This window comes from Myotis myotis, unplaced genomic scaffold, assembly GCF_014108235.1.
Source record: "Myotis myotis isolate mMyoMyo1 unplaced genomic scaffold, mMyoMyo1.p scaffold_m19_p_6, whole genome shotgun sequence".
In the NCBI taxonomy this organism is placed as follows: Eukaryota; Metazoa; Chordata; class Mammalia; order Chiroptera; family Vespertilionidae; genus Myotis; species Myotis myotis.
In genome coordinates this window covers 86709279-86777026 of record NW_023416368.1, presented here as the reverse complement: position 1 = coordinate 86777026, position 67748 = coordinate 86709279, and the positions used below count along the sequence as shown (strand labels likewise).

General features: G+C 53.9%; 3 protein-coding genes across 7 annotated transcripts; 2 read left to right on the top strand and 1 right to left on the bottom strand.

Moving 5' to 3' along the window:
- Nucleotides 1–8598: 8598 nt before the first annotated feature.
- On the bottom strand, nucleotides 8599–23343 carry PGPEP1 (pyroglutamyl-peptidase I). Of its 4 annotated transcripts, XM_036311779.1 has the most exons (6): nucleotides 23248–23324; nucleotides 21838–22010; nucleotides 21028–21080; nucleotides 13584–13700; nucleotides 12431–12663; nucleotides 8599–9813 (listed from the first exon to the last, which is right to left on the bottom strand). In XM_036311779.1, exons 2-6 carry the CDS (start codon nucleotides 21926–21928, stop codon nucleotides 9621–9623), a joined length of 687 nt encoding a protein of 228 aa, XP_036167672.1. In that variant the 5' UTR covers nucleotides 21929–22010; nucleotides 23248–23324; the 3' UTR covers nucleotides 8599–9620. The 4 variants fall into 4 exon arrangements, with proteins under 4 accessions (XP_036167672.1, XP_036167673.1, XP_036167674.1 ...); XM_036311780.1 differs by lacking the exon at nucleotides 21838–22010 and having other exon boundaries at nucleotides 23248–23343; XM_036311781.1 differs by lacking the exon at nucleotides 21838–22010 and having other exon boundaries at nucleotides 21010–21080; nucleotides 23248–23330.
- Nucleotides 23344–32810: 9467 nt separating this feature from the next.
- On the top strand, nucleotides 32811–43118 carry LSM4 (LSM4 homolog, U6 small nuclear RNA and mRNA degradation associated). 2 transcript variants are annotated; one of them, XM_036311771.1, is made up of 5 exons: nucleotides 32811–32962; nucleotides 36792–36833; nucleotides 38210–38308; nucleotides 41315–41498; nucleotides 42845–43118. In XM_036311771.1, the coding sequence occupies exons 1-5, from the start codon at nucleotides 32960–32962 to the stop codon at nucleotides 42934–42936; spliced, it is 420 nt and encodes a 139-aa protein (XP_036167664.1). In that variant the 5' UTR covers nucleotides 32811–32959; the 3' UTR covers nucleotides 42937–43118. The 2 variants fall into 2 exon arrangements, with proteins under 2 accessions (XP_036167664.1, XP_036167663.1); XM_036311770.1 differs by lacking the exon at nucleotides 32811–32962 and adding an exon at nucleotides 35462–35785.
- Nucleotides 43119–57746: 14628 nt separating this feature from the next.
- On the top strand, nucleotides 57747–59616 carry JUND (JunD proto-oncogene, AP-1 transcription factor subunit). The gene has a single exon (XM_036311761.1). The coding sequence runs from the start codon at nucleotides 57908–57910 to the stop codon at nucleotides 58946–58948; it is 1041 nt and encodes a 346-aa protein (XP_036167654.1). The 5' UTR covers nucleotides 57747–57907; the 3' UTR covers nucleotides 58949–59616.
- The last annotated feature ends 8132 nt before the right edge of the window (nucleotides 59617–67748 follow it).

Here is a 67748-nt window from a genome sequence, read left to right as displayed (position 1 = left end):
GGGAAGCCCTGGGTGCCTAGCAAGGGGCAAAGCGGGAAAAGAAGGACCTCACTCCCGGGAGGACCTCCCTCCCCTAGCGCATGGCTGGCTGATCACTCGGTTTGGACCCCCTGGCCTTTCATATCGCGGTTATGCGGTTTAGACACCCTGACTTTTCCTCTCTGAAGATAACATCTAAGCTTCAGTCCTATTTTAGCTCCAGGCCCAGAAAAGCAGCAAAACCAGACAAGCAATGCTGTGCCTGCCTCAGGGCAGCGTCACTGACGAATGACCCCTGGTGCGGACCAATAAGAGGAGACCACAGCCCTAAAAGGACACCCCTGGAGGGATGACGATGGAGACCCTCCCCTGAGCCCTCCCCTAGGACCTGCCTGCAAGAGAGAGATACATACCCTCAATGCAGCACCCCATGCACGCTCTCCCCCAGGGGGGCAGGCCTGACCCATGCCCTTCCCCCCTTCTTCCCTCTAAGGGGCAACTGAAGGAGCAGTGGGCAGCAGCAGCTCGTCCTGGGCTTGCCCGGAACCTGTCTCCAAGGCCCCCCTTTCTGTGACTTCCCAGTGAGCCAAAGCGCCCCGCTGGGCTCTCCTGCTGCTTCTCTATGCGGAGCCCCTCCTTGTCTCGCTGTCCTGAGTGTGCACTTGCTGCCGCCAGTGAAGTCTTGCTTTGCTGCACTTTGTCTCTTGACTGAAGTCTTTCCTTCAAGAAGACAAGAACCGACAGCTCATTCTCTCACCACTGACACCATTATTCATGCTTTCTCGTGAAGGGTGTGTTTTCATTTGCCTGGACGTTAAAGCTGGCGTTTGGTTCTCCTCTGTGATGCTGCCGATGGGCCATGACCTCCCTGTGTTCTGGGTTTGGGACTCTGCCAGCCCCTCCCCCCCTCAGCCCTCTTTGCGGGGGGCGGGGGAGTGGGGGCAGCTGAGTGTGAGTCAGCAAGGCCCAGATTGCTGGGGGTGGAAGTGGTCAGCTCAGCTCCGAGACCAGCTGTGTGGGTTCCTGGTGTGTGTGGTGGGGGGCGGGGGGAGCACCTGAAAGTTTCGGCCAGGCAGGAAGTAGGTCAGCTGAGGAGGCAGGCTTTGGGACCTCACATGCTCGCTGCCCGGAAAGAGTCCGCGGGGGTGTCCCCTGCCCCCACCCTCTCCACCCCACATCCTGTTCCAGTGCCTGTTTTGTTTTGTTTCTTTAATCTTTATTTATTGATTTTTTTGAGAGAAGGAGAGAGAGAGAATTCGTCGATTAGTTGTTCCCCTTACTTATGCATTCATTGGTGGATTCTTGTATGTGCCCTGACCTGGCTGGAGCCCTCCACCTTGGTGCATCCGGACCACACTTCAACCAGCAGAGCTCCCCGGCCAGGGCACTAGCACCTGTTCTGCACGCTGCTCCTATAATGTGTCACTGGCCACAGTGTGCATTTATGAAGCACTTACTGTGTGCCAGGCCCTGGCTGACCATGGACACTCAGTCCTGCCAGGTAGGTGCAGTGGTCGGCGTCATGTCACAGAGGGAAACGAAGGGCCGGGGGTGGGGGGGCAGCCTGTGCAAGAATCACACATCACGGAGCCCTGATCACCGAACGCCCCCAGTCCTTGTCTGGTTGGCATCCTCTCTGCCCCTCGGTGTCGTCTCTGTCTCTCTCTTTCCCTTACTCTCTCCGCACTTTGCTCTCATGTCTCTGTTTGGGTTTTCCCAGCCTCAAACCCCCCACCCCCAGTACCACACTCGGAAGAGAGGCAGCCTGAGCCCACTCCATCCTTCCGGGGTCTGTCCTGGCAAGTCTGAGGCGCTCCTCGTAGAAACTGCTGAGTGCCTGGGACCAACTTCCCACAGCGGCCAGTGCTGAAAGGAGGGGCAGACAAGTAGACGAGGGCGTAGGGGAAGTACTCTTTTGGGATTTCTGGTGCAGTATTTCGCCCCCCGCCCCTTACCCCTTCCTAGTCCTGTTACACTCAAGGCATCCCAAGATGATCTCAGCATCTTCCCCCAAAGCTTGGGTTTTGAGGGATGCGTAGGAGTTCTCCAGGCGTAAATGGGGGCGGGGGCTTCCAGGCAGAGGAGACAGCCTGGGGTCAGCAGAGACCTAGGAATAGTTCAAATACCCAGCAGAAGCGTATGGCTTTCTCCTGTGGGACAAAAGGAATCGCCGGGCTGGCTGTGAGAGGTGGGGCGGGGACCAGGCAGGTTCTCACCGGACTGGAAAGGTGAGACTGGTGTCCCAGACCTTCACCTTGGAGTGAGGCTGAGAATGTCCTGCTAGAGCTGAGGGACACTGTGGAATGGGGCCAAGCACGGCCTCTCCAAGCCTTTGCCTCCAATGAGCTCTGCATCCCCCAGGCCATCTGGGACCTCTGCTCTGTACTCCTGGCATGTCCCAGCCCAGGTTCCAATGCACAATGGGCACTTCCTGAGTGCCAGGTGCAGCCACTAGGAGATGGGGGTCCGGAGGTGGGGGAGAGGCGGGATGGGGACTGGCTGGAGGAGGAGCCTCGCCCTCTAGGGCAGTGGTTCCCAACCTTCCTAATGCCGCGACCCTTTATACAGTTCCTCATGTTGTGGTGACCCCCAATGTCATTGTTACAAATTGAACAGAATTAAAGCATAGTGATTAATCACAAAACAATATGTAATTATATATGTGTTTTCCGATGGTCTTAGGCGACCCCTGTGAAAGGGTCATTCAACCCCCAAAGGGGTCGCGACCCACAGGTAGAGAACCGCTGCTCTAGGGCCTGTCTTCCTCTCCTGGGAGGCTCAGGCATCTCTCTGCGCCCCTTGCTGGCCGAAGGATGGGACATCCAGCCCTCATCCCTCTCCGCTCTCCTCTTGTAGCTCATCGCACACCGATTTTGTGCCCAGCACCGTGCTGGATGCAGAGGACACAGGGGACCCCAGACAGACCCAGTCGCCCTCCCCAGCTCCCACAGAACCAGTCAGTTAATGCCCAGAATGTGTGACTGGGGGGGGGGCGGGGCACATCCAGGCAATGGTGGGAGTCCGAGGAGGTACCTGGACAGGAAGGAGGGCTTCCTGGAGGAGGAGGTAATTCTATTTGTAATTATTAAGCAACTACTATGCCCCAGGTGCCCAGTTACGGACTATAAAAGCAGAATCTCATTGAATTCTACCAAAGCTCCTTGAGTATGGAGAAACTGCGGCTCAAGGAAGCAAAATGAGCCCTCCCCTCACGTCCCATGGTCCTTAGAAGAGCACGCAAGCCTCTCCCCAGGCCTCGAGGTCCCGTGCCCCTGGCCTGTTGCCTCTCCCACAATCCTCTCGCACACCGTGTCCTAGGACCACGGGCTCCCTGCCACACACAGCCTGTCTCTTGGCCTGCAACACAAGGGTGTTGTCAGGGCTTTTCATGGGCAGAACAGCCAAGGGGAGTCAGGGGAGGTTTTCAGAAACTGGGGAGCGATCCCCCATTTGAAAAGGACACCCAGGCCCTGGTGGGTGTGGCTCACTTGGTTGGAGCATTGTCCCGAAAGGTTGTGGGTTTGATTCCCAGTCAGGGCACTTACCTAGGTTGCGGGTTCAGACTCTGGTCAGGGTGCATACAGAAGGCAACCAAACAATGTTTCTCTCTCACTCTTTCTTTCTCTAAAAAAACAGGACATATCACCGCCCCTCCCACTGGCCACAGGGGCCACTAGAGGGCACTCCTGGGGCTGCAGCCCACACCCCAGGGCCAAGAAAAGAGCAGCCTTAGGAATAGTCACTGGCCATGGACCCCTCCTCTTGGAGGGCAAAAGTCCTGGGTGCCCAGGACTGTGAGCAGTTGCCTCCTCCCCTGGGACCCACATTTCCCGAGACAAGACACTGTCCTTATTGCTGAAGCCCCGTTGGCCTCAAAGGGCTATGCTTTGACGGCTGCTGACGGGAGTTTCCTTGCTCCTGCTGAGGACAGACATGGGGAGACGACCGAGTCCTGTTTTCAGTCTTCAGGCTGATCAGCTTCAGGGACGCCAGCCCGAGGTCACATTCCAGGCCTCCCCTCCCTGCCCAGGACACGGGGGGGGGGGGGGGGGGCAGGGGGTCCACCGGCAGAGCCTCAGTTTCTCCATCTGTAAAAGGTGGCAATGGCACCCCACACACAGGGCTGTGTGAGTGAGACGTCTACCCATGCTGCCGACAGCACACTCAGGATTCAAATCCCACTGGCAGCGTGACCGTGAGGAGCTCCCCGCCCCTCCGTGCACCAGAACAGAGGCGCCTCAGCACAGAATCCTCTCCTCATCCCCTCAGCACACTGGGAGCAATGGCCACACGCCAAGGAGAGAGAGTCTGGTGATTTGGGGCCCCTCGGCCCACCGATGCCCCCACGCTGGAGGTGACCCCAGTGGATGCCAACTTCTCACACAGACACGAAAGAAATCACATCTCAACTGATTTATTTGCTTTTGGGGTGTCAAGTTTGGGGTCTCCCAGGGCCCAGCCCCCAGTAAAATCTGGCAGACACTTCCTCGGCAGGGAGCCCCAGGCGTGAGGGTTTCAGACAAGGCACTGACGGGAACTCAGGGGATCAGGGAGAAGCCACCTGGGGTGCAGGGTCCTCTGTTGGAGACAAAAGACACGGTCACCGGGGGCAGGAAAGTTTTTTCCTGGAGCGATTTAGGACAAGATAGAAGCCTGAGATGTTGCGGGGAGGCCTAGAAGCCGGGAACCCCGTGGGCAGGTGGAAAGCCAACGCTCCCAGGACCCAGGTGGCGCCTCTCATGGTTCTGGGGACTCCACAGGCCTTGGGAGCTGAGCCTGTTCCAAACCGGCTTCCTCTGGGATTTCCTGGAGATAAAGTGTATAGGACCGGAGAGCTGCTCCCCCCAGGCGCCCCCCTGCGAATGGGCACTCGGGAGCCAGGCCAACTCCCAGAGAATGGGATCCTGCCCCCTCTCCGCCCCCATTCCCATGGGAGAGGCGGGCACCTATGCGGGTGTCTGGGCAGCTGAAGGAAAGGCTTGGGTGAGGAGCGGGAAGAGGAGAAACGGATATTCGGAGTGGGGAGCCCCTCGAGGTCTGGGAGCCCCAGAAACCCAGCTTGTGACAACTGCCCCTGCACCAGGGGGCAGGGCCTCTTGGCAGGCATGTCCACCATCCACCTAGGTACTGACCTTCAAGATGTAACATTGGCACATGGCCCGCACCCCAAACAGCCATTCTGCCATGGGTCCGAGCGGGACCCTGGCCTTGAACATGCTTTCTCACCCAGCGGCAGCCCCAAGCCCTCGCAAGGCACTTGTGCCTGGAGAAGGGAAACTTCATCTGGGATATGGGGGGGAAAAAGCCCTTTTTGGTTCCTCCAAGTCCACGGATACCATGGATTCATAGCCAGGAGGATTGAGGGCGGCAACCTGGCACTAAGGCGCCCTGCCCCTCCTCCGACCACCATTGGTGAGTGCCCCACGTGGCCGCAGGCTCGGTCTCCAGGTGGAGGCTGGGGACACGGTGAAGAATGGAGCTTTGTCCCACCGTCCTTGAAGGAGAATTCTGGCTCAGACACTCCAAGGGGCGGAGAGGTCAAAGGTCAACCGTCTAGACAGTGGCAGCAAAAAAGAGGCTGGTGTGGTGGGCAGATTTCCCTGAGCAGCTCCCCTCCCCAACCTGGGTACTCCCAAGGGGCACAGGAGTGCTGGTGCACACACACCCCCCCCCCCGACCCCCACCCCCACCCCCAGCTGGCCTAGCTTCCCAGCTGAGACTTCTAAGATAATAATACGGTATCTTGAATCTACTTTTCCAGCTGTCCCGAGCAGGCCCGTCCTGGTAGAAGTTTCCAGCAGGGCAGCTGAAAATGATTTTCCTTGCTGAAACGATTGCAATCTGACACTCTCGCCAAAGACTTGGCGCTGAGTAGGAAGCCATGATGTTGCCCCCTGCCTGGCCCTGTCTCTCTCAGTGGCCAGGGGCCCCTGGCTGCTCCCTGACTGGACCAGGTAGGCCAAGTGGCACCTGCCCAGAACACCAACTCAAATCCCTCCTTCTTTCCATCTTCCTTTTCTTTCTCTTCTCTTTCTTTCTTTCTTTCTTTCTTTCTTTCTTTCTTTCTTTCTTCCTTTCTTCCTTTCTTCCTTTCTTCCTTTCTTTCTTTCTTTCCACCAACTTCTTTCTTTTTCGAGCTAGGTACTCATGCACACACCACTGACCTTCTTTTTGGAGGGGGTGGGGGAGCCAAAGGAGCTGAGAGAAGAATCAAGGTATGGGGTGCAGAGGCTCTAGCATATTAAACCAGACACCCAAATCACACTCCCTCCCCGTTCCCCACCTCAGCACCCCCCACAGCGGCTGGCCAGGGAGAAGCCCCTTCAGCTTCCATATGAGACCCCCAGCATCACTTCTCACCGCCCCCCACCAGCCTTCACATCACATCCCTCGGCTAACTTTCCACCATTAGCTCTGTCACACCCACTTCTTCTGGCATCATGCTCCTCCACACCTGACAGCTGCACCCCTTCCACAGACCCACCCGTCTGTCCCATTCTGTGCCCCAATCTGAGAGGCTCTGAAAACGACAAGGGAGAGGAAGGGAACCTGGCCCTCTCGTCTTACACAAAAACATTTTGGTCCGAGACCCAACAAACGCAGACAAGACATAACATGGAGTGAATGGATGAGTTGACCCAAAAGAAAAATTTTTAAAAATTCAAAACAGGAAAAAAAAAAAACCTGTCAGGGAATGAGTGAAATATTTAATAGCTGATTAAATAAAAATGAGCTAGAGCCGAAACCGGTTTGGCTCAGTGGATAGAGCGTCGGCCTGCGGACTGAAGGGTCCCGGGTTCGATTCTGGTCAGGGGCATGTACCTGGGTTGCGGGCTCATCCCCGGTGGGAGATGTGCAGGAGGCAGCTGATCGATGTTTCTCTCTCATCGATGTTTCTAACTCTCTCTATCTCTCTCCCTTCCTCTCTGTAAAAAAATCAATAAAATATATTTAAAAAAAAAAAATGAGCTAGATGTGCTGTATCATGGACAAGGACAGGATTCCGATCCAACTCGAGGGAATCTAAAACAAACAAATGCGGGAACACAAAAATGGCACACACACACTTGACAATGATCAGACAATAAGTTACGTCTCTCAGCTGCTAAATCTCAGGGTGCTTTAAACAGAGAGGTGAAATGAGGACAAAAGGAAGATGAAAATGTGGACTTTGGGGAGTGCCTGGGTTCCAGTAGGTACCCAGCTAAGATTGGACCTGGCTCACCTCCAGTCCTCACCTCCTTCCCCATCCTGCCAAGATTCATTTTCTCCTCAGAGCCCCCAAAATCAGATCTTTGGGGAGCAGAGCTAGATGGAACTTGATGTTATGAATAGGACCTCTACGTCCCCCGCAAGCCTTGAGCCCCCCACATTCAAAAGAGCCACAATTCTGCCCACAGAAGACAGGTGAGGGAGCAGATGCAATTATATCCCGCACACCCAGATTCCTCAGGAGACCCCAAACTCAGACTGGGGACATGGAGGGGACATTTCTGGCAGAGGGAGGGCTGGCATGGAGGGGGAAGCAGAGGCCCAATCATTTCTACCTGCTGGCCACAGTCTACGCACGTCTTCCACCAGCGCCCCCTTTCCTCCTCCAGAGAAAGCCCACGGGTCAGAAAATGCCTCTAACTCAGAAACCCATCAACCTGGTTCCCAGTCCACATAACTCTGCAGAGGCAGGAGCCACCCCGGCACGGGAACAGGAGGGAAAGAAGGTAAATGTTTAAGAAAACAGAATAAAAATATCAACTATTTAAAAAACAAGACTGGCCCTGGCCGGGTAGATCAGTTGGTTAGAGTGTCGTCCTGATACGCCAAGGCTGTGGGTTCGGTCCCTGGTCAAGGCACATGCCAGAATAAACCAATAAATGCATATATAAGACGAAGAACACACTGATGTATCTCTCTCTCTCTCTTTCTCACTCTCCTTTTTTTTTTAAAAAAATAAATAATTAATTAAAAATAGCCCTGGCCAGGTAGCTTGGTTGGTTGGGGCATCATCCTGATACACCAAGACTGTGGGCTCCATCGACAGTCAGGACACATACAAGAATCAATCAAGGAATGTGTAAATAAGCGGAATAACAAATCGATGTTTCTCTCTCTCCCTTCTTCTCTCTCTAAAAATCAGTAAGTAAAAAATTAAAAACAAACAGAAACCTGCATGTCGGGATATCGACGGGATCCGATACAGCATCAGATTCTGGTTTGCTTCGCACTTAGGGAAATGATAAAACCACATGTTCTCCAAAATAAAGGGAATTCTTCCCAAAACATGTATTTTTTTCTCGGTCGGCTTCCTGGTTGCTGCTGCCGCCCTGTCCTGACGATGCCAAGGGACAGCTGAAGGTAGTTGCCTCCTGGGAAATGCCACGCTCATCCCTGGCTGTAAGTCCAAAGCCACCAGGGAGGGTGGTAACAATTCACTCCTGAATCGGGGTGCGATGCCAAAAACCATCGCCACAAAAGCCCGCTGGTCACTGCACCAGCACACACAGGAGCTCGGCAAACTCCAGCCCCAGGCCCGGCTTTGGGCGCCCCCTAAAGGAAAACAAGAAGCTTGCCCCTAGCACCAAAGCTCCAAAATCCAGGCCAGATGTGGGTGGTGGTTTTCAGCTGCTACAAATTTTTACATATTAAAAAAAAAAAAAAATCATGTACATGTCAAGATGGCAAAGTCGGCCTTTCCACCGGGGGGCCCGCTCCAGAGCTCACAGCTTGGGTGTTGAAAGGGTCAGCAAACCCTTCAACCTCCTGGGGCAGCAGACCCTCCCCCCACCCAGTCTCCAAACCCAAGCACGGTCAGTGTGTCAGCCCCCAAACGAAGATGCAGGTCCGGTGCTCGGGACAGGAGGCAGAAGGGGCTGCATCCCAGGAAAAAGAAAAGACACTTTTGTTGTTGGCTAAAGCCTGTGTTTTAACCAAAGGGAATATAAATTACTCTGTGCCCAAACTAGCACTATTGTTTTAAAAAAGAGAGTAAGGCCTTGGCCGGGTAGCTCATTTGTTTAGAGCATCGCCTGGATACTTCAAGGTTGCGGGTTCAATCCCCCATCAGGGCACGTACAAACAGCAACCGATGAGTGCATTAATAAGTGGAACAACAAGTCAGGGTTTCTCTCTCCCCCCCTTCTCTCTCTCTCTCTCTCTCTCAACAATTAATTTAAAAAAGAGAGAGAGAGAGAATAGAATTTGGAAAATAACAAAGTCACAGCATAGCCCACGGCTGTCCAAGCTGTGGGGACATGGGTCAGGGCAGCCTCTCGGAGAGGCTTTCACGGTTGGGAAAAACCAGCGATGGGATGGAGGGAACTCCGAAATCCCGTCACCAGAGCCCTCAGGAGCAGGCGCACAGGTGGCCCAGCTGTGGGATCGCGGCGTGGAGATAAACCCAATCAGGATTCTCTTCGGAAATCCGCACCCAAGGGTCTCCGGACATCACGGCCACCTCCCCAGATGCCAAGGGAAACAGAGAAACACTCTTCAGCAGCCCGTTCAAATCAATCAGCACGTTTGCAGATCAAAGGGGAGAGGAGGTGTGTAAACAGAAATATCTGATCCGAATCAGATCACCGGCTGAAAGTTTGCCTCCTCCTGGGTCCCTGGTAGGACAAGGCCTCCGGAGGCCTGGGTGGCTCTTAGTGTTCGTGGCGACAGTGGATTCTGTCTTCGGACTGCTCCAGGACGCCCAGCATCTCCTCGATGATAGCCCGCAGCGCCCTGCCCAGCTGGTCTGCGTTGTACGGCTTGCCCAGGGGAGGCACGTGGACAAAGGCTGAGCGGCCGTGGCTCTGGTACAGAGAGGTGTAGTAGGTGAAGTCGCAGAGGTACCTAAGCCGCAGGACATAGGGGCAGGCGGGAGAGCAAAACACAGTCAGACTAGCAGGACGGCCTCCATCCAAACCGCCTGTAAGACACCCGATCCCACCGGAAATCCTCAAGGGGGAGGGAATACTGCTCTCCCTTCCCAGGTTGGCAAAATGAAAACACACATACACAAAAACAACCTATGAACTCCCGGTGCTGGTACGTGTGTGGGGACGTGGGCAGCGTGACACGCTGCTAGTGTGGACGTAAACTGCCCCGGGGGAAGGCGCTTTGGCAGGCTCGCATAATGACGAAGGCACAGTCTTTACAAACTGACGGTTCCAGTTCTTAGAACCTACCTTCAGGAGCCAGCTGCACAGAAAGATAAACAAGGTGTTCGCTGCAGTGTGTGTATAACACAGGACAACAGGAAGCAACCGGCTAGGGTCCGAATGTGTGTGTGTGTGTGTGTGTGTGTCCCGTCCGCACCCCCCACCCCCACCCCGCACACACAATTCATATGTGAAGCCCTCATTCCCAACGTGATGGTATTAAGAGGCGGGGTCTCTGAGAAGTGAGGGCCCTCATCAGTGGCATTGGTGGCCTTTGAACAGAGACCTCAGAGAGCTCTCTTGCTCCTCCCACGTGTGAGGACACACAAGGAGCCAGCCATCTGGAGGAGGGCCTTCCTTGACCTTGAACTTCCCAGCCTCCAGAACGGAGAGCAATACATTTCTGTTGTTGACAAGCGCCCCCAGTCTGTGGTATTTGGTTATTGCAACTCAAACAGACGAAGACACAAGCTAAAGGTCCGCTGACGGAAGGGTGGCCTAATAAACTTCGGTTTATCCACACGGTGGAAAACTACGCAACCAGCTCCAAGGCACGTGGTAGCTCCAGAGGAAGACAAAGAACTCACGAAGGAAGGCCCAGTCGTGCGTCCATAAGTGAAACCGAGGGAGGTGATGCTCGGGAAACTCCATGCCACGTAACCCCGTCCACATAAAAGCAAAGCAAAACGGGACAAAATGCTACAGCAGCATGCCAGGTGCTCTAGACACGTATGGAGACATGGAGGTGATAGGAGGGCTCAGAATTTAAGTCTCTCGCTTACCAGAGGGGTCACTAGGGGGAAGGAGAGAGGGCAAGAGAATTTTTCACAATGGGAACTTATGAGAACATAGTCTAGAATTGTCTGTGCAACTTAAAACTGGTTTTAAAAGGAGACGGATAAGAAATTCAGTCACTCCTACATCAGTCAGTCGGCTGAATTTGTCACCTGCTGCCTTCGGGATGGAGAAGTGTGAGACGTGTTGAGAAATCCAGATGCCAGGTGCTGAGAGGGAGTGGAACAGAGGACACAGCTTGGTCTGGGAGGTAGAGGGGCCCTCGCTAAGGAGGCAACATGTTGGAGCTGAGACCTGAAAGAGGCCTCGTCGGAGGGAGGCAAGTTTGGGCAGAGGCTACAGCGAGTGCAAAGGCCCTGAGGCTAGAGTGAGCAGGGACAGGAGGAGGCTGGTTTGTGGGTCTGGAATGCAATGGGTAAGGAGAGAGTGGAGGCAGATGAGGGTGGAGGAGTGGGTAGGGGCCAGACCACATAGCACCTGGGGATGGTGGGGAGAGACTGGGATTTTATTCCAAGGGCAGTGGGAGCTTCAGGGAGGATTCAGCAAGGAAGAGATATCATCTGACCTAAACTTATAAAAGACCTGTAATAGTCTCCCTTCCAAATTCATGTTCACCTGGAACCTCAGAATGAGACCTTACTTGGATATGGGAGTTTAGCAGATGTAATTAGGAAACAGGAGGTCATACTGGACTAGGGTGGGTCCTAAATCCAATGACCGGTGTCCTTATAAGGAGGCCATATGGCCCTAGCCAGTCGGCCTGTGGACTGAAGGGTCCCAGGTTCCATTCCGGTCAAGGACACGTACCTCGGCTGCAGGCTCCTCCCTGGCCTGGGCCCTGGTCCGGGCTCGTGCAGGAGGCAACCAATCAATGTGTTTCTTTCACATCAATATTTCTCTCTGTCTTTTCCTCTCTCTTCCACTCTCTCTAAAAATCAATGGAAAAATATCCTCGGGTGAGGATTTAAAAAAAAAAAAAAAAAAAGGCCATAGGAAGACAGAGGCAGAGATTGGGGTGACACATCTACAAGCCAAGGAACGCAAAGGGTCGCTGGCAGCCGCCACAGGTCAGGAGAGAGATGGGGAACAGACTCTCTTCAGAGCTTCGAGAAGGAATGGACCTTGCTGACCCTTTGATTTTGGACGTCCAGCCTCCAGAACTGGGAGAGAATAAATTTCTGTGTGTGGTTTTGTTACGGCAGCGGCAGGAGAACTAGTATAGAAATAGACTGCTTGGGGGAGGACTGGCGGGAGGAGCAGCAGGGAGCTGGCGGGTGCAGCATCCAGATGGGAGACGGCAGGGACCGGGGTGGGGAGAAGGGGGCAGATCCATGCGTAATGAGCTCCGGAAGCAGCATCGTGCGACCCGTTAAGAGTATATCCTTTGTTCTGTGGTTTACGAATGGTGAGCCTTCAGCCCTCAGAGGCCAAAGTCACACACTTGGCTTGCTCAGCCCCGGCCTGGGCCGGTGGAGGAGGGAAACCCCGCTCACACCCACCCCACGGAGCCCTACCTGCCGGCATCTTGCGAGATGGTCACGGACACGTCCAGGCCCAGCGTGGTGACCCTCTTACACACGGCGTCCATGTCGATGATGGAGTCGATGCTTTCGGGCCCGTCCTCCACGCAGCACTGGGAGCCAGGGCAAAAGCGGCAATTGTCCAGCCCTTTGTAGCCCTTGTTGTGGCCGCACTTCTCCAGCGTGACTGTGGTTGCCATGCCTGACACGCCCACATGCACCACCAGCTGCAGACAGACAGGCGGGGCTTCACAGGGTCTGTCCCTGGGACTAGGGGGGCCCTCAGGTCAAGGAGAGGGTGGCAGCCTTGCTAGGCTCCATGGGGGTTACACTGTCTGACCTCTTGTTGCTGGAATAGACCCCATAGTCACCACTGCAGAAAGGTATGCCAAGTGCAACATACAAGGATGTGAAACATGCAAGGATGTTTCCGTAGCCTTTTAATACAACCAAATACTGGAAAACATGTAATTAGCTATGTGTGTGGGCTGGTTAAATAAATTATGAACTACATTGCAGCTGCTAAAATGCCCAAAGCAGTTCTGTAAGGAATGATCTCCAAGACATATTGCCAAATGCAAAAGGCCACGTATCACTTTTAGGAATGTAGCCTAAAAATAATCAAAGATGTAATAGTCTTTCAATGCTCACTTCCATGTTACTTATAAAAATGGAAACAAGTAGCACACCCAATTATAAGAGAATGGTTATATTAATTATTAAAAATTACCCAGCGATTAAAATAATGGTTAGGGAGAATTTTTAATGACCTAGGTGATTAAATGCTCATGATAAAATATTTATGAAAAGCAGGATACCAAACTGAATACAGTGTAACTTCAACCATCAGTTACTGGTGTGTATGCTTACACACAGAAGGGGCCCTGTGAGAAACTACGTGAACACTGAAAATATCGGCAGCTACTGAGCACTTGTCATGTGGCTGGTGCAAACTGAGATGTACAGTCAAGTGTAAAAACTATCAGATTTGGGGGGTTGGGCACCAAAAAAAGTGTAAAATGTCTCAATGATTTTTTAAAATGTTGACTGCATGAGATCAAAGCAGGAACAAAGCTCCATAAATCACCCCGGGGTGGGCGCCCATCTCAGGGCCCGCTAAGGAAGCAGCTGCCTTTGCCTGGCTCACCTGTGGGCTGTGCTTCTCCCACAGGGCGGGGATGAGCCTCTGGACTGTCTTGTACTCGACGGGAATCTCGTACACGTGCAGGTCCACGCTGTCGCCAAGGCCCAGCTTCTCCAGCTCCTGGAAGCGAGGGAGAGGGGGTGTCAGAGCATTCGGCAGCACAGCAATAAGGTGTTCCGTGGGGATAAACCGACCGATCGTCAGAAAACAGGCAGGTGTCCAGACTCTGGGCAGAGTGGGTAGGCAAGTGGGCTGGTCTACCCCAAAGCTCTCCCCTCATCCCCTCCCCCACCCGCTCGCCTCGAACTCTATCTGCACGTCCAGGAGCGACAGGGGTGTGATGCTGCAGCCTCTGGAGCTAGGCTCTTGGGTGTGAACCCTGCCTATGTGACCTTGGGCATGTTACTTAACCTCTCTGAGCCTCAGTCTTCTCATTTGTAAAATGGGGATTAAAAAAAGTACTTACCTCACAATGTGCTTATAAGAATTAAATGAACAAACTCACACTAAGAGTTCCAAGCAAAGCTCAAATAATGTTGCCACTGTTACTACTGTTTTTGCTGTTACTACACTTTCCCTGGTCACACCTGATAAGAATTATGCATAGACTTGGTGGGTGGTATATAGCAGGAGCTCAGCATTCATATGCAGGGGCTTCCCAACTCCTTAGGGAGCCTCTAACCATCTTGGGCAGGAGGTGGCCTAAGAACATCATGAATTGTATGCATACAAACCGGGCTAGGGGTTACAGCGTACACACTTTCCTGGGGAAAAGCCGATGCTTTCCACCAAGGGTCTGCCTGTTAACTCCTTGTGGGCGGAGCCTACCACCTGGCCGGCCCAAGGCACAGTGAGCGGGAGGCCCAGAACCAGATTTGCTGGAGGAACAGTGAGCCGGCAAGCCCGGCACCCAGAGGGGGGCAGAGATATTTGGGGATGAAGACTTCAACTCAATATGAAGACCTGGGCATTCTTCACAGTAGAATTAATACTCCAAATAATGATGATCAGTCGAGCTAGTTCACATTGTCCTCAGGTCTCATGCAGTGGTTTGGAAATGCTGCTGCCAGTGGGCATTCTCCAGGGCCGTGGGCGGGTCCCAGGTGCAGCATTTGTGTGACCGGGCTCCGGGAATCTGCCACAGGTGAGTTCCTGCATCTCCTCCAGCGTCGCCTGACCTTGCTATCCCTGCTGCCCAATGCCACACCCAATCACTGCAGTTTACCCTGGAGGCATCTGACACCTGGGAAAGCAGGTGTCTCCTCACTGACAGATAATTCCAAACTGCTCCCCAAAGAGGGTGCAGCAGGTCACCTGGGAGCGAGGACCCCTGGAGGGTGGGTGGGCATGATGGGTGTGTGTGTGGGCATGGGGGGGGGGGTCGCAAATGCCAACACCAGGAACTGGAACACCTTCCCTCTCCTCAAGCCCGGTGACTTGTGGGGCCAGGAAGGACCCCCAGAGATATCCCACAGCTGGACAGATGAGGGCAGAGTGCAACCCTACACCCCAAACCCTGGGGCACAGTGAGCTGCAGGCTGTTGCTGGGACAGTTGGTTGTGGGGGTGTGGGGGTTATGCTCTGCGTGAAATTGATTTTATTTTTAAAAAATATGTCTTTATTAATATGTGTTTATTAATTTGAGAGAGAGGAAAGGAGAGGAGAGAAAGAAACATCAATGATGAGAGAAAAATCACCGATCGGCTGCCTCCTGCACGCCCCACCCTGGGGATTGAGCCCGCAACCCGGGCAGGTGCCTTGACCAGAAATCGAACCTTGACCTCCTGATTCATAGGTCAATGCTCAACCACTGACCCACACTGGCCGGGCTGAAATGGATTTTAAAACATTAAAATACACTAAAGAGAAACTTTGTAAAATACTTCATTTCTCCCACAGTCATTTTTCGTGGTCATTCGTATTTGCATTCTTCGAGCTCCCCTGCCATCTACACCTCGACTCTCTGGACTCACTGTGCAACGGGACCAGAAAAGACATTCGTTAAGGATCTGAGATGCAGAGACAGAGCGGGCACGTGCTGGCCAGCGTGCAATCAGGACTCCCACCTGACCAGATCGCTTTCCACCCGGTCAAACCCCTGAGAAGCGAGGGAGGTTTCAGATCCGTGACCACCATTTCAGCTCCCCGATTTCATAAGCATTTACCCAGTTTCTACACACTGAAGTGATTGTTATGGCCACACAAACGGACAGGCCACCATGTGCTTGAGGTTGGCTGGAGACACCTGAATTTTGTTTGTCAACTCGATTTGGAGACCACATCCTGCTGTGTTCTGCCCCACACTGTCCCAGCCGCCTGGCCCCCAAGGCAGAATCTAAAATCATAACACACCAGCCTGGCCAGTGTGGCTTAGCTGGTTGGGCGTCATCCCGTGCACAGAAAAGTTGCCAGTTTGATTCCCGGTCAGGGCACTTGTCCAGGTTTCGGGCTCGATCCCCAGTAGGGGGCGTGCAGGAGGCAGCTGATCAATGATCCTCTCTCATCACTGATGCTTCTATCTCATCTCTCCCCCTCTCCCTTCCTCTCTGAAATCAATAATAAATAAACAAGTCATTGAGCCCTAGCCGGTTTGGCTCAGTGGATAGAGCGTCAGCCTGCGGACTGAAGGGTCCCGGGTTCGATTCCAGCCAAGGGCACATGCCTGGGTTGCAGGCTCCATCCCCAGTGTGGGGCGTGCAGGAGGCAGCCAATCACTGATTCTCTCTCATCATTGATGTTTCTATCTCCCTCTCTGAAATAAAAATATACATATATAAAAACGTCAACGGAAAAAATACCTTTAAAAAATAACTGAGGTAAATTTTACATTATGGATATTTTACCACAATTAAAAATGACTTAGAAGTCAAGAAAAAAAATTAAATTATATTTATCTTATTATTTACTTCTCTATAGAGAAAAAGCAAACGTAATATAATACTAAGAATTGGGGAATCTGGGCATGAAAAAGACTTCTTTGTATGATTCTTATAACTTGTCAAAAATTTAGTTGGAGGGGGATAAAGATGGTTGCTTCCTCTCCGCACAGGCTGGGAGGCGTCTCCAGCAAAGGCTTTATGTTGGCCGACGGTAAATCATCTCATCCATCCTCACGCCCCACCAACCATGACCCCACCTGCTCTTACCCTCCTGTCCTCACTGCTTGGGGCTTTCCTGCCTTACCCCGTGTCTTCGTCCTGCGCCCTGGCAGCCTTTTCTGGCAACAGAAAATAGGTTTAAAGCCCAGAAATTGACCTGGCCGGTGTGGCTCAGTTGGTTGAGTGTCATCCCATGCACCAAAAGGTCTCGGGTTCGATTCCAGGTCAGGGCACATGCCCAGGTTGCAGACTTGATCCCCAGCAGGGGGCAGGCAGGAGGAAGCCAATCAATGTTTCTCTCTCTCCCTCTCCCTTCCTCTCTCTCTCTAAAAAAAGAAAAAGTACAGAAATTAAAAGAATCCATTTCTCAGGCTGAGGGAGGACTTATTTGTTCAGAGTCTCCGTCAGTAAGTTGTCCCAAACTGAGCCCCTCACAAGCCCAAGCAAGTCAATTTGGTGGCATCGCCTCTGAGGGCAGAGATCAGGGATGCTACTAATTTGATTAGTGACCAATCCAAGCGATCCTCTCTGGGGACAGAAACCCTCCCAGTGGCCCCCATGACATGGGATGTGCCAAGGCCGGATGCCGGCTCTGGGCAGCCCCTCCCTGCAAACCCTCTCTGCCCTCCTCTCCGCCATAAGCGCGATGCCACGCGCCCGCACACTTAGCGGTAGAAAATGAGCCGGGAGCCACAGAACGAGTCACCCTCTTGATCGACCCTGAGTTCCTCACGTTCTCTGGGTGCTGAGCTAGGCCCTTCCCAACTGGGGGAAAATCTGAACCAGGAAAACCCCCTCAAAGAACATGCACACACACAGCAAGCCAGCCCCCTCGTGGCAAAGACCCTGATGGGAGCGCCGCTGCTGCCGTATTCTTAGGGAGCAGACCCTGAAGTCTCCGAATGCCGCTGTCAGTGGGAGGAGGGGTGAATCAGGAAAAGAGCCAGTTGCCCGCCTGCACCAGAGCAGGCTGAGCAAAAGCAACTGGCACACTGGGGCACAGAGGCTGTGCCACACATTCAAGACCAAGCACAACTCCTCTAGGGTGACCGAGCTCAGGATGGCAGCTGTCCCTGGGGCAGGACGAGAGGGGCGGGGGGCGGTGGGAAGGCAGGAGGGAACATTCTAGGCCAGTGGTTCTCAACCTGTGGGTCGTGACCCCTTTGGGGGCGTCGAACGACCCTTTCACAGGGGTCGCCTAAGACCATCGGAAAACACATATATAATTACATATTGTTTTTGTGATTAATCACTATGCTTTAGTTATGTTCAATTTGTAACCATGAAAATACATCCTGCATATCAGATATTTACATGACGATTCATAACAGTAGCGACATTACAGTTATGAAGTAGCAACGAAAATAACGTTATGGTTGGGGGTCACCACAGCATGAGGAACTGTATTCAGGGGCCGCGGCGTTAGGAAGGTCGAGAACCACTGCTCTAGGTGGACTGCAATGGAGCTTGGAGACGTGGGCATGAACACTTTTCTCCTAAGTGAGGCGGATACTGCAGATCAGTACATGTCGTTCTATGCAAATTATTCTCCAATTTTAAAAAGGGTAACGGAGGTCAAAGGGCAGCTATGAAGTTCCTCTGAAGTTATGAGAGGTGGGCGGCCAGTAATCTCGCGCAATTCTTTGCTTCTAAACACTTTCTGTCCCAACAGGGCCAACTGGTTCTCCTGGGGGGCTGGCAGCACACCCCAAGTCCCACAACAATTCGCAGTGAGAGCCGAGCATCTCCGTGAAAGGAAGGGACCGGCCGGGTGTCCCAGACGGTGCATTGTCTGTACCCCGTCTACCTGACAAGACTCCACTGCTCGGACGCGTCTGACCGATTCCCTTGACCCCACAACAAAGACCCTCTTTGTTCCCTGCTTAATAGCCTTAGCAGGTCTGTCTAGACTCGGTGGCAGTCATTGTCCTGTGATGTCACCGGGACTGTGACCCGGCTCCTCCTTGCCTGCTCGGGCAGGGAGGGCTCCAGACGGCTCCCAGCCAGGGGTCCCGGCCCTTGACACCTACACCTGCCTGGGCCTCCGAGGAAGAGACATGCAGCTGGTGCCCCGGGCCACCGGGGAGAGACGGACACGTGAAAATCCACCTCCCCTGCAAGAGGTGCGGAGGAGCCCCATCCTGTGGAAAGACCCAAGTGTGGGGTCACCCCGCGGTCCCCAGAACTCCCACCTCCTGCGTGGCTGGTGAGGTTCTCCTAAGGCTGAAGAAGGAAGGCCACATGAAAGAAGGGAAGCAAAAGACAGAGAGAAAGGGGGCAGGAAAGGAAGAGAGACAGAGAGCCTCACAGGGAGACCAAGAGAAACAGAAAAACAAAGAGAAGCAGAGATGGAGAGAGAGAAGTAGAGAGAAGGGGAGAGACAGAAAGACAGGCCCAGAGAGGCCAAGAGAAACTGAAAGAGGCAGAGGGCGGGGAGCGAGGCACAGGTACAAAGAGAGAAAGATGGAGAGAGAAGAGGAGAGACAGACAGGGAGAGAAGTCAGCTGGTCCCGAGAGGGAAGGAGGTGCCTCCTCCAGATGGCAATTGGGCTTCTGAAGAATCAGTTGGGACAGAAAGTGACGCCACCCACTCTGTAGCCAAGCCCCCATCTTCAGCCGCAGGTGACAGACAACTGTTCCTGCACCCGAGCCTGGACCACCCCAAGCACACTCGAGGCCTGTTTCCTCGCGGTGCCGACCGGACCTATCCAACAGCCGCACTCTTTCCACGGGCACCTCTCTTTTCTCCAGGGCAACTACGAGTGCCCACGTGAACCCCTGGGTGGATCATGCAGACAAGGGGGGACAAGCACGGCCAGCGGCGTTCCAGCACAGGCAAGACGCACATGGTGGCAATAAAGGCAGCAGAGAGGGTTGCATCTTGGGGAGGCGGGTAGCTGAGAGGGGCAGACGGGTTGGAATGTTCTAAACCTTGATCCAGACGCAGGTGACATACAGGTGCACGTGCTAATATTCCATGGAGTTATACGTGTGGGTACTCAGAGGTTATATATACCACTCCAGTTAAAAAAAACAAAAACAAAAAAACCCAGAGAAACAATCGGATCTGGGCAGGCTGGTGTCTTTTTAGCTGGGGAATAGTGGACAATCCCTTCTTGTTTCATGAACTTGAGGAAGAAAATGGGAAGTCTTCCAGAGGCCACATCTGGAAGGATGAGCAGAAACAGAAGGTGTACTTCCCCTCAGGCAGCAGCCTGAAAAGCAGCCATCCTCCCCCCCCCTCCAAGCCCCAAAGCTGGGAGGGGGATTTCCAAAGATTGTTTAATTGATTTTTCTCCTATTTAGATGCAGATGATCATGTCTGGGGCCCAGGAATCCAGACACACGGCTTTGTGTCCACTCAGCCCCGTGAAGGCTCCGGTCTGAAACTCGCACAAAGCCAGACACACAAGTCTTCAGAAACACGCTGTTTCCTTTTTGTCTGGGGCTCCAGGGAGCGGGTGCTCTGAGCAAGGGCTCCGACATGCTCCCATCTGCAGGGTCCCGGGGACCCCGTCCCTGGGTGATAATTTTTTTAAAAAGGTGCTAAGATTTTTGAGGTCTGGAGTAGGGGTGATAAAAAAGGTGGGGGTGCTCCAATTAGGGGTTGACCCATCAAAGTTTCAACTTGAATTTTTCTCCAAATTCAGGGTCCTGGAGTGGAAAGCACGCAATGCTTTAAATCAAGCAGCTAACGGGCTAGGATTATTTGGAGTTTGGCTCCGGTCTCTGCAGATCTGATTTATATAAGGAGAAAACATTTCTCTCTTTCTCTCTGCCCATTGTTTCCTAGTCTGTCCCTCCAAATGCCCCCTCTGACAAAGAAACTGGAAGGCTCACTGGTTGACACCCTGCTCAGGACAGCAGGAAAGACGCCCCCACGCCCAATATACACAGCTTTCTCTTCCCTCAGCTGCAAGGAGGTACCACCCCCCAAGGCTAACACATCCCCCAATATCCCTGCCTGGTCCCCTGCAAAACACAGCTGGGGCGTGGGGCACTTCTGAGGCAATACCATTCCAGTTTCCTGGCTGTGTGGCTTCAGATAATTCCTTCCGGGCCTCAGTTTCCTCATCTGTAAAGTGGGTGTAGGAATAACTGCTCGTAACCATGCAGTTGTGAGGAAAATTCGGAGTGCTGGCTGCAGCGAACACCTGGCCCAGAGCAGCGCTCAACACACGTACGCTACAGCGGTTGCCATCTGGGAAGATGTGTACATCAGACTGAAATATTTCATAGGGTGCGTCACAGGAATGTTCTCATTGTAGATTCCTCCTTTCTTTGGTGCCCAATGTTGCCAGGGGGAGCCCAGCCCCAAGAATGATGCCTACCCTTCATGTCCGAGTTACCTGGACTGCAATCCAGCTGGCGTTCACGGTGTGCTCCCCAAAAGGACCAAACCCTAAAAAAACAAAACAGTAAGAGCAGCATGTCACCGCAGAGTGGCCCTGCTTAGTCTGCCGGGGTCAGGCTGTTGCCTCCGCCCAGAACAGAGCAGGGAGCTGCAGGAGCAGCTGCCACCTGGGGCAATGGCGTGGTGGGGGTGGGGGGCTGTCCTGAGTTCCGGGGCACACCCAGTGGAGCTTCAGAGCCGCCCTCGACACACTTGTCTGCTCTTCGTTGAAGCTGTGTGTTCTTTTCTGTCCTTACTTTCATGTGACTCCCATGTCCGGCAAAAGGCCAGCGGCCTCCTTTTGCTCTGGAAAAGGCTGGTCTTGCTCTCTTCTCAACTTCCTCCCCTGTCCTTGACCCAACGTACAATTATCTTATCACTGTCTTCCTGCGAGGCCTCACCCCCATTCTGGAAAGGCAGGGGGCTGTAGGCACTCTGTGAGTTACCAGTGGATGAAGAATGGCCCTGGCCCTGACCGGTGTGGCTCAGTTGGCTGGTGTCACCCCATGTACCCAAAGGTTGCAGGTTCAATTCCCTATCCGGGCACATAACCAGGTTCAATCGATATTTCGCTCTGAGATTGATGTTTCGCTCTCTCCCTCTCCCTTCCTCTCTAAAAATTCCTCTCTAAGAAATCTTTAAAAAAGAAAGAAAGAACAAGAACGGCCCTTAAGGGATGCATGTGGGTGTCTCCCAGGCCAGGCTGCCCAGACACCACCCCCCACCCTCCTCCCCACTTGCTCGTACTCCAGCCCCGTTTACACACCAAGACCGGGAAACGTGCCAAGTGCTCTGCGTGCACTGTGGCACTCAGCTTCACTGCATCCCTTTCCAAGAAAGGGTGTCCGTGGGCCCATTTTCCAGGAGCCAGACTGAGGCCCAGAAAGGTGAAGCCAGCTGCCCGAAGTCACACGGTGAAAAGGTGGAAGAGCCGAAGAGCTGGGATTCAAACACAGACCCGTGAATCCGTGGCTTCCCCCTTCTCATTACCCTGTCACCTGCCTACAATACCAAGCATCTCCACGGGAGGCTGCCCTGGAAGCCTGGTCACTCCCGTTGGGCCAAGGGTCCCAAACGGTGTCACGGCCTTGGAACAGCTGGACCCCTCCCCCAAGCTGAGTCAGGACCTCTCCACGCCCTCCCCCCTCTGGCTTGAACTGAGAAGTCCCAGCTCAGCCACTGACAAACAGGGTGACCTCAATGACCCTCAGGTCCCCCCTTCTGCAAAACAGAGACAGGTGAGATGTCATGAGCTCCAGCAAGGGCAATGCCCAGTCTGGTGGCTGCCTGCACAGCCAGTCGGCAACAGAGCAACAAATAAGCAGCCAGAGGACGCTGCTGGGGGCGGGACCCTCTCCCCAGTCACGCACACCTGTTCGTCAGGTGCGTGGCTGCTCCCATCCTCCCGGGAAGTCCAGGGCTGGTCCCACCCTCCCAAGCCGCCTGTGTGAACCTCAGCGGGACTTCCCACGGGGACCCTCCAGAAGGCGAGTCAAAATGACTCCCCAGGCACACGCCCAGCGGAAGTGGACGCCCACGTGGTCCCGCCGCGAGTATCCTCCAGGAGGAACAGTTATTTTGGGGGAGTTGGTGACAGCGGGGGCCAGGCTCACCCACAAACAGCCCGGGTGGAGAAGATTTTGTCCCAGACGGTGCCTGGGACCTGAGCTCCACCCAGCCTGCCTCGGGGGTGGGGGTGGGGAGCGGTCCCATTCGCGCGGGACGCGGGGAGCAGGGGTTCGCACACGGTTCATCTGTCACGGGGCGCTTCCTGCCCACGGATCGGCCTTTGTCCCTCGGGGCGGGGGCGGGGGCAGCCCGACCTCGGGAGGTGCAGGGAGGAGTCCGGTCCAGCTCACCCGCTGGGCGGACGGAACGGCAGGTGCCCGAAGGGTCACTGTGTCCACCCGGGAAGGACGGACGCCAGAGGAGACTGCTCAGCGCGGGGCACTCGTCCGGACCCCCCGCGCCCTCGCCTGCCCCGACCCTGACACTGGAACCGCAGGGCGCCCCCTTCTCCACTTTCTACGTTGCACGGACCGAGCTGAGTTCCCGCGGGCGATGACATCTTCCAAACGCGGCGTGACTTCCAGCACCTGCCCGGCCCGGGCCACGCGTCCCACCCCCGGCCCTGCCCCCGGCCGCCCCGGCCCCGGCCGCCGCCATCAGCGCGTACCCGTCACCACCACCGCCTTCCGGGGCTGCTCCATGGCGTTCGGGCTGCGCCGCCGACCCGCTGGAGTCCGGACTGGCGCGCCCGACGCCGCCGGAGCCCGGCCCCCGGCCCCGCCCAGGTCCCGCCCCGCCCCGGTGTCGCCCCGCCCGGGCCGCCCGCGTGCGCCCCCGCGCCCCCACCCCCGGCTCGGCCCGAAACTCCTGCTTGCGCGGCTCCAAGATCCGCATTCAACCCAGGAGCGCGCGGCTCCCCGCGCTGCAGAGCCTCGGTTTTCCCACTTGGAACGGGGGCGGTTTGTACCGTAGGATGTGGCCGCTGGAACTCACGGAATCGGGCGCCAGGGACAAGCTGGTCTCTCACTCCACAAGTGTGCCTTGAGGGCCCGCCTGAACGATCAGGGGGTCCCCCACTTCCCTGTGAGCAACATTCCTTTCGTCCTGTTCTGCAGATGAGGAGCCTGCGGCACAGCTCGGAGGGCCACTGGGCTGGAGCCTCCTGGGATCACAGAAGTGACATTCAGGCCAGGGGGTTAAGCTAAGAAATAGTCGGGTGGTGCTGGAAGGTTCTCTGCGGGCTTCTATGTTGCTAAGGAGGCTGACATGGCCCAGGGACCTCAGCCTCTCCGCCCTCTATCTGCCCACGCTCGCCCCAGGGGCCCTGCATTTGCTGTTTCCTCTGCCTGGGACATGCCCAGCAGTTACCACATACCTAGCCTCTTCCTCTCCTTCGGGGCTCCGTTGGAATGTCACCTCTTCCTAGAAGCCCTCTCTGGCTGTCACCTCCTCCTAGGGGCCCTTCTAACGGGCTGAACTCACCACCACCCAGGAGATCCTTCTCATTTCCTTATTTCACTGAAAGAAATCATTCCTTGATAGGTGCAGCTTTCCTGGTGTAATTCCCCATTTGCTATGACATAAGGGTTAGAACTTAACATGCCAAGAGGGTGTCTCTATTACATCGGTGTCCCTGCACTCAGCACAAGCCTAGCACACAGTCGATCTCCCACCAACCTTCATCAGAGGTCAGAATTCCTCCAAAAACAGCCAGAAAAATAAAGCTGTGTTTCTGGCCACATCCTCAGAATCAGGGCTGCACATTAGACACGGGTCACCGACGTCTCATTCCAAGCAGCTTGGCCCCGATTAGCCAGGCTGCTGCTGAAGTTCCAGCTGCCGCCGGCCCAGGCCTCAGACTACCCGGGGCAGAGGTCTTTGGACTACCCAGAGCCCTGTTTGCAAGCTCAGACTGGAGGTCACATTCTCAGTGACTATTTGGGTCTCTGGCAGCTTCAGGTAGCATTCAGAGCAGGTCTCGTCTGACCAGGGGAGCGAGACCCAAACCAAGTGGGAGAAGAGAACAGAATGAAAATCTCACTCAGAATCAGGCTTTATAGTTTAAACATGTTGAAGTGTCTGGTAGAAAGTGCACATGTTGCTAGAAGCCTAGGATGTGAAGAGAGGGAAGTCACAGTGGGTTTCATTTTCCCCCATCAAAGGGAGGAAACTGCAACACCCAGAATCAGCCCTGATGGGGGGAAACTGAGTCCCATGCTGTTGCCAAAAGTGATTGGGGTAAAGGCTCAGGTTCACTGGCACCTGAACCACCCATGGATCCTCTTCAAGTGTATAACTGGAATTCTCTTTTTAAATCTCCCCAAATCCTTAGAGGAAGGGACTGGTCTTACACCATTTTGCAAGTGAGAAAACTGAGGCCCAGAGCAGGCACGCCACTTGTCCCCAATCACATATGCGAGGGGTGAGGGTTTGGATTAAGAGCATATGGGCATATCCTTAGGGGAGGACAAGCAGACACACACACACACACGCACACACACACACACACAACCCTGGCTGGAGCTGCCAAGATGTGTGCTCAAGGATGAGCTTTGCAAAGGTGTAATCATTGATGCAATGCCCATGTAGGTTAGATGAAGGCACAGAGAGGAGGATGGCGAACTGGAGAGAGAGAGAGAGAGAGAGAGAGAGAGAGAGAGAGAGAGAGAGAGAGAGAAAAGGTAGTTACCTTGGAAAGCCAAGAGCAACAAAATGGTACAGCTGCAGGGAAAGAATGCTTGCCAGCCCGGGCCAGTGCGGCTCAGTTGGTTGAGTGTCCTTCCGTGTACCAAAGGGTCGCTGCTTCCGTTTCCCGTCAGGGCACATACCGAGGTTTCTGGTTCGATCCCTTGGCAGGGCATGTGCTAGAGGCAACTGATGGATGTGTCTCTCTCACATCGATGTTTTCCTCTCTCTCTCCCTCTTCCTACCTCTCCTTCTAAAATCAATTTTTAAAAAGTTTGGCAGTTCCTCAAGAAGTTAAACATAGTTACCGCAGGGCCTCGAAATCCCATGCCTCGGTATAAACCCCAAACAATGGAAAGTATTAGGCATTGAAATAGTTGTAATGAATGTTCACAACAACGCTATTCACAATAGCCAAACCATCAACATAAAATGTCCATCAAGGGATGAATGGATACACAAAATGTGGTTTACCCAGGCTGCTGTCAGTATACCATGGAACATGACTCAGCCATAAACATGAACAAAGCTCTGATTTATGCACGGATGAACCTGGAAAACACCGGGCCAAGTTAAGGAAGCCAGTCACACAGGCCACACGGTGTATGATTCCATCTGTATGCGATGTCCTCGACAGCAAGTCCATAGAGACAGAAAGTAGATTAGTGGATGCCAGGGGTCGGGGAAAGGAATGGGAGTGACTACTAATGGGGACAGGGTTTCCTTCTGAGTTGATGAAATGTTCTGGGACTAGACAGAGCTGATGGTTTGCAGCATGGTGATTGTATTTAATGCTACTGAACTGTACACTTTAAAATGGTTTAAGTGCGCCCAAACCGGTTTGGCTCAATGGATAGAGTGTCGGCCTGCGGACTGAAAGGTCCCAGGTTCGATTCCGGTCAAGGGCATGTACCTTGGTTGCGGGCACATCCCCAGTAGGAGATGTGCAGGAGGCAGCTGATCGATGTTTCTCTCTCATCGATGTTTCTAACTCTCTATCTCTCTCCCTTCCTCTCTGTAAAAAATCAATAAAATATATTTTAAAAAAATAAATAAAATAAAATGGTTTAAGTGGTGTTTTATCTTATGTATACTTTATCACAATTTTTAAAAAGCCAACATGGAAGCATTTATGAATGTGAAACAAATGCAAGAGAAAGACAGAGACACACAAATGTAATTGCAAAGGCAGCAAAAATCTCAGGAAGGAGGAATAAGAAATTGATAACACTGGGTCCTTTGGGGAGGGAACCAGAATGTGGGAAGGGAAGTGAAAATGGGGGTGGAGGGGAGATACCGCCAACACTTCTTGCACCATGTACACATATCAATTACCCAGAAATAAATACAATACACACTTTTTTTTTTAGAAAAATAAAACCACTAGAGATTCAAAAATTGTGGTAAAATACACATAACATAAAATGTACAACTTTTTTAAAATATATATTTTTATTGATTTTTTACAGAGAGGAAGGGAAGAGGATAGAGAGTTAGGAACATTGATGAGAGAGAAACATCGATTAGCTGCCTCCTGCACACCTCCCACTGGGGATGTGCCCGCCACCAAGGTACATGCCCTTGACCGGAATTGAACCTGGGACCCTTCAGTCCATAGGCCGACGCTCTATCCACTGAGCCAAACCGGTTAGGGCAAATGTACAACTTTTAAGTATACAGTTCAGTGGTATTAAATATGCTTACATTGTTGTGCAACCAATCTATACAACTTTTTTGTCTCATAAAGGTAAAACTCTGTCCCCATTAAACACTAACTCCCTAGCCCCCTCCCTCAGCCCCTGGCACCCACACTTCTACGTTCTGTGTCTATGAATCTGACTATTGTAGGTATCTCATGTAAGTATCCTATATAATTTGTCCTTTTGTGACTGACTTATTTCACTTAGCACAATGTCCTCAAGGTTCATCCATATTGTATCAGGTGTCAGAATGTCCTCCCTTTTTAAGGCTGCGTAATATTCCATCGTATGGATGGATTACACTTGCTTCTCCATCTTTCCATCAGTGGACACTTAGGCAGCTTCCATGTTTTGGCTATTGTGAATAATGCTGCTATGAACATGGTTGTGTAAGTATCTCTCATAGACCCTGTTTTCAATTGTTTTAGTCACTCAACTTATATGACTTATTTTTTTTTCAAAACAGCATGAGACTGATCACAAAGATGAAAAAAAGTAGTACAGTTTCCATAAACTCTCTACTCAGCTTCCCCCAGTGAAATAGTTTATCTTACTAAACCATTGTCACCCCCGGGAAATTAATACAATGTAATGGACTTGGGTTCCCCAGAGTTGTAAAAAACTTATTCCCCAGAGTTGTAAAAAAACATTTCATTTGTAAAGAACTGTTCCTTTTCAAATTGTAATAAGTTTTCTTAGGGAGAAAATGGAGGCCAGCAAGTATGGTGGTTAGAGCTGGCTTTGGTTCAAATTCTGCCTGACTCCTTATGTGGCCTGTACCCTCAGATGAATTTTTTTCCTATTTCAAGCCTCAGTTTCCTCAACTGTAAAATGGGGATTAAAGACTACTGCAGGCTTTTTATCCTATACTAGAGGCCCGGTGCACAAAATTCATGCACCGGGGAGAGGGTGGTCCCTCAGCCCGGCCTGCACCTGGATCCCTCTTGCAATCCAGAACCACTGGCTCCTAAACATTCATCTGCCTGCCTGCCTGATGCCCCTAACTGCCCCTCTGCCGGCCTGATTCCCTAACTGCCTATCTGCTCTCTCCTCCTGGCCTGATCCCCCTACCTGCCTATCTGCTCTCCCTTCCTTTCCACGCCCTTTGGACCCCCCACGCAGGCTTGCTGAGAGCTCTCTGCCACGGCCCCACCCCTGTCCTGATTGGTTATTATGTGATGGTGTCCTGGACAATTTGCACATTCCTCTATTATTAGTATAGATAATAAAACCCTAATATGCCAGTGGTTCTCAACCTGTGGGTCGCGACCCCTTTGGCAGTCGAATGACTCTTTCACAGGGGTCGCCTAAGACCATCCTGCATATCAGATATTTACATTATGATTCATAACAGGTGATGAATGTCCTGGGGCTGCCATAACAGATGACCACAGAGTCAGTGGCTTGAAAAGACAAATTTATCCTCTCAAAGTTTGGGAGGCCAGAAGTCCAAAATCAGTGTCAGCAGGGCCACATCCCCTTTGGAGATGCTAAGGGAGGGGTCCTTCATTGTCTCTTCTAGATTTGGGGGGTTCCTAGCATTCCTTGGCTAGTGGCTGCATCACCCCAATCTCTCCCTCTGTCTTCTGTGTCTCACATCTCCCTCAGCTTTTCTCTTAGAAGGATACCAGTCACTGGGCTTTGACTCCATCCTAAATCCCAAATGATTTCATCTCAGGATCCTTAACTTAATTACAACCGAAAAGACTCTTTTTTCAAATAAGGTCCACTCACAGGTTCAGGGAGTTAGGACTTGGACATACCTTTAGGGAGTCACCATTTAATTCACTACATGTGGTATCTGCCAGGTGTCTCCACTATTCAAGTCTCTATCAACTTACTATTTTCCCCTTTCTCTATTCTATTTTTTTTAGAAGCGATACACTAAGTCCAAAATGGAAAAATTCTGTCTAGTGGATGAACCAGAGCTTACTCAACCAGTCCACTGTTATCAGACCTTTATGTTTTTGTTCCTGCTGGTTTAGGGTTGGCAACATTGCTGCAAGGTCTGGCAGAATGGTTCCCTACATTTGCAAGACCTCCTTAGCATAAGTTGTCAGAAATGAATTACTGAGTGGATGTGACACTTTTATGGATTCTGAGACATAATGCCATTTTCCCCACTCAGAAGAAAACATATGTCCACTGGTTTCACCATAACCTTGCTAGCACCGGGTTTTACAATGTTCCCCCTCCTTTTTTTTTAGTGGAGGGTAGGATATTTTTGGTAATTTGATAGGTACATTGGTCCTCACTCTTAAAGGTTTTGCTGTCAGAAATACAATTTCAACTGGAATGAAAAAAATAGGAATATTGGTTCAAGAGATAAGAAAGGATAGGGATTCACGAAGCATCAGGTACAGAATTAAACAGGGCCAAGACTCTGGAGTGGAGAGATGGCCATGTCTGTGCCTGAATGACGTTACTCTGACTCTGCAATTCCAGCACCAGCCTAGGACAGCCCTCTGATTGGCTGAGCCAGGGACATGTGTCCATGAGGAGAGGGGAGAAGGAACTATGCTGACTCCCTCAAATAGTGGCCCATGCAACCTCTCATGTTTTTGCTCCTACAAGTCAGAGTCCAGAAGGCCTAAGTGTACAAAAGCACAATTAAATGTGCCACACACCAGGTAATAATGAAAATCTATGCAAGGTACCAAAGTTCAAAGTGTAAGATAGGGAATGATTAGATTTTGGGGTCAGTCATTGAAGAGTCCACGAAGCAGCTACGCATCAGTGCAGGTTCTGGCCATTGCAGGGGACAGAATCCAAACTCCAAGTGGATGAAGCAATAATGAACTTCTTGGGCTCACGTAAGTGGAAAGTCAGACCTAATGGCTTTAGGCATAGCTGGATCCAGGGGCTCACACCATGCCACCCTGTCCACCAAGCAGCTCTTATGTATGCTGCAACCTCATGGCACTGGCTTTTCTCTATCTCACTTGTAAATTGCACTATTTCAGTAAATAGGAATATCTCACTATTTCACTTTTAACAACCTCCATGGAAAACACTCTTCTCCCTCTTCTCCCTCCTGACCCTCAGTATCTCTCTCAAGGGAGATTCTTTTTTTTTTTATGTTTTTATTGATTTTTAGAGAGGAAAGGAGAGGGAGAGGGAGAAGGGGGGGAGAGAAACATCAATGAGAGAGAATCATTGAATGAGAGAGAATCATTGATCAGCTGCCTCCACCCCACACTGGGGATCAAGCCAGCAACCCAGGCATGTGCCCCCGACCAGGAATGGAACCATGACCTCCTGGTTCATAGGTTGACCTCACCCACTGAGCCACGTCAGCTGGACTCAAGGGAGATTCTAATTGGCCTTGCTTGGTCATGTGCTTCCCTTTTAATCAATCACTATGCCCAGGGGAATGGAGAACTCTGGCCACCCTATGTTGAAAGGACTTACAAAAGCCGCAGTGACCTCACTCTACCACTTGGGGTCACCCAAGTGGAGTTTTCAAGGGTGAATAGGAGTTTGCCAATTGGACAAAAGAAGAAGCCTCCCCCAGCTGTTGTAGCTGGGTGGTTGAGCATTGACCTATGAACCAGAAGGTCAGGTTTCAATTCCCCGTCAGGGCACGTGTGGGCTCGATCCCCAGTAGGGGGCGTGCAGGAGGCAGAGGATCGAAGATTTTCTCTCATCATCGACATTTCTCTCTCCCTTTCCCTTCCTCTCTGAGATCAATAAAAATATATTAAAAAGAAGAAAGCCTCTGCATAGAAAAGTCAGAAAGGAGTGATGCAGCACAAGATTTCTTCCTACTTCCACCACCACATTAATGCCGGGGCACTTCATGCACCCCAGTTTCTGTTGTTTACATCAAGTAGCCTTTACCCTAACAAACCAAGTTTGGCAGTTCATCCTGATCCCTCTAACACAGTTAGGGCATCGCTGTTGGCTGCCGGTCAACATCCTGCACCCATCCCAGACTTCGCCAGCTCCCCGGGGGGAAGCCTTGAACTGATGATAGATGGGACTTGGATAATAAATGCGTCAGCTGCCCTGACCCTGGGTGGGACCACAATGAGACATGAGCTCTTATGCTGTTGTCCCAGCTGGACTGACCTCCGCTTGCTTCCTGTGTCATCTTCTTATTGGTGCCCCCCGCAGGATCCTTCCCTTCCTGTATCAGGTCTCCACCCCCAATGGGGGCATCCTGGAGTCACCCCCTGAACACACTATGTGACCTTGAGTACTCATCTCAGGACCCCCAAACTAAAGCATGAAGGACAACTGTTGGTAACAAGTGTCTGGCACTTTATACGGGGTCAGTCATTGGCCAATCCACTAACATAATGACAGATATGCTCTAAACCCCGATACCTGTTAAGTATGACCTCATTTGAAGCCAGTGACCCAGTGCACGAATTCGTGTACATTTAAAGGCAATTAATTAGAGGAAAGATTTGTGCAGTAATTACGTTACTGCAAAAAACTACATATCAAAATAGTATAGATAGTATTATAAAATTAAAATACAGAATATTTTAATATCACTATCCACCCTTTATAATAGAAATGTCAAGAAGAAAATTAGTAAAATGTATATGAAAATAATAAATTGATTAATAAACAAATAACAACATGATATAAAAACATTGACAAAACAATGATTGATAAATTGATTAATAAACAACAACATGATATAACAACAACAAAGTGCCAATAGTTGGTCTTCAGATACATTCTGGCGTCGCATGCGATTGGCGCGAGTGAGAGTTTTATACGTATCGCACATGCGCGAGTCAACGTTTATTTTAAAATTGCCAGTGTGCGTCATATGTACCAGTGGGTCAGACAATCGGACTTACCTACCGTCGGACACTTAGCCTTTTATATAGAGAGATAAGGTCTTTGCAGATGTAGTTAAGGATCTTGAGGTGACATTACCCTAGATTTAGAGTGGTTCCATTAAGAAAAAGGACTGTCCGTGTAATAGAAAGGAGAGAAAGATTTAGACACAGGCCCACAGAGAGAAGAAAGCCGTGTGAAGAAAAAGATATTGGAGTGATGTGTCCACAAGCCGAGGAACTCCAAAGCTTGCCAGCTAGCAGAAGCTGGGCGAGCAGCATGGGATGAACTGTGTCTCTGCGGCTTCTGTAGGAAGCAACCCTGCTGACACCTTGCTTTCCGGCTTCTATTGTGTGATTTCTTACAGCAGCGCAAGGAAGGAATACATTTACCTACTCATTTCGTTTACCGTCTGTCTCCCGGCCATCTCCGCAGCCCGAGGAGAGCCAGTTCTGTCAGGTCCGTTCACTTGTGTTTCCAAGAGTAAGCAAGTCGTAGGTGCTCAATAAATATCTATTGCATGCCCATGCATTCGTTGTGCTTAGTATGTGCCAGATGATGTCCAAAGTGGCTTCGCTCGTTTCATTCTCACCGAAACCTTCTATAGAGCAGACTCTATCATTACACTGGGTTTATAGGGTGGATAACTAAGGCTCGGAGGGGCAAATTACCAAAATATGTGCCTTGGATAAGGAACAACTACAATAGTATCAGAAGCGTAGGAGCCCCCCAAACAAAACAAAACGAAAAAGAAAGAAGAGTCAGGGGCCCGAAGGCACTTCCTAATAACCGTGGAGCCTCGGTTTCTCCAACTGCAAGGTGTAAGGAATAACCAGTTTTGTCCACAGTGTGGAGCCCACATCAGCGAGGGTTTCACATGAGCATGCGCTCTTACCCACAAGCCTCCAGTGCCGGCGCACGTTGCTCCGCCCCGTTTTGCAGCACTCACCGCGGCACTTTACGGCTCTTTCCCTTATTCCTTCGGCGGGAATACGGCACCGCCCGCCCCTTGTGCCTAACAGGCCCCGCCCTATTCCACACGGATTGGTCACCCTACCTTTGAGCCCCGTCCGGACTGGCTCTCGTCGCTGCCATTCCATTCAGTCTAGTGGCGCGCGGCGGGGCGGCCACCGGCGGGCGCGTGAACGGAGGCGGCCGCGGCGGAAGTGACCGGCGGGCCAGGTGCCTGCCGCCACCATGGTGAGGGCAGGGTGATGGCGTGTGCTCGCCAGGAGGCGGGGGCGCGGCCTCCAAGGCACCTCGGGGCTGGCTCTGGGCAGGGGCGGCGCGGAGTGAGTGTGTAATGGGGCCCGCCCTCGGCCCAAGGAGGAGAAACTGAGGCCCGAGAGGGCAGGAGGCTCTCCTAGGGTACCCAGCGCGTCGGTCTCCGAAAACTTAGGCTTGAACGAACGTGTCACCATAGTATGGCGGCCTGGCCGCAGTCCTCCCACTTTGTAGATGGGGAAACTGAGGCTGGAGAGGACGGGGACCCGCTGAAGGGCCCGGTGAATGCAGCAGAGGGAGTGTGGCAGGGAAGTGTCCCCGAGTTCCTCCGACCACCGTGGCCTCCTGTTGGGGAGCTGGAATGCGAGGAAGGAGGGGGCCCGCCTGAGTTCTCTCATTAAACCAGTTTTGGGGACTTCGGGGTTTTTTTTGCAAAGCCCTAGAATGCAGCGCAACTTCCGGTGCCTCGTATTGAGGCTGAAAAGCAGATCCAGAAAAGGGGTTTCTTCTCCCCGGATCACAAAGCAGGGGGAGAGGGCATTCTGAGCCAGGAGCGGACCAACTGCGCGCTCTCCGTTCCCAGAAGGAAACATTGAGACCCTGACAGGGCGACGGAGGCCCCCGCAGAGGAATTCCGAGCCGGGCTTCCGGGGGGAGTGCGTGGCCCGGGAGCGCCCGCGTCGCGCTGCGACTTGAGAGAAGGGACCAGGTTCCTCCCCGCGAGGAGCAGCATGATCCCTCTTTTAAGCTCCGTGGCGGCAGATCTTTGTACTTGTCCCTGGTACAGTCTCAGAGCCCAGAACCGAGCCCGTGCAAGGTGCAGGCCCATCGTTTCCACTGGCATGACACCTCCCCAGTTCCCTGTGGTCCCGGCGGCTGGAAGCGGAGGGCTGGGTGTGTACGCGGGGATGGTGGTCCATGCCGGCTTTTGGACTTGGGAACCTCAGGAGCCCATTGGGTCTGGCCCAGGATTGGCCCGGACCTGACAACCAGGCTCCAAACGTTGTGAGAAAGCCCAGAGAAAGGAACCCTCTTTCCTTGCGCTTTTCTGACTTTCCCAATTCCAGTCTCCCCCAGAGCTGAGTGCTTGGCCCTCTCCCATTTCTTTGGACACCTTCACCCATCTTCCTCTTTCCCGTTGAGTTTTAAGTTCTCCAGCACAGTTTGGGCGTGAGGATGGAGATGGCCAGACCTGGCCACTGCTCCTGGTCGTTGGTTGCAGCCGTGGAGGGCTGTCTGGATGCCACCTCTCCCTTGAGCTTCTCCTTATTTGAGGGGTGGGGCGAGCATTCCGCCTGCCCCATGTGCCTGCCTGGGCAGTATGTGTATTTCCCTTGTATTTATTCAGCAAATATTTCCTTAGTCCACCTGGTGTGCCCAGCCCCGTGCTTGGCATTGGACGAAGCCCACACTTTCTGAGTTTTCCAGTCCAGCAAGAGGCGTGGTGTTTCAAGTCTAGCCAGGGAGACAAGTAAACAAGATAATTAGAGACTGGCTAAGTGCTATCATGGAAACAGCCCAGGGTGGCCCAGGTGGAAACCTCGCTTCCTAAATGGGGTTATTATGAGGTCCTGGCAGAGGGAGGTGATGTTTGAGCCGCAGCCAGCCTGGGGAAAGGCACCCCAGGCAGCGGGAATGGCAGGAACAAAGGTTGAGCAATAGGGACCTGCATGGAGTGAGGAGCAGAATGGGCCTGTTTGCTGGAGCCTTGTCAGGTCTGGCCCGCCTGGGGGGTGAGTGAGAGGGAAGTCAGGGGAGGGCTGGGAGCAAGTGCTGGTCCCGTATGTGTTTCAGGCATCCTCGGCTCCTCTGTGGATAGAGTGCAGCCAGTGACCGCCGTGGAGGATGTGGGTCCTCCAGAACGGTGCTGCCAGCAGCTGGACAACGTGGTGACCTGAGAGGGGCCATCATCAGCCTAGGGCAGCGATGGCGAACCTATGAACTCATTTTTTTGGTTGATTTTTCTTTGTTAAATGGCATTTAAATATATAAAATAAATATCAGAAATATAAATCTTTGTTTTACTATGGTTGCAAATATCAAAAAATTTCTGTATGTGACACGGCACCAGAGTTAAGTTAGGGTTTTTCAAAATGCTGACACGCCGAGCTCAAAAGGTTCGCCATCACTGGCCTAGAGGCTGTATATGTCATAAAATACATGTGTGGGTCCCTTGCGGACAGGCATCCGTCTGCTCTCACTGGCTTATGACCTTGCTCTGTGTCCCTGGGCAACTCCTTCCTCTGACCCTCCCTCTGCTTCTTGGCAACTGAGTCCATTTTTCATTCTCACATTCCAGGTCTGGCCGGGCCCTTCCCCTTTCCAGTGATCTGGGAGCAGAACCCGGTGTCGCATCACCTTGGTTCAGATTCCCTCTTGCCCAGGAAAGCCCACAGCTTCTCCATAGTAAAGGCAGTCTGGGCGCGTGGCCCCAGGTGCCATTCTGGTCCTCCTGGGAGTTTCCTTCACGCCCGGTGCAGCGTCACACTGATGCACCCAAATGAGAGGGGTGTCCCCAACCTGCCCATCCTCCCTGGAGCAGCTGCCTCTCCTCCACGTGGCTCGTTCTTCTTATCTTGCCAGTCCAGGAAGCCAGTGCAGGAAGTGGGCTGGGGCCTGGCTTCCTGTTGTCTCCGGACCTCCCTGGTGACTCTTCTGGGGAAGGCCTCTGAGATACTGGATTGGCCCCCAACCCAGGCCCTTCCATGGAGAGCCACCCCGTGGGGGTTGAGGGCCATTTCCACCTCCACAGGAGATGCCTTCCATTCTGCCACCTGGAGAAACAGCTGCCCATATCGAGTGAGTCGTGTGAGGCCAGGGCAGGATGAAGCAAAACCTCTTGCTCCCTGAGGCAGTTTCCTGTCTGCAGGGTCCTTAGGCCAGAACCTTCCTCTGGCCGTACTGATTGGCTACCATTGGGCCTGGACCCAAGCACCACACCTGAGTCACTTTCTGGAGAGCCGGAGGTGGCTCCAGTGTATGGGTCCTGATTTGTGTTTCCAGAGTGAGAAGAGCTGATTTTTTTCCAGGTGCACCATGTTTGTTATTAAAAAGAAATTCAGTAATGACGGAAAAAGAAATATCTTAAAAGCCCACCTTATCTGGGTGAGCTTTAAAAGATTCCATCCTTTATCTGCCATCTCTTGCAATAACCACAAGCTTTCTCTGCAATGTTTCTTCCTCTTACCTGGTGAACTCCTGTCTTTGAAAACCCAGTTCAGTGTGTCCTCTTCAGATCAAGGTGGACTCCCCACTGTGCTTGGCCGAGTCACTCTTGGTCCAGTTGGGGCTGCCCTCCGGCTTCAGACAGAGTCCAGCCAAGCTCTCTTACTAGCTCTAGTGCTGGGCAGAGTTCTCTGAGCCTCAGTTTCCCCATCTGTAAAGAGGGTGTGACAGTTGCCATATGCAGTGCTGGGAATGAGACCTGGAGTTGGGTGTATTCATCTTAAATATCAGTTGAGCAAAACAGCAGCAGAGGGACCTGTATGCTGTGATGCTGCTGATAAGCATGGTGGGTGTGAGGACAATGTGCAGTGTGAGTTATAAAAAAATACCACATAAACAGCACTGGGCCTAGGTGTCAGCTGCCCCTGGGAGGAAAGAGGGGCCTTGAGAGGGTTCTTTCCTAAACTGGGGGGCAGGTGTGTGTCCTGGGGTTGTGCAGAATGAGGAGAATGCCTCTCCCGGACGGGGTTAGGCGTGTGTGCTCCTGCTCTCCTGGTGCTATCGTGGGACCCTCCCCAGAGGCCTGGGGCTCCCGGAGCTGATTAAACAGACAGATCTTGTACTTTTGCTTGCATTTCAGCTCCCGTTGTCACTGCTGAAGACGGCTCAGAATCACCCCATGGTACGTACCATCTGGGACAGCCACTTTCAGTGGGCACCAGCCTTAGCACAGGGATGGGGACACTGGGCCAAGGGTGAGGTGCCTCTGGCCAAACCTGCTTCCCCACCTGTCCACACAACAGCAGCTTGTCTCTTACTTCCCACACAGGTCAGGACCAGTGTCATTGTTGCTGCTTACAAAAGTCATATGTGCTTATTAAAAATGTCAAACAGAAAGAAAAGTCAAACACGAGAGAGACTCATAGTGGAAGCTCCCTCCATTCATTTTCCCAGCGGGTTAACTAATTCTGTGATGTATGTGTGTTCTTTTTATTCAGGGTAATTCAAATACCACAAAACTCAGCCCTTTAAAGTGAATAATGCAGTGGCCTTTAGTAAACTCACAATATTGCACAGCCATCACCTCTCTGGGATCCAGAACATTTCCGTCATCCAAAAGGAGACCCGTGCTCTTTAGCAGTTCCTCCCCATGCTTCTGGCCCAATCCCTGAGAACCACAAACCCACCTTCTGCCTCTGGATTTGCCTCTTCTGACACTCCGTATAAACGGGGTCGTGTAACAGGTGGCCTGTGTGTTTGGTTTCTTGCACTCAGCATGTTTTCAGGGTTCCTGTATATTGTGGTATTTTATGGCTGAATAATAATCCATTGTGTCGATGGACCACAATGTGTTTATCCATTCATCAGTTGATGTACATTTGATTTTTTTCTGTCTCTTGGCTATTTGTGACTATTTGGCTACTGTGAATGTTCATGTATACATTTTTACATGGATGTATGCCTTCACAAATATCTGAGTTGATTCTTTTTTGTTGTTGTTAATCCTTACCCGAGGATATTTTTCCCATTGGTTGTTTTTTGTTTGTTTGTTTGTTTTTAGAGAGTTTGTGACGGAGGCGGGGCGGGGGACAGAGAAACAACAATGTGAGAGAGACAGAGAGATTGGTTGCCTCCCGCATGCACCCTGACCAGAGGCTGGGGATCGAACCTGCAACCCAGATATGACCGGGAATAGAACCCTCGACTCTTAGATGCTCAGGCTGATGCTCTAACCACTGAGAACATGGGCCAGGGCTGAGTATTCTTTTGTTTGTTTTGAAATCACAACCTTTATTGATTTTATTGGGTTTTGGGTCTTTTTTTTTTTTCCTCACCAAAAACAAAAGGTTTCCTTGTAGAAGTGCCCCACAAAGTATACGAGAAAGCAGAACATTTCCCTGTAAGATAGGCCTCTCTGGGGGCCTGGGCTCTGTGTGCCGTGGCCTGGGTACTAAAAGGAGCCGAGGACATAATCGGAATGAGGGTGGGGCTACTCTTACTGGCAGGGCTGCGCCTCCCGTGGGGCCCCTGGCTGACTGGGGACCCGTTTCTCTCCAGTTAGTGGAGCTTAAGAACGGGGAGACGTACAATGGGCACCTGGTGAGCTGTGACAACTGGATGAACATCAACCTGCGCGAGGTGATCTGCACGTCGAGGGTGAGTGCCCTGAGCTGGAGTCTGCGCCTGACGCCCGGGGGCCGTCGGGTGGGGCGGGCAGGCGTGGGGAGTGGAGGCAGTGTGGCCAGCAGTGCTCGCTTGGACCGGAGGCTTACAGAGCTTCAGCATTCTGGCTTCCCCATGAAGTGAAGGCCCTTCCCTGCACCTGTTGGGAGGAGTAGGGGGGCTTCCTCAGCCTACCACAGGTCATCCTACCAAGGGTGGGGCCTAGGTGAGGAGCAGGGGCCTCCCAGTGTCCTGGACTCTGCACCTGTGAGGACTTTGCACCTGTGGGGATGTTTCCTGATCAGGTACTGACCTGTTATCCCTCTCCTCCTGCCCCTGCTTCCACCCCTGACAAAGGAAGACTCAGGCCTGAGGGGGTGCTTCTGGAGACAAGTCTAGTGGCAGCCTTGGCTGCTGCGGTTCCAGGCTGCAGGCCATGGTGGTGTGGCGATGGGGTATCTGGGGGCAAGGACAGCCCTGTGGCCCCAGAGGCTCGCTTACCTTCCCCAGGAACTGCAGGGCCAGAACCTGAGCTCCCAGGGCTGGGAAGTGTCCCTGGGGTCACAGGCTGGGAAGACCCCAGAGCCATGAGGACAAGGACGGCGGTGGAGGCAGGCGCTCTCCCAATAATGTGCATGGGCTCTAGCCTTCTGCCTGGATTCCAGTCTTGGTCCCCATGCCCGCAATAGCCCCCCAGGTTACAAAGGAAGAAGCTGCTGGGGGCCTTAGCCAGGTTGGAGCTGTCTTGAGCCGGAGGGCAGCATGCCCCTAGGGTTTGCCATGCCAGAGTACAGCACAGCATAAGACAGTCCCCACCCCTGGTCCATCCTTCTGCATGGTTCACACTCCAACGGGCAGACTAGTGGGCATGGCCCCTCCCCTCACCTACACAGCTCCATGACCTGTTTCCTGTAATGGGGCACGAGCTTCCACATCAGCTGGAAGCTCTCTCCTGGTTTTCTTGCCACATGACAGGCAGCAGGTGTAGGGCAGCTCCATTATAGTCCTAGCAGACAGTGCTGCAGTGCATGGCCTGGCGTGCATGTGTCTTTCTGCACATGGCCAGTAGGTCTGTGTCCACTTGTAGAACCAACTACGGGGTTCGGGGAAAGTTTGGTCCAGCCTCCAGAGTCAGCTAAGCCTAGAAACATGGCTCCTCTGGGAGTTCCCTCTGTGACCAGGTGGTTGGGAGGAGAGGCTGGGATGAGGTTTGAAATCCCTTGGGCAGTGGGTGGCAGAGTCCAGAGACCCCAGGGGCTAAGGTCCCAGGGGAGCACTGGTTGGCGGGCGCTAAACTGCCATGGAAAGCAGAGTGAGGTTCCTGCAGGGAGCGTACTGAGCCTGGACTGTCCTTGGCTGAGGGAAAGCCAGTCAAGGAGCAGCCAGCCCCAGCCCTGGCCTCCAGCTTCCATGGAATCCTTCTGGTTCTATCTGGCTGTACTTTGCATCCCCATGGACTTGGCCCCTCGCCCACTCTTTCTGGGAAAGGAATGTGCAGGGCCTCGTGGGGTTCCTGTGTGGGATGGGAGCTCATGTACGTTCCTGGGAAGAGTTAGCCCTCGAATATTCCGTCTGACCCTCCGAGTGCTTATGCTGGGCCAGACCAGACTGCTGGTGAGTGTCAAGTGAGAGGACTGGGGATTTCAGGGAGCCTGGAAGGCAAGCCCTGTCAAGGACCAGAATTAGCTGGACAAGGAAAGGCGGGAACGGTGTGTGCAAAGTCCTAGAGGCAGGAAAGCCCTCCTTGTGTGTTCCAGAAAGTTTCATCTGGAAGGTGTGTTCAGTACCCAGAGAGGGCAGCCAGGGTGGGGCTGGATCTTAGGCGCTCCCCTGGTCCTTGGCCAAGGGACCCTGGCTGGGTTCTAAGCAGGGAGAGGTCTTGGTCTGATTTCTAAGGGTGTGGGGAGAGGAAAAGGCTGCCCAGGCTTCTGGCTCTAGGCAATAGGGGTGGGGCTGGGAAACGAATATGAGGCCCTAGGCTCCTACCCAAGGGCAGCAGGAGGGGACTTCAGGGAAAGGCCTTGTGCTGGTTCCAAGATACGGGGTTGCGGGGAGGGGTAGTCTGTATCCTAGGAACCACAGGGCTTTTAAAAATATATATATTTCTTTATTGATTTCAGAGAGGAAGGGAGAAGGAGAGAGATAGAAACATCAGTGATGAGAGAGAATCATTGATTGGCTGCCTCCTGCACACCCCACACTGGGGATGGAGCCCGCAACCCAGGCATGTGCCCTTGGCCAGAATCGAACCTGGGACCCTTCAGTCCGCAGGCCGATGCTCTATCCACTGAGCCAAGCCGGCTAGGGTGGAACCACAGGGTTTTTACTTTGCAAACCCCCTCTCTCTCCAGCCTCAATTAGCTCCCCTGAAAATTGGCATCTTGGGGAGCTAACCCTGGCGAGGGCCAAACCTGCCTCCCCTTTCCCCTCCTGGACCTCTTCACCTGTCACATAGGATGTCTTCCTGCTGGCCTGTGTCCCACACCAAGCTCAGCCTCTGCCAGGAGATAGTTGGATGAATGAATGAGTCAGCTCTAGGTCCAGCCCAGCAGATTGATCTGGTGCCCACACAGACCTGGGCTTTAAGCCCTCGTCTCCATACCTACCTGTGTCTGGGCATGGCATGGCACCTCCCTAGAAAAGGTTCCAGAAGGTGTGTTCTAGAAGGCTGGGGACAGGTGCAGACAGGAGGTGGGTTGTGGCAGCACCTGGTGCATGGGGCAGCCCCCTACCCTGGGCTTTGGGCTGCAGGTAACAAACCCCATCCCACACTGGAGGACAGATTGACACCATCTCCCATGTAGCTCTGCCGCTCTTCCTCTTGTGCCAAGGGTGCTGAGGGTCTGTAAGACCCCCTTTAGAGAGGCCTCGTGTCATATCTGGGACTGTGTCCTTGGCAGCCTACAGGGGTGATGCCAGAGATACAGGTGGCACCCAGCTGTCTGTACCCACTCTGAAGGGACCCGCATGGATCTGAGATCCCCACCCCCTGTTGTGCAGGATGGGGACAAGTTCTGGCGGATGCCCGAGTGCTACATCCGCGGCAGCACCATCAAGTACCTGCGCATCCCCGATGAGATCATTGACATGGTCAAAGAAGAGGTGGTGGCCAAGGGTCGTGGCCGTGGGGGCCTGCAGCAGCAGAAGCAGCAGAAAGGACGTGGCATGGGGGGTGCTGGACGAGGTAGGTCCTACACACACACACACACACACACACACACAAGTGGCTGCAGCACGTGGCATCTATTTCAGCGCAGTGTTGACATTCTTGGCTGGTGCTCTCACAGTGCAGCAGGCCTGGCTCTGAGCCTCTCCCCTCAACTCCACCCCCCCTCCCCCCCGCCCCCCTGCAGCAGAGCCAGGGGGGCTGTGACTCACAGGGCTCTTCTGTGGAGTGGCTATTGCTGCTGACTGCCATCTGTCCCAGACCCCAACTCGGGGTCCCAGCTGAGTCCTTGGTGCCCAGTGGATTGATCTGGTGCCATGCAGACCTGGGCGTTAATCTCTCATCTCTGGGCATGGCCTGGCACCTCCCTGAGTCTCAGTTTCCCCTCTGTAGAGAGGATCTGGTGGTGCCCACCTGCTCAGGCTGCGGGCAAGGACCCCAACTCAGGGCCTGGCACAGAACCCTTCCCTGCCCTGACTCCTTGATGCCAAGGTCACACCTTTTTTATAGACTCCCCTCACTGCCTTGACATGACAACTCTGGCATACAATTAAATTTGTTGTGCAGTCAGCTGGGGCCTGAGCCTAGAGGCCGTCTGTAAGCCCCACCTTCCTGGTTGGGTGCCTGTTCTTGGAGTGGCCTGCCCTCTTCTCTTCTTATGTATGGACCTTCTGAATGCCAGGCCTGGAGCCAGCTCTCAGCCAGACTCGGGTGACAGGGCACTTCAGGTGGAGGGTTGACAGAAACGGGGGGTTAGTGGGCCCTGAATTCTCAGGGGCTGTCTGATACCTAAGGCCAGGCTCTTTGCACTGGGGGGGTACCACTGGTGACTAAGCTGCAAGGAGGGTGGGGGGAGTGGCCTGCGCAGGCCACTCTGAAGAGAAGCCACCTTGGCAAAGCTGGTCTTGACCATGAGAGGTGAGATGGGGCACCCCGTGCCAGCATTGGTCACTGGACCTACAGGATGGTGTTAGTGTGCGGGAGGTCCTGGGTCCCCCGTGTACACCTTAGCCTCAGAGTTGGGGGTCTCTGCTCCACCCCTGGCCAGAGTCCTGCCCCTGTCCTGGCTCCTGCTCCACTTACTCCATAGCCCAAGCCCCCACCCCAGCCCCCGTCCCTCTCTCCCAGGAAGCCTGACCCAAGCCTCGATGTGACTTGTGGTCCTCCTCTCTCCTTCCTCATACCCTTTGCAACCTGGGGGATCTGGTCTCTTCTGTCACACTGAGGACATTCTCGAGCACCACCCATACCCAGCTCTGGTCAGACACTCCACCCCAGATTTTCAGCCTGCTTTTCCCCACTTTACATAGGGGGGCCCTACCCTGGAGCCTGGCTCCCATGCAGCCCCCACTTCTGTCCTGCAGGTGTGTTTGGCGGCCGTGGCAGAGGCGGGATCCCAGGCACTGGCAGAGGTCAGCCAGAAAAGAAGCCCGGCAGGCAGGCGGGTAAACAGTGAGCTGGCCCTGCATTACCCAGAGACTTAAGCCCTCCCCCAACAGGCCGCATGTCTGCTCCCGTCCATGAGTCTGTTCAGAACAGAAAAAAAGAGGCAGGTGTTGGGGGGACCCCACCTGTGCATCTTATGGTCCTCCTCTTTATGTTGTCTTTTTTTTTTAATTAATTTTTGATAGAAGGGAGAGAAAGAGAGAAACATGGATGTGAGAAAAACATCATCAATCTACTGCCTCCGGCATGTACCCTGACTGGGGATGGAGCCCGCAACCTGGATATGTGCCCTGACTGGGAATTGAAACTGCAACCTTTTGGTGTACAGGACAGTGCTCCAATCACCCAAGCCACACTGCCAGGCATTACGTTCTTTTTTTAAGCCAGCATTTCTACAGTTGAAAATATTATTTGGTGGTTTTGATTTTGTGAAGTCGCAGCCAACTTGATTCCTGGAAGGCTCTGTGTGTGAATGCATCTGTAGAGCCTTCCCCCTTGTGTTATCGGGGGCATTTTCCAAATAGGTTTGTTTTGCATCTCTTGTTGGATCCCTGTGTGGCAAACAGATGGGAAGTTTTCATTTTAAGGTCTTTGCACTGAGATTGACAGTCCAGGGAGTTTTCCTGAGACAGACCTGACACTGTTTTTTCAGAACAAATCCGCACAGACATGTGCTTCAGATGCTGTTGTGGGGCCTTGGTGGGGCCCTGTTCCTTTGCTTTTCTCCCTCTTTTGTGTTACAAAAATAAAAACAAAACAACTACCAACCACCAATCCGAAGTTTCTTTTGAACCACTGGCACATGATAGCATGTGGTATCCTCGGTAAGTCACAGCCCTGTAGGAAGTTTCCTTTCTAGGCCTGCAGCACATCTCGCGGAGGGTAAGCACTTTCAACAGGACTTTTACCGTGTCCTACATTTTCTTATGAAAGGCAAGAGTTTCACGCATTGTGGATGGTGGTGCCTTGGAGAAGAGGGGAGAAGCTTAAGAAAACACAAACATTACTCGAGGCAGTCGCCTTCTCTGTTTGGGTGAACTCTGGTGTGAATGGTTCTTGCAAAACAGCGGAGTGTTGGTGGCAAGGCTGGGCCCTGTCGGGGCCTGCTGGCTCCCACCCCCACCTCTCCTAGCATCATCTCTCTCTACCGAAGGCCTCTGGGTTCCTGGTCCGCGGGGTTGGGAACAGGCTCATGACACAGGTGTTCTGTCTGGTGGAGCTTTGATGAAATGGGGGCTCTGGGATCAAGTGTCCCATGGGCTGTGATGGGAAGTCTTTTGGGGGCCTGCTCCTGGCAGTTTAACTGTGATTTGGACCAAGAGTGTCCGGAGGTTCCCAGCACCTTGTATCCTTCTGAAGTTCAGGGATGTTAGCCTGTCTCTGGTCACCACACTGCCCTTAGCCCCAGCCACCTGGCCCTGACCTTTCCAAAGGTCAGCTTGGCTAGCTGTCCTGTCATCTTACCCCAGACATAAACCACTGCCCTAGCCCTGCACTTAGGTGTCTGGGCTTCCTGAATGCCCTGCCTTGAGCTGGCTGTTAGGACAGCCCTGTTTGTCTTCTTCCTTATTGGTTTGAAGAAACCAGCCTCAAACCCTCAGTAAGAGAAACCAAAAGTAAGGGGCCTCAGTCTTTCTGTCCTGATGGTCTGTCCGCAGACAATGCAGGATCCTCAAATGTGGCAGTGACCTCCTCCCCCTGGAGTTTGCTCCTGGTGGCCATCAGGGAGCCTCCCTCACTCAGGTGTGATTTAGCCTGGGGCCAAGAGCCCGTTTCTGGGACAGATACAGCTGTGGGAGGTGTCTCTGTTGCTTTTCTGTGTCACCCTTGCCTGCACACACCTCCAAGTCATCCTTCCTTGATGCCTGCACTGAGCCCACCACCACCACCTCCAGGGGGTGTGACAGCAGCTGTCCTTCCCACCCGCCAATTGGACCTTGGTGCCAGGCTCCTCCTGGCATTGGCAGTAAGTGTCTCCGGTGGCTCAGCATGTGCCCCGGGGTCCTCTGCCACCCCCCTGTGGACAAAGGGCTGGCTGCTTAGCCAGGGGAGGGGGGTTCGGGAGAGGCCTGCTGTCCACTCAATGGGAGAGGCCACCTGCCACAGCAGGAACAGAGGGCTGGCTTAGGACAGGAACAGGGGCCACAACCCATCCAGGTGCTTTTGGAGGAGAAAGTAGAGGTGGTCAGAGAAGGCAAGAAGGTGATGTGTGAGAAGGGCTTGAGGGAGGCAAGGGAGCCGGCTGTCTTGGGGGAGAGTTCAGATGGAGGAACAGCCCATGCAGAGCCTCTGTGCAGATAGGTGATGGGAGCAGAGTGAAGGGGGGCAGGAAATGGGTTGGTGCAGGCCCTGACTGAGATGGGAAGCGACAGAGGGCTCTGGAACACTGAGGGCCAAGGTGAAGCCAGGAGACCAGGAAGAGGTAGTTCTGGGGACTTGGAACTTCTTTATTGGTTTTAAGAAACCAGTAAAGCCCCTCATGGAGGCCATGAGGTGGAACAAGGAGCAAGGCTGCCATGAGGACCCAGGCAAATGGGCTGCCCATTCCACAATAACCCCAGGACACCGGGGGACCTTTCCACAGGGGGGGGGGGGGGGGGGGGGGGAGGGGAGAGGCCCCAATGAGGGGACACAGTCAAACCAGCTCTGGAAGGACAAAAAGGCACTGGTCATGGGAGGAGAGCAGAGATGGTGGTGGGAACAGCAAGTGCAAGCTCCCGGAGATTCTATGGCCTGCTCCCACACTTAGGCACAGAGAGGATGGGTACCTGACCCAGGTCACATAGCTCCTCCCTGTTTCGTCCTTGAACTTAGGGGATCCATTTACCTTCTCTCAGTTCTGTTGTGTCAAGCAGAGTCAGGAGTCTAGAGTCAGTTGGGGCAGGGAAGAGGCAAGATAGCCTCCTGCTTAAAAATTCACTCCCCTTACTATGGTTTCAACTGAGAGACAGGGTTCAAGGCACATAGGGCCCTGCAGGTTTAAAACACACACACACCCCCACCCCCGTGCCTGCTGGTAACAAGTCTGAGTCTACCTCACGGGGTTGTTGGGAGAGTTACTGGAGGGAATGCTTGCTATACAACAAACACTCTATTCATGCTCCGAAGCGCTCAGTGGTGCTTCAATGAGCACCTGTGGAGCGCCTGAGCTCCCCCCACTCCCTGTAAATCTCCAGGTCAGGATGATTGGCCCATGGCGGGGCGGGGGGGGGGGGGGGGTAAGCAGTGATGCCATCCAATGGGCAATTGCCAGGCCGCTGTCCTCTATGCCCCAGAGGCTGGCACCAGATGCCTGGCCTGGTGAGCAGTCACCTCACAGGCCCCTTCCGGTCTAGGCCCAGTCACCCAGGGGTGACTCATCCGTGCCCCGCCTCCACTGGAACCAGGCACTGAAATAGTCACCCAGCTCACTGTCGGGAGTGGCCGTGGAAATATTTCAGGGCTACATTCAGTGCCTAAAAATACTCTGCAGGTCCTCATGAGCCTTCCCCTCCCTCATTCCCTTCTGTTCCTGTGAAAACCATTCCTGTGAGCACCCCAGGTCCTGTCCCTCCATGTTGTGACCCTCTAGCACATTGAGTGTCCCTGGTGACCAGGGTTGGAGGTTGTCTCTAAATGCATGTGGACTGTGGTGCAGTGGCCGGCCTCCACTGTCACCATGGAGACCAGGATGCAGTTTTCCACGGAACATTCTGGAAAAGCAACCTTTCCTGAAACCCCTAGAAGTCTTTTCTTGGAGGGGGATGCCTGGATGCAGCAACACTATCCAGGGATATCTTAACTGTTTTCCTTAAAAATGAGAAAACTGTTTTTTTAAAAAATATATTTTTATTGATTTCAGAGAGGAAGGGAGAGGGAGATAGAAATATCAATCATGAGAGAGAATCATTGATTGGCTGCCTTCTGCATGACCCCTGCTGGGGATCAGCCCACAACCCAAGCATGTGCCCCTGACCAGAAATGAACCAAACCTAGGCCCCTTAAGTCTGCAGACCAATGCTCTATCCACTGAGCCAAACCAGCCAGGGCAAGAAAATTATTCTTGCTGTTTGTGTCCACAAGTCTGTAGAAAGCAGGCTCCCCAAAAGAGCCCTCAGCTGGACTGAACCCCATAGCCTCCCCTACTTGCTGTGAGACCCCTCATAGGTTGTAGGTCCTTCTTTCTCCCTCTCCCCTGGGGGGCAGACTGTCCTCTTCAAGGCACCCAGACGTCCTTGACATCATCCCAGCCATTCAGCCTCCTGTCACACTGTGTCCTAACAGAGAAGATGGGAGAAGGAGAGAGAGAAATAAGCGTCTACCTCCCGCACCAGGGATCAAGCCGGCAACCCCGGGATGTGCTCTGACCAGGAATCAGACTAGCAACTTTCGGTGCACAGGACGACACCCAACCAACCGAGGCACATGGCCAGGAGTTCCTGCTTTTACCCAGTGTCCTTTTTATTATTTCTAAGTGGGTAACATTCACTAACATAAAATGGACCATTTTAAAGTGAGCAATTTGGTGCCCTTCACAATATTGTGCAACCAGCTCTATCTGGTTCCAGAACATTTTCATCCCAAAAAGAAACCATATCTGTTCCCACCTGCACCAGCCCCTAAACCACAAATCTGCTTCCTGTATCTATGGATTTGGTTGTTCTGGACATTTCAAATAAATGAAATCATACAACATGTGGCCTTTTGTGTCTGGTTTCTCTCGGCATCATTTTCGAGGTTCCTCCACATTGTAGTGTGTCACTCCTTGTTGTGGCTGAATAATACTCCACTGTGTGGATGGACCACGTTGTTTATCCTTCAGCAGCTAGCTCATGGAACTGTTGCTAAGTGCTTATTGAATGTTTACTCTCTGCTAGGCACAGTTGTAAGCGCTTAATCCACACCTTTCCATGAGGTCATGCTGTGACCACCATGCCCAGGTGCCCATTTCCCAGTGAGGGAAATGAAGGCAGAAAGTGGCAGACAGGCCTCCAGAGGAACCACAGACCATACTCTGGAGGTGGGGATAGAAACATAATAAGGAAGCCAAGAATCAAGCAAGATAAATGCCAGGTGAAGACCCTCAGGGTCTTCCAGGCAAACCAGTATGTGCAAAGGCCCGAGGTGGGAGTGGGCTGATGTGCTGGAGAACAAATGACTGGGAAAGAGGAAGGTGGAATAGACAGCCGCTACAGGTTCTGGGATGTGTGAGGAAGGGTTTGAACTGTACTCTGAGATGGAGAGGCAGAGAGAGATGCAGGAAGAGAGGGTGAGAGACTGGGAACAGGAGGGAGAGACTGTCTCAGATCCCACACCTTTCAGCAGGTGCTGGATGGGTTGATGCAGGAACTGATCCAGCTACCCCAGGGTCTTAACCATCCTTCTCCCAGTCTCAGAAGCCACTTCCTGAGTGGACCCTGCAGAGTAGGGGCCTGGCAGGGTGCTGTGAACACGGGGACAGGCCAGTTGGGTACCAGATGCTGCTACCTGCCTCTGCCTGAGTCAGCATCGCCATGGCAACATGGATTCTACCAGATCCTCCTTCGGGCACATCCCCCATCATTGCAGGCACTTTCACGTCATTGCCGGGGGCAGGGGCACAGTTATTTTTACCCAGGCTGCTGACAGCACTCAAGGACCAAGATGCCCATTCCGCCATGCCTCTCAGCCCTTTTGCCTCCTAAGCAACCAGCTCCCTGCAGACTTTCCAGGCTCTTCCTGGAAGGGGGCAGGGACTGTCTAAAGCAGGGGGGTACTGCAGGTGAGGAAACATCCTGTGCGAGAGCTGGCAGTGGACAGCTGGAGTGGGCAGAGCTAGGGGGTGACAGGGACTGGCTGAAGCAGTAAGCCAGAGTGTGGGGAGGCCAGCGTGGTACTCAGAGGGAAGATGGCCCCTGAGCCTCCCGGACCATGGGCACTGGTGGGGAAAATGAGGCGGGGAGGGTAGTCATGGGCTCCACCTGGGCTGGTGAGGACTCCAACTACCCATCACCCCATCTGCTTATGGCAGGTGCTCCTGTGATCCTCCCGCCCTTACCTTCCCCCATCTCCCCTCTTCTTACCCCACCTCGGGCCTCCTCCTGGATCCTCCAACTTACTGTGCATTCCGACCTCAGGTCTTGCATGTGCCACTCCGGCTTTCAGGTGCACCCTCCCAGCACCCCCTTTGGAGGTGGATCCTCTGCACTCCCTGCAATTTCTTCCTAACTCTTAGCACTACTTGACATTACATGTTATCTGTTCTTCCAGCTGTTCCCACCCTAAGAATGTGGGCCTTGGTTCACCCGGCTTGTGAATGGCAGTAGCCAGTGTGCAGAGTGAAGGGGGAACCAGGCGATGAAAGGCCAGTGTCTGGGTCCTCCCCGCCTGACCCAGAGCTGCAGGACAGAGTGGGACCTTGGAATGACCTACAGCTCGCCGGGCAGGTTGGCCCTCAGTTCAAGCCCACAGTGGGAACAGGAAGTCAGTGGGCAGTGGGCAAGCCAGGCCAGGGTGCCTGCCATGGAGCCTCCACGACAAGTTGGGGTGGCCTATGAGCCCCCCTCCCCCCATACACACACCATGGCCACATACTGATCATCCGTGCATGTCACCACCAGCTCCAATTGCGCTGCCCTGGGAGACAGTCACTCCATCTTCACTGAAGACTGGTTCGTTCCAGTCCCGGCCAAGAACGATGGATCCCAGTGAAAAACATGATAAACATGTTCTTCCTGTCTCCAGCCTTTCCCAGCTGTCTCCTTCCTCCTTTCCTCTAGGTCGCTGGCCTTCTCCCACTGGCTCCACCAACTTTTCTTCCCTCCATCTCTGCCTTTCGCTCTTTACATCAGCTACTATCTCCCCTTTCTCTCCCCATAGTTCTATGCTCCCGGCCCCTCAACCCCCATTAATCCAGCCTTGGAACCGGCCCCTTGGCCTTGGTCTATCTATTCATCAAATGGGCTTTCCAGGACCTTCAGTCCTGGGCGGAGGAGGGTTGGGCATCGGACACTCATGCCCTCCCCAGAGCCGGGCAGGCTTCCAGGGACCAGCGGGGAAGGGGTTAACCGCATGGCTTCCCCTCCCCCCAGCCCTGCATTTAATTAGCGGCCCAGGAAGTCAGCCAAGCTTGGCGGGAGCGGGGAGAGGAGGAGAAGTGGAGGGGAGGGGGGAGGAAGTAAAGGAGGTGGATGAGGGAGGAGGGGCGCCGACGCCAGCCTGGAACTCGAGTCCCGCAGCGCAGGGTCCCCACTCAGGATGTCTGGGCTCCCAGTTCTGACCTTTCCACACCCGCCCCTCCCACCCCACCCAGGACTTCCAAAGGCCGAGCCGTGGTGCATGTCGGCTCTTCCTATGGTTCGGTGGGGGAAACGGAGGCCCACGCAGATGTGGCAACCAACCGGGACTCAGCCCGGCCGCCCAGCGCTTCCTCGGGCGGGTCTGTCTGCGCGCGGGGAACAGGACAATGCGGCCAGCCGGCTCCGGCCGCGCGACCTCGGGGCCGTCGCGATGTGGGCTTGTGCGAGCGGGGGCCGGGGCTCGGCTACAGCCCTCCCCGCGCCTCCATGTCCCTCTGCGGGCGGAGCGTGGGGAGCCTGGAGGGCGGACCCGACCCCCCAACACACCCACAGCCTCCCGCGCGGCCCCGGTGTCTGGTTTGCGCAGCCCCGCCCCCTGACGTCATTGCTGACGCCCCCGCCCCCCCGTCCCGCAGCTGCGGAGTTAACGCTTCCGCTGCCGCCGGCCGCGCCACCCCCGCCCGGGCCGCCGCGGAGGCTGTGGGGACGGAGGGGGACGAAGGGAGGGCGGCCCCGGGCAAAGCGAGGCCACGCGGGAGGTGCCGTGCGGCCTCCCGGCCTTGCCTGCGCCGAGCTCCCCGCCTGGAAGGCGTCTCCCGCCCCATCCGAGCCCTGTTTACTGCGCTCTCCCTCCCTCCGTGGCCCAGAACCTTCCAGGCGGGGCGGGTCCTGTCCAGCTGGGCTCCCCGCCCCGCGGGAGCTCCCGGAGCCCCGGGCGGGGTCCTCTCACCCAGCAATTCTGTCTCGAGGTTGAGTGTCTTCCCCCCATTTCCCAGATGAGAACCGGGGAGGCCCGAGCCGATCACCCAGCTCCTGCGGCTCCCGGCCTCCCCTCCCCGTGGAGGGGCCCCCATTCCCACCGCGGGGGGGCCCGCAGCCCGCCCTGCCCCAGGGGAAGTGAGAGTGAGGGGCCCTCCCCCGTCCTCACCACTTCCTCCCCGGAGGCGGGGGAGGGGGACTGGGGAGGGGGGTGGGGCGCGAGGAGCTTTGCAGAGCGGCCTCGGCCCGCAGGGTTCGTCCGCCCCGCGCCCGAGGGGGGCCGAGCGAGTGTTTTACGAGTCTCCCTTCCCGGGGGCGGGGGCGGGCCCACTTCCCTCCCCGGAGCCCCGACGCGATGGACCCGGACTCCCTGCCCCCTCCTCTGTGCTGCCTGCCGCGCCCCTTCCCACCTCCTCGCTCACGGGCCGGGCCCTTACCCTGAGGCCCGGTCCGGCTGCAGCTCTGGCCAGGCCAGGCCCCGGGCTCCCGGCCCCCCATCCTCCCGGGGAGTGTGCCTGGATTCCAGGCTGCCTTCCCAGGACGGGAGCCAAGCTTTGCTCAGAGCCTCGGTGTGTCCATCCGGAAAATGGGGGCAGGTGTCCCTCCTTGAGGGGCTGCTGTGGGGCTTTAAGGAGAAGTGTCGGGAGTGGGTTTGCAGTCTTGGCAGCATTGCTGCGGCCGCTCGTTAACTGCCTCATCCATTCATTACTTCACTAACTCATCCCTGACCCCACTCGTTCACTTCATTATTCACATTCATTGATTCACGCAACCCCTCCCCAACCCCCAGACAGCCAGGGAAGGCCGTCAGGGGCCCGCAGCTCCTGGGAGAAGGCCGTCAGGGTTCATCGGGGGCCCACCGGAGCGTGGGCGGGGACAGCCCCAAGGCTCTGAGGAGGAAGTGGGAGCTTCCACTTCGCTGAACCAACCGGAGCCTCCCCTTCGGCGGCCCCGCGGGGTCGCTGCCTGCCTCCACTACCTCCATCTGCCCCTGAAAGGGGCCAGTACCCCACAGGGCCTCGGGCGGGTGCAGGCGGTGCAGGCGAACCTCCAGCAGAGCAGGTGCTCTTGTTGCTGAGCTGAGACTGGACACATTGAGCGTCAACTGTGTGCTGGGGCCTCGGGACAGAAACCACCAGCGGGTCCCCATGGCCCCTCCTGAAGTTTCCTTTGCCTTGGTTTGGGGCTTCCCTGCCTTTACCGCTCTCTGGACATTTGGACATTCCTGACCTAGGCCTGGCCCAGAGTGTCCCTGAGCTGGTGGGGAATGCCTGTTTTGCTCTCATTTAATCGTTTTTTGGGTTTCCTTCTATTTATGGCAAGGGAAACTGGTTTTCCATTCTTGGTGACACGAAGGTTCCCTTTTGAAATATACTCACGGAAGTAAAAACAGAAAAGGGGATCAAAATAAAGGAAAAATAGCGAGTGCTTATGTGCTTCTTATGTTGTTTTCTGTCGATAAGAATAACAGCTCAGGTGGTGATGAGGGAGGGCCAAAACCCATGCCCAACACACAGGTGCTCACGGTAGGTGCTCAGTGAGGGTGGTGGAATGGATGGATGCTGGGTCTTGAGGTTAGCCCAAAGGAAAACAAAGAAAAACAAATCAACTTCTTTGTTTTTAAAATACTTTATTGATTTTTTTTTTTTTTTTACAGAGAGGAAGGGAGAGAGATAGCTAGAAACATTGATCAGCTGCCTCCTGCACACCTCCCACCAGGGATGTGCCCGCAACCAAGGCACAAGCCCTTGACCCGAATCGAACCGGGGACCTTTCAGTCCGCAGGCCGACACTCTATCCACCAAGCCAAACCGGTTACGGCAACAAGTCAACTTCTGAAGCTGGTCTAATGAAAATGAATTCACCAACTCTCTGATCCCCAAACCCTCTGGGTTCCCCCAACATCCACCTGTGAAAGGGCCTCATCTGGGCCTGGGAATACAGCAAGAACACATTACATGTACACTGGGTGAGCCTGTCCTGGGGGGTGGAAGTGGCTGGTGTGAGATGTTTTCTCTCTGCAGGAGTCCTTGCACGGTAGGTCAGTCAATCAACAAACACTGACTGGACTGAACGATTCTCCCAGGCCTGCAGGAGGCTGAGGATACACCACAGCCTTGGGGAGCGGTCAGCAGGGCCACCAGTCATACAGCCGGTTCTGCCAGATATCAATCTGGCCCCATCCTTGGGGCCGAGGGTTGACGTGTGAATTACAAAATGGCCTTGTGAAAGACAGAGAGATACAGTGCCAGCCCAGAGGGCAGGGCCTGGGTCCCCTCCCTGCGGCCAGAGAAACACCTGCCCTGGACTGGGGAGGTGGCTGCCCATCAGGCTCCAGGCAAGGGCAGGAAGGGAGGGAAGGGCTGCGGTCTTCGGCAGTAACCTGATCCTCAGGAATGCGGCGGGGCCAGATGCACCCCCTACCCGAAGCCGGTGCCTCTCTTCTGGTCGCCCCCGGGGTCCTACCACCCGGGTCTCCGCCATCCCTGCCCTCTCCAACCCATGGAGCCTAAGGTCCCGGGACTGCCCCTACTAGCCGCACCCAGACCTGCGGGGTCCTGAGCGCCCGGGACCATCCCCGGCTAGCCTCACCCCCGGAACGACCCTCGCCTCACCCCTTTCAGCTTCCTGCTTAACTCCTTTTTTTCCGTTTTATTCAATAGGTTTTAAGTTTCTGCATCTTCAAGTAAAGACCAAACATTAAAGCGAGTTGCAGGTTGCTTTAAACAAGACAGCAGATCTCTCTGCGCTGGCCAGAGGCCAGAGCCCGGGCGATGGGGGTGGGTGGGCTCAGATTAAGCCTCTGTAGGGAAAGGGAGGACCGGCTGAGTTCTGGTTGGGTTTGGGCAGGTCGTGGACCCCCTCTGGACACTGCTCTAGGAAGTGGGATAATGTCCCCAGACTCTTGAAGCTGCTGGGAGAATAAAGCTGAAAATACAGTCCGGAACAAATAATCACCCACCTCAGTTTTGGTGTGGACTCTGCCACCTCACTTTCCTTCTCTCCCTCCGTCTCTCTGGCGCCCCCCCAATCCAGCTCCACCTTTCTCTGCCCTCCATCAATGTGGCCAACTGGCTTCTGCCCCAGGGCCTTTGCACTTGCTGTTCCCACTGGGACACTCTGCCCTTGATTATCTCCTGACTTGCTCCTTCATTTGGCACCACCTCCTGTGATTCCTCTCCCAGATTACTCAACTCTAAAAAACATCCTCCTTTACCCTCCATGGAAGAAGCACCATTTATTCTCCAGGAAGCTGTTTGCCACTTTCTTCTTTCGGAGCTTGTGCTGGGCGGGTGGGGTTGTTTGTGTCATTCATGTGTGTCCCATCACTGGGCTCACAATAGGTGCTCAATCAATGTACATGGAATGGATGAAGGAAGGAATGGTAGTTATACCTAGCTCACTGGAAGGGGCTGGTTGATGGACTTAGGGTCTCCTTGATCTGCCCAAGAAGCCCCCAGTCTCAGGGACAGATCTGGACACAGCCCCTCTTCCCAGCCCTGTGGGGTCAGGGCTGGCCCAAATGGAGGGGCAGGGCTGGGGTGTCCCAGAGAGCTCCCTGGCTGGAAGGAAGGAAATGGTAGGGAAGGGCATTAGGTCAGAAGGAATAGTAAGTGCACTGCAGAGGAGCCTGGGGGGTGGGGGTGGGGCGGGGTCAGGCCTTAGAAAGTGAGGCTGGTAAAGTCTGCCACTGCACTTAGAAGCTAAGGTCTTCCCCTCCCAGCTTCAAGGACCCTCCCCTCCCCTCCCCTATTTGGGGTATACTGAGCCAGACTCAAATGGTGGACAGGGTTCAGTCAGATGGAAGGGGTCTAGGGAAGTCTCCAGGGGCATGGCATGGTTAAAGAAGGCTTCTTGGAGGAAGGAATACTGGAAGTGGGTTTTGAAGGATATGTAGGAGTTTGCCTGGAAGCTACAGAAGGGCACTCCAGGCTAAGGAAACTCCAGACCAAAAAACAGCCGTTAAATTTGGCTGCATGGCCCTAACCGGTTTGGCTCAGTGGATAGAGCGTCAGCCTTCGGACTCAAGGGTCCCAGGTTCAATTCCGGTCAAGGGCATGTACCTTGGTTGCGGGCACATCCCCAGTAGGGAGTGTGCAGGAGGCAGCTGATCGATGTTTCTCATCAATGTTTCTAACTCTCTATCCCTCTCCCTTCCTTTCTGTAAAAAATCAATAAAATATATATTTAAAAAAAATTTGGCTGCATAATAATAAAGTAAAACAAAGATAGTGAACATTTGTTAAGCCTATACTGTTTCTGCAAATCCAGTGAAAATCCCAATACACCATGAGATAGGTAGGAGTATTTGCTCCATTTTCATGAAGAGGAAACTGGGACTCAAAGAGGTAACCTGCCTTGGCTTCCATATGCCTCCGTTTCTCAAGGTCTGTCTGCTGGTCAGTCTTTCAGCTCAGGCTGCCTCTGCCCACAGATCACCAGACATTCATCTACCAATTAAGGTAAAAAAAAAAAAAAAAAAAGCCCTGGCCGGTTTGGCTCAGTGGATGGAGCGTTGGCCTGCGGACTGGGGGGTCCCAGGTTTGATTCCGGTCAAGGGCATGTGCCTTGGTTGCGGGCATGTCCCGGTGGGGAGTGTGCAGGAGGCAGCTGATCGATGTTTCTAACTCTCTGTCCCTCTCCCTTCCTCTCTGTAAAAAAAACAATAAAATATTTAAAAAAAAAAAAAAAAAAGGTCAGGACCCACAGTCGGGGTGGAGCCTCCCCAGGCCACCCAATCACTCTCCTGCCTTGGAGAGAAGCATGGCCCCCTCTCTTCCAATCTTGCTCCAGCGAGGGGTCCCAGGATGGGGCTGGCTATAGGTTCGGCCTCTACTCCCTTCCAACAGGGGTCCCTTCATGCCCAAGCTGGGACCCAAGAGGACAGGTCAAGAGGGCACAGAAACTTACATGCCTGGAAACAGACACGCATGTACACAAGGTACCCTGCTCCACACATGAACACACACACAAGCACAGGTAGACAAGTGTGTACACAGATACACACCCACATGCCTGGCCCTCTGCCTGCCAGGCCAGTCCAGGCCTCTTGCCCATAATCACAGTCTCACTCTTAGCCTTTTTGCTCCAAGGCCATTGAGGGCAAGGCCAGGTGAAAAAGGGAGTTGGGGGGGGGGGGTGCACCTCCCCACAGGCTAGTTACACAAACCAAGGCCAGAGATGGCCACGGCAAACACAGCCAGGCAGTGTTCTCCTTTAACACTCTGCGTCCGCTGTACGCCAGGTAGGCCCCGTACAGGGAGCTGCGGAACTACCAGGCCCAGGCAGTGTTCTCCTTTAACACTCTGCGTCCGCTGTACGCCAGGTAGGCCCCGTACAGGGAGCTGCGGAACTACCAGGCCCAGGAGAGACGAGGTTCTTAGCTTCTTGAGCCTTACGATCCACTCCATCTGGATAATTCCAAGGTAATGAGAACAAGGTGAGTAGGAAGGGCCTCTCTGAGGACACACTTTGCACTGGGCCAAGGAATCACCAGAGGGCATAGCAGGTACAAAGGTCCTGGGGTAGTAATGATCTGGGAAGCCAAGGTTCAGCGAGGGTAAGGGTGAAAGGCCAGAGGAGGAAGAAGGGTGTGGACTCGGAGCCTCCACCACCTGGCTGAGAAGGAGGCTCCCTCCTGAGTGGGGTGGGAGCCAAGGAGGGGTTGTATGCAAGGGCTGTCTGTCAGACTCAGATATCCCAGGGATCCCAGGGGGGTGTTGGGGGGGTTGTTCCCTCCCTCCTCCCTCGTATCCCATCCCCAGCCAGCCTTTAGGGCGGCTCATTAAGCCCTAACAGTCATGATAATGGTAATAAGCAGGTAATAATTACCAGCTGGGATAAGAGAGAAAGGGGGGAGGAGGGAGGAAGAAAGGGGGAGGGAGGGAGGGAGAAAGGGGGAAGGGGGAGGGAGAAAGGGGGAAGGGAGAGGGCGGAATGGGGCAGGGGGCGGGGTATTAAAGGAAAAACTGTAGGGCACTCTAACCGGAGGACCCACAGCAGGCCTTGGCAGACCTAGAGTTAAAATGTATGCGGTTGCCCAGGGGCATGGACCGCAGGGTTCTAAGGGCTGGTCACTCGCTGAGCCTGATTCGCATCTGTCAGGAATTTGGACCCTCTGCTTTAGAGGGCTCCCAGTGAACAATATTAAGATCAAAGCGCGTCCAGCAATTTCTGGCAGCCCTCCTTTCCCCTCCTCTGTCTGTTTGAGGCACACACACCACCGGACATGGGAGTGAGGGTGGGTGAAGGCAGACTTGGCTCACATCTCCGGCGAGTCACTGGCCACCGCTCCCCACCCCTTCAGGCCCCAGAGCGCACAGAGACTGGCCGAGATGCGTTAGGGGAACCACCGTCTGCGCAGTGGAACGGGAGGCGCCAGGGAGTTATCCATCTGGGACCCCATATCCCCCACCCCTGTTCCCCGGGACCAGCACCGCCCCCGCCGAACTGGCCCCACGCGCAGACGCGGGGCGGGGCTTTGGAGCAGGCGGGCGCCTGGTGGCCGAGCCTATCACGCCACCCCGGACGTGCCTTGGCGGGAGGCGGCGCTGGGGGCCTTCATTGTACACAGCGATCCCGGGGCGGGGTGACCCGGCCCAGACGCGCGGCCCACCCCCATGATGTCAACCCACAAGGCAGCGCGCTGTTGTGCCGTTTACCGCGTGTCACCGGGGCAACGGCAGCCGGGGGAGCGTCGATGGCTTGGCCACGCCCTTCTATGTAAATGAGATACGTCATCCGCGCCCAATGGCGAGCGGGGGCAATGAGCTCATCGCGCTGGGCCGAGGCTATAAGAAGGCGCGCGGGTTGCGCGGCGCAGGAGCCGCCGCCAACGGAGGGCCGGGCGCAGCGGCCACAGCCTGGGCGGGCTCAGGGCCAAGCGGACGGGGGGGGGCCCGGGCCTCTCGGGAGGCCGCGGCCACTCCCCTCCCCCCCGGACCGGCGCGGCGGGGGAGGCGGAGGATGGAAACACCCTTCTACGGCGATGAGGCGCTAAGCGGCCTGGGCGGCGGCGTCAGTGGCAGTGGCGGCGGTGGCAGCTTCGCGTCCTCGGGTCGCCTGTTCCCCGGGGCGCCCCCGACGGCAGTGGCCAGCAGCATGATGAAGAAGGATGCGCTGACGCTAAACCTGAGCGAGCAGGTGGCAGCGGTGCTCAAGCCCGCGGCCGCGCCGCCCCCGGCCCCCCTGCGCACCGACGGCGCCCCTGGTGCGGCGCCCCCCGACGGCCTGCTCGCCTCGCCGGACCTGGGGCTGCTCAAGCTCGCCTCGCCAGAACTCGAACGCCTCATCATCCAGTCCAACGGGCTGGTCACCACCACGCCGACGAGCACGCAATTCCTCTACCCCAAGGTGGCGGCCAGCGAGGAGCAGGAATTCGCCGAGGGCTTCGTCAAGGCCCTGGAGGACTTACACAAGCAGAACCAGCTGGGTGCGGGCGCAGCCTCCGCTGCCGCAGCGGCCGGGGGACCCTCGGGCACGGCCCCGAGCGCCGCGCCTCCTGGCGAGCTGGCCACGGCGGCGGCCACGCCCGAGGCGCCGGTCTATGCGAACCTGAGCAGCTACGCGGGTAGTACCGGGAGCGCGGGGGGCGCTGCGACGGTCGCCTTCGCCGCGGAACCCGTGCCCTTCCCGCCGCCGCCCCCGGGCGCGCTGGGGCCGCCGCGCCTCGCCGCGCTCAAGGATGAGCCTCAGACCGTGCCCGACGTGCCGAGCTTCGGCGAGAGCCCGCCGCTGTCGCCCATCGACATGGACACTCAAGAGCGCATCAAGGCGGAGCGCAAGCGGCTACGCAACCGCATCGCTGCCTCCAAGTGTCGGAAGCGCAAGCTGGAGCGCATCTCGCGCCTCGAGGAGAAAGTGAAGACGCTCAAGAGCCAGAACACGGAGCTGGCGTCCACCGCGAGCCTGCTGCGCGAGCAGGTGGCGCAGCTCAAGCAGAAGGTCCTCAGCCACGTCAACAGCGGCTGCCAGCTGCTGCCCCAGCACCAGGTGTCCGCGTACTGAGCCCGCGCGCGGGGCGCATGCGCGGCCCCCCTCCCCGAGAGGCGGGCTCGCGTGGGGGGGGGGCGTGGGTGCCCCGGACTTGGAGAGGGCGTGGCCCCGGGGACGCCCCCGGATGGTGCCAGGACTTGGAGAGGGCGCCGCACAGTCGACAAGCTGGAACCCCTGCTGCCGGGGGGCCAGCGCATGACCCCCCCCGCCCCTCCCTCACGCTGCCTCTACCCTCTGCGCGTGGCCATCCCGAGTTGCACAAACCCGCGCGCCCGGCTGCCCCTTTGTACGCACCGCCGCTGAAGAGGGTTCCGAGGGGGCGCAGCCTGAAGCCCTGCGTTGCCTTTTCTTTTACTTTTTTTGCATTTGGAAGAGAGAACAGTGTTCGATTCTGCCCTATTTATGTTTCTACTCGGGAACAAACGTTGGTTGTGTGCGTGTGTGTTTTTTTGTGTTGGTTTTTTTTTAAAGAAATAGGAAGAAGAAAACTACTCCTCCCTTTCCTTGCTTTCTGCCCCCGCCCCTCCGTTCTTCCGACAGACACCCACCTTTCCTCCCCACCCTTTTTGCTTTTTTCTCCCCCCCCCCCTCCCCCGTTTTGTTTTGCTACGAGTCTACATTCCTGTTTGTAATACTTGGTTCGCCCGGTTTTCTGTTTTCAGTAAAGTCTCCTTATGGCAGCTCGGCTCTCCGCCTCCTCCTTCCCCGCCGGGGCCTGCCGGGCTGCGCGAGGCCTGGCCCGCTCCCCTCCCCCCGCGCCTCCTCTCCTCTCCTTCCCGGCTCGGAGGGGGGAGCTGGCGCCGGGGAGGGGCCCGCACCTCTGGCGCGGGGCGAGCGCCATCTAGGCGGGCCTGGGCGCCGGGCCGACTACCGTCCGGGCTGGGCGGGGGAATCGCTGGAGATGACAACCAGCGATTGGAACTAGCAAGCTTGCGGGTTGTCCCCTTTGGGGGGGAATGACTGCGGGTTGGGAAGGGGACAGCCCCAGCCGGAGGCAGGAAGAAAAAGGCAGAAACTTTGACTTTCTGGGCCTGTGTTTCCCTGTCTGTGAAATGGGCAGAACAATCGTCAACCTCCGTAAAATTGTGAAAATTAAGTTTGTTTACAGAGCAATGTTTGGCTTAGTCAGTGCTCAATCTGTTTATTATTGATTAGGGGCTGGGGGAAAGTGGCACAGGGATCTGCGCCAGGTGGTCTTTATCTAGAACTGGAGGTGGGGTACCTGCTGTGGGGCCTCCCTTTTATGGCACTAACTGGAAGCCCAGGATTTTCCAAATACTTCCTGAAAGCACCTCCCCCTACGTTATACTCCCCCATTCTGAGAAAACTCTTAGAGTGGTTGAGTGACGGGCTTGAGATCACGCAGCCTTGTTGTTGTTGTTGTTGTTGATCCTCACCTGAGGACACTTTGCCCATTTATTTTATTTTTTTAAGAGGGAGACATTGCTTGTCTCCTCCATGTGACCTGACCTGGACCTGGGATCAAACCTGCAACCAGGTATGTTCCCTTGACCAGGAACGGAACCTGAGACCCTTAGGTGAGCAGGCTGACACTCTAACCACTGAGCTCACAGGCCAGGACCACAGCCTTTTAAGAAGACTGTACAGGGACATTTGGACCTGGGTTTCTCACCTTCAGAGCCCTGACTGCCAGGCTGCCCTCTTCCCTGGCCTCATCTAGGCTTTGCTATTGTGTGGGCCAAAGACCTGGGCTTGGGTGTCTGCCTTGGGGCCACAGGGGGATGTGAGCATTGGTGGCCCAGGACACAGGGCAAGCTGGGCTTTTAGTGTGTGTTGGACACTGACTCTCCCCAGCCCTGCTCAGACGGTGACTGAATTCTGCCTGATTTGCAGGTACAAAGCAAGAGTGGCATATGCCCACAGTCTCGGCCGTTGAAGAGTGGTACCTCACCATCTACACGTTCCCTCTAGCCCTGGTCATCCTGTCTGCCCACTTCTTGAGGCTTTAAGAGCTGCTTTGGGGTTTGGTTTTAACCATGTGACTTCACCTGGCACCACCTTCTGGCAGACATTTCAGGAGGGGCGCCAGAGTGAGAAGAGGGGTGATGCTGAGATGGTGTCTTGACACAAAGTAGACCAAGAGCCATGTTTTAAGGTGCCAGTTTGCCATCTTGTGACCTCAGCCAAGTCTCCCACTTTGGCCTTTTCCTGAGGAGCTGTGATGTGGGTGTGTTCACATCCAGGCAACATCTCCCAGGGCGGAAGTTGGAACAGCTTGGGGGATGAACAACAATGACATAGCTGATACTCAAGTGTGCCCGGTCTATAGAGAAGGAGACCTAGGGAGGTTGCAAGATTTGCCTAAACTGTTCACTCACACTCTGATGACAATTGTGTGTTTTTTCCCCTACACGAACCAATTCTCCAACTCTCCAGACACCAACCGGGTTCCCTCCAGTTTAGTTCTGACAGTTTACCTGGAATGAGCATGGACTCCACAGGTGAAGGGCTCAGTCCCACAGAACTGCCCCCACTATGGACACCAGCACAAGTCTCAGGTTGCCGCCTGTATTTCTGACCAATCAGCTATAAACTGGGGGCTTCCACCACTGCTTCCTCAGATTTGACCATTTGCTAGGACAGCTCACAGGGCCCAGGAAAGCATTTTACTTACTAGTTTACTGATGATAAAGGATACAACTCAGGAACTGCCGGATGGGAGAGATGCACAGGGCTCTAAGCTTCTGTGCCCCCTCTGGGCTGCCACCCTCCCAGCACTTCCACGTGGTCACCAACCAGGAAGCTCTCTTGAATCCCAGAGGTTCCATTGTATAAGCACAACTGATTGCATCTTTGGCCTTTGGTGGTTAATTCAATCTCCAGCCTCCCTCCCCTCCCAGAAGGTTTGAAAGGTGGGGCTGGAAGTTCCAACCCACTAATTAAGCCTGGATCCTTCTGGAGACCTATCTGCAGCTGGACTCTTGCTCTGGCGACTCCCCTGGGAGGCCCAGCTGAGGCCCCTGGGCCTGGCTGTTGTGGCTTTGGCGGGACCTGCTGAGCGGAGGCCAAGGTGTGTGTCAGCCTCAGCCTTGCCAGCAGTGATTCATTCACACCAGGCCTCGGCCGGCCTAGCCCCAGGAGGTGATGGGATGGCAGCTTCACTTCCTTCGCCAAGGCTGTGGCTAAGAGTCAATGCCCATTTCCACCAGGCGTGCGTGGATCCCAAAGGGGCCTTGGGCCCAGCCCTACCCTGAGGAGCCTTTGTCCTCAGAGCAAGACACAGATACCTGCTTGCTTTCTAAGAAGCAAGCCTCGCAGTGTGGCTCAGTGGTTGAGTGTCAACCTATGAACCAGAAGGTCACAGTTCAATTCTTGGTCAGGGCACATACCCAGCTTGCAGTTGTGGGCTCAATCCCCAGTGGGGGGCATGCAGGAGGCAGCCAGTCAATGATTCATCATTGATGTTTATCTCTCTTCCTCTCTGAAATCAATAAAAATATATTAAAAAGAAGAAGCAAGTCAGAGTTTTCTTTGTTTTAAACCCTCATGGCTCCTAGGTGCCTTCTTAATAAAACCCAAAGTGCCCTGTCCTCTCCTAGGCCCCAAGTGTGACCCCTCCCTGCCCTCTTCTCTTTCCCTTACCTCCATATCAGCTTCCTCTCTGTTCCCTCATTGTGCCCAGCTTGCTCCCACCTCGGGGCCTTTGCCTACACTGTGCCCTCCACCTGAAACTCCCTTCCCCCAGTTTGCGCAAGACCAACTCCTCCCCTGTGGGTCAGCCCACCCACCCCCTCTTTGATCCCTTCCTGAGTTTCACAGCCCCAAATTACTTGGGTTGTGTCCCCAGACTCACATCAGATCTCAGCCCAAACTAGGTGCTCAGCAAATGCCCAAGGGACAGGCTGCTTCCAGGCGCGTGGAGGTAGAGGTGGGTCACTTCCGTGTTCAGAGCCCTAACTTCTGCTCAGGGTGGGCTGGTAATACATAGCAACCAACATGACTCTCGGCTCTGACCCAGGTCCAGCCCACCTACTCCTGAGTCTGCCTTCTAGAGCCCCCTCCTCCCAGGAGCTGGCATTGATTGGCCGGAACATGGCTGTGAGTCACAAAGCCACCCTGGCACCAAGGCCCCAAGGTTGGCCATTCAGGCTGTTGGGTTCAGCTTCAGGGGCAGGTGAGTGGAGCTTTTGGAGGGCTTAGTGGGGGTACATGGGGACCTGATCATTCTTCCCTGGTCCCCAGTGTCCTCCGAATCTCCTTGGGCCTTCCAGGCCTCTCAGAGTAGGGGTCAGCTCCCCTACCTCTCAAAGCAGAGCACTAAAGTCCCCCAAAGGCCTGATGGTGGGTTTGTCTGCCTGGAGGCCCAGCCTGGAGAGTCTTGGGAGCCTAGGGAAGTGGGCTGAGCTTGTGTGACACATAGGCAAACTGAGGCTCAAGAGTTTACTCAGAATTGCCAAGGCAGTCACTCAGCTTGTATGTTTGGGGGGCCCTATTCTTCCTTTATATCCCCTGTACCCCCCTTTCTCTTACTCTGTTGTCTGGTTGAATTCATCCAAAGGGTCGGACCATGTAGTTGCTAAAGCCCCAGGATGGTCCCTAGGATGGACCAATTCAGACCTTAAAGCTGCCAAATCCAAGTTTGGAAGGTTGGACTCCATCCATCTATTCATCCACCCATTTATCCATTTCACCCATCCATCTATAAACATCTATTAAGCACTTACTTTGTGGACTGTTCTAGGCTCTGGGGTCCAAAAGTAAACAAAAGAGACAGCTATCCCCACCGATGGGTAGCTCAGAGTCTTAATGGGGGAGGCAGACCAGAAACAACATAAAGAAGTAAGACACATAGTATGCTGGCTTCTCCAGACATCAGGTTCAGTGAAATGGGGACAATGACTGGGCCCACCTCCGGGGAGCTGGCCTCAGGCCCATTTGCTCTTATGACTCAGTTCACATTGCCCCTTGTTCTCTCTTTTAAAAAAACAAAAAACATTACACACACACACACACACACACACACACACACACACACACACACATATATATGTTTTTATTGATTTCAGAGAGAGGAGGTGAGAGGGAGAGAGAGAGAGACACATCAATGACGAGAGAGAATCATCAATCGGCTGCCCCCTACTGGGGATGGAGCTGCAACCCAGGCATGTGCCCTGACCAGGAATTGAACATGACCTCATGGTACCTGGGTCAAAGCTCAACCACCGAGCCACACCAGCCGGGCACCCCTTGTTCTCAATGGGCCTGGCCGTCTTGGGCGGGGGTGAAGGTCGGGCAGGGTGCTGGACATTCAGGCTATCACACAGGTGAAGCCAGAATATTCATCATGAAAGGAGGGGTTGGATGAGTCTTGGAAAATTAATTGATTCTGGTCAACACTCTTGAAGTGTCTAGTCCATTATCCTCTCAATTGATGACGTGGCTGAATTTAAGTCTAGCATGTTACTATTTTCCTTTCTGCCCTCTCTACGTTTTAGTCCCTTATCCCCCTCTTCTGCCTCCTTTTGGATGATTTGAATCTTTAAATGATCCTCTCCGTGTGTACTCTGTGATAAAGAAGTTCCTTGGTCTCCTTCCAAGTGAGTACAACGTTCATCTTCATCCATAGAGGACACTGTTGAGACATTGTAGGAAGAAGAGACTGACCGGCAGGAAGGGTCGGTGGTGGAGGTGTGGAGCCTCCACGTGGAACTTGCCTCCGTCGTGGGTACAGATCATCATCCCTCTGTGATTTTTCCGTCGTAACCTGGTGGAAATCTTTCTCCCGTCTTCTCGGCCTCCAAACCGGAGCCCTCATGGCGGCCCATGCACTGTGGGCCTCCGGCCCCACCCGGCACCCGGACTCCCAGTGTGTGCTTACATCACCAGTTGCTGATCACCTGCTCCTCCGCCTTTTCGTTGCCCAGCAGCTCCAGACCAGCTCCGGCACGGCCAAACCAGCAAACATCTCTGCGATTTGGTAGGCCAAACCACATACGCTCCGAGGAGGGCCAAACCTGTTCCAAATCTGCCCGTCCTTGGAGACCACCTGGAGTTCCATCTATCTTATGGTTCGTCTTCTATCATTATGAACAATTCTTTATATTAAACTTCCCTCTTTTAAACTATTGTGTAGTTTCTACCTCCCGATTGAGCCCAGACTGCTACAGGGTGGCTCCACTGTCTTCTGGATTCCATCCTTTCGGATGAAAACTTGGCTGATTCACGAAGTTGCTTGTGTTACGTATTATTTTTCTCTGGCTGCTTTCAAAATTTGACCTTTGTTTTTCAGGACATTGACTGGATTGAGCTCTGGTGTGTATTTCTTTGTATTTATCTTGGGATTTTCTGAGATTTTTAAATCTATAAAAAAAATTTTTCAAACAATTTTTATTTCTTCACGTATTTTTTTATGCCCTTCTCTCTTTTCTGGGACCCAATTACATGTATGTTAGACGTTTTTGATGTTGTCCACAGATCCCTAAGTCTTGCTTTATGGCCCAGTTTCCTCCTCTGTGATCTTCAGATTGGACAATTTCTATCTATTTATATTCAAGCTCACTGACTCTTCTGTCATCAGTTCTCTGCTTGTTGGCCCATCCAGAGAGTTTTGAAATTTCAGGTATTGTGTATTTTCAATTTTAGAATCTCCACCTGTTTTTTTTTACTAATATATCTTTTTAAAAATGATTTTAAAATCTATTTTTCTTATTGATTTCAGAGAGGAAGAGAAAGAGAGAAACATCAATGGTGAGAATCATTGATTGGCTGCCTCCTGCATGCCCCCTTCTGGGGATTAAGCCTGCAACCCGGGCATGTGCCCTGACTAGGAATCGAACAATGGCCTCCTGGTTCATAGGTCAATGCTCAACCACTGAGCCACACCGGCTGGGCTCACTTGGACTCTTTACCACATGCAAACATTTTTCCCAGTCTTTTTGTCTTTGACCACGTTTATGGCATCATTTGCCATACATTTTTTTCTCTTTATGAAGTCTTTTTCAGATTTTTTTATCTTTTTCAGAATTTTTGAGTTTCCTATTTAGTTCTATAAAAGCTCCCTAATTCACATGTTATGCACACATTCTAATATTTGTTCTCATACTTTTTAAATCCATCTGGAAATTTTTGGACTATGGGGTGAGATAAGGGTCCAAGCTGTGTTCCCCAGATGGGTTGCCTCATACATTTGTTTTGTGCCTTCTACCATGATTTTTACCTCCTGAATTAAAATACAATGTACCATTGTTACATTGGGATCAAATTTGGTTTCATCCTTCGGTCTCCGTGGTTTGTCTCGCTCTGGCTAGGTACCATGCTGTGCTTATGATGGCTTTTGAGTATATTTATATACCTATTAAGTCAGGGTCTTCTTACTAGTCTTCCTGTTCATGATCTTGGCTACTCTCATTTATTCTTTTATTTGAACTCTGAAAGCCTTCCTTCGTTTTCAAAAAACTCCCTGTTGGGATTCTAAGTGGACACGACGTGCTCTCTGTGAATTGTGACATTGTGTAATACTAAGTTATATGAATCCTTTCTTCCTAGCCTTGTGGTACAGCTTTCAGATGGCGTTCGCCTCCTTTCTTGGCCTTCGTATAATTCTAACTTTTGTGTAAAATTTGTTTCTGTGACTTGTATAATTTTTGACATTACTATGAATGGTATTTCCCCCCTTTCCATTTTAATTTACAGCTCATTTTGCATCAAATGTAGAAAAGCTGCTGGGTTTTGTATGCAGCCATGTGCCTTAGGAAAGACAGAAGATAAGAACATATAGATACTGCCCTGGCTGGTGTGGATCAGTTGGAGCATTGTCCCGTGCACTGAAGAGTCGTAGGTTCAATTCCTGGTCAGGGTGGGGATCAGAGTGTGTACGGGAGGTAACGGATCCATGTTTCTCTCTCTCTTTTACTCTCTCCCTTCTGCTCTCTAAAAATCAATGAACATAACCTCAGGTAAGTATTAAATGTATGTATATATAGCCCTGGCTAGTGTGACTCAGTGGTTAGAGTGTGGGCCTGTGCACTGAAGGGTCAAGGGTTCAATTCCCAGTCAAGGGCATGTACCTGGGTTGCAGGTTCAATCCCCGTGCAGGAGCAACTAATCGGTGTCTTTCTTACATCGATATTTCTCTCTCACTCCCTCTCCTTCCCTCCCTTCCATTCCCTCTATAAAACAATGAAAAAAATATCCTCAGGTGAGGATTAACAACAACAAATGTATATATATATATATACTAGTGGCTCAGTGCATGAAAATCGTGCATGGGGGCGTTGTCCCTCAGCCTGGCCTGCACCCTCTCCAATCTGGGACTGCTGGCTCCTAACCGCTCACCTGCCTGCCTGATCACCCCTAACCACTCTGCCTGCTGGCCTGCTCGCCTCCAACTGCCCCACCCGCCAGCCTGCTCACCCCCAACTGCCCCTCGTTGCTGGCCTGATCACCCCCAATTGGCCCCCCTGCCAGCCTGCTCACCCCCAACTGCCCCCCACCCCCAACTGGCCCCCTCTGCCAGCCTGCTCACCCCCAACTGCCCCCCACCCCCAACTGGCTCCCTCTGCCAGCCTGCTCACCCCCAACTGCGCCCCCTGCCAGCCCGATCACCCCCAATTGCCCTCCCCTCCTGGCCTGATCACCCCTAATTGCCTCTGCCTCAGCCCCGCCACCATGACTTTGTCCAGAAGGATGTCCAGAAGGTCTCCTGGTCTAACTAGCATATTACCCTTTTATTAGTATAGATTTTTGTTACACACACACACACACACAGGCTGTCCAAAAAACTGTATACACACTTTAATAGCTGTGTATTAAAATGAAATTTTGGCCAAAACCGGTTTGGCTCAGTGGATAG

Bases quoted from the DNA above. Each gene is read 5' to 3' on its own strand.
- PGPEP1 (XM_036311779.1), bottom strand. From the start codon at position 21,928: ATGGGCCCACGGACACCCTTTCTTGGAAAGGGATGCAGTGAAGCTGAG. The intron at 21,081-21,837 runs GTGTGTAAACGG...TTGTTTTTTTAG, and splicing joins TGGCACGTTTCCCGGTCTTG to GGTTTGGTCCTTTTGGGGAG. The intron at 13,701-21,027 runs GTAACTCGGACA...CCTCGCTTCCAG, and splicing joins CCAGCTGGATTGCAGTCCAG to GAGCTGGAGAAGCTGGGCCT.
- JUND (XM_036311761.1), top strand. From the start codon at position 57,908: ATGGAAACACCCTTCTACGGCGATGAGGCGCTAAGCGGCCTGGGCGGC.
- LSM4 (XM_036311770.1), top strand. From the start codon at position 35,477: ATGCACCCAAATGAGAGGGGTGTCCCCAACCTGCCCATCCTCCCTGGA. The intron at 36,834-38,209 runs GTACGTACCATC...GTTTCTCTCCAG, and splicing joins CGGCTCAGAATCACCCCATG to TTAGTGGAGCTTAAGAACGG. The intron at 38,309-41,314 runs GTGAGTGCCCTG...CCTGTTGTGCAG, and splicing joins AGGTGATCTGCACGTCGAGG to GATGGGGACAAGTTCTGGCG.